At 37.9% G+C, this 61,970-nt stretch overlaps 3 protein-coding genes across 4 annotated transcripts; all 3 read right to left on the bottom strand.

Moving 5' to 3' along the window:
• Positions 1 to 5,089: 5,089 nt before the first annotated feature.
• On the bottom strand, positions 5,090 to 19,280 carry LOC118800267 (class I histocompatibility antigen, Gogo-B*0101 alpha chain-like). 2 transcript variants are annotated; one of them, XM_036560477.1, is made up of 7 exons: positions 15,195 to 15,301; positions 13,502 to 13,762; positions 12,978 to 13,250; positions 10,347 to 10,634; positions 8,804 to 8,903; positions 8,428 to 8,484; positions 5,090 to 6,331 (listed from the first exon to the last, which is right to left on the bottom strand). In XM_036560477.1, exons 1-6 carry the CDS (start codon positions 15,262 to 15,264, stop codon positions 8,478 to 8,480), a joined length of 999 nt encoding a protein of 332 aa, XP_036416370.1. In that variant the 5' UTR covers positions 15,265 to 15,301; the 3' UTR covers positions 5,090 to 6,331; positions 8,428 to 8,477. The 2 variants fall into 2 exon arrangements, with proteins under 2 accessions (XP_036416370.1, XP_036416369.1); XM_036560476.1 differs by lacking the exon at positions 15,195 to 15,301 and adding an exon at positions 19,125 to 19,280 and having other exon boundaries at positions 5,091 to 6,331.
• Positions 19,281 to 20,864: 1,584 nt separating this feature from the next.
• Positions 20,865 to 27,799, bottom strand: LOC118800264 (H-2 class I histocompatibility antigen, Q9 alpha chain-like). Its single transcript, XM_036560473.1, has 7 exons — positions 27,680 to 27,799; positions 26,976 to 27,242; positions 24,158 to 24,430; positions 23,091 to 23,384; positions 21,414 to 21,512; positions 21,266 to 21,298; positions 20,865 to 21,167 (listed from the first exon to the last, which is right to left on the bottom strand). Exons 1-7 carry the CDS (start codon positions 27,747 to 27,749, stop codon positions 21,151 to 21,153), a joined length of 1,053 nt encoding a protein of 350 aa, XP_036416366.1. The 5' UTR covers positions 27,750 to 27,799; the 3' UTR covers positions 20,865 to 21,150.
• A 7,603-nt stretch (positions 27,800 to 35,402) lies between these two features.
• On the bottom strand, positions 35,403 to 51,401 carry LOC118800265 (BOLA class I histocompatibility antigen, alpha chain BL3-7-like). The gene is made up of 7 exons (XM_036560474.1): positions 51,267 to 51,401; positions 45,609 to 45,866; positions 43,276 to 43,557; positions 42,828 to 43,121; positions 37,938 to 38,036; positions 37,605 to 37,637; positions 35,403 to 36,372 (listed from the first exon to the last, which is right to left on the bottom strand). Exons 1-7 carry the CDS (start codon positions 51,328 to 51,330, stop codon positions 36,368 to 36,370), a joined length of 1,035 nt encoding a protein of 344 aa, XP_036416367.1. The 5' UTR covers positions 51,331 to 51,401; the 3' UTR covers positions 35,403 to 36,367.
• Positions 51,402 to 61,970: the final 10,569 nt, after the last annotated feature.

Below are 61,970 nucleotides of genomic sequence, written 5' to 3'. Positions count from 1 at the left end.
AAACTTTTAAAACATTATACTAAAAGTCTACGTATGTTGATGGCGTTTTAAAATAATTTTAAGTGTTTTGTTTGTCTTAACACTATGTTAGGGAAACATGTATTCAAGTGTTTTCCTTTAATAATAATAATAATAATAATAATAATAATAATAATTCTAGTCCTTCATTAGTGGTCACAGGACGCTGCCCACAGGACACTGTTGGCTGGATGTTTTTGGTTGGTGGACTATTTTCAGTCCATCAGCGACACCGAGGTGTTCCAGCTTTTTTGGAATGTGTTGTTGGCATCAAATTCAAAACATACATTATTCAAAAAACAATAACATTTCTCAGTTTTAACATTTGATTTATTGTCTTTGAACTATTTTCAAATAAATATAGAGTTTAAATGATTTGCATATTATTGCATTTTGTTTATATTTACCTTTTGCACAACGTCTCCATTTTTTGGGGAATGGTGTTGATTATTAATGTTGATAAAAGGAAGTGAGATGAAACAGGACCCACTAGAACTTTTGTAATATTGGAACGATGCCTGTTCTACATGTAGATGAGAAAGATCTGAATGTTCCTGTTCATAAACTTCATCTGAATAAAACATCAGTGTGGAGCAGGAGGTCAAACATCATTATTTACAAATCAGGATCACTTCTACAAGATTCTTATTTAAAGCAGCTCTGTATCTTCAATCAGTCTGCAGAGCAAACCACTGACTGCAGCTTCACTGCCACTGAACATCTGTATTAATCCAGGTTTCCTCTTTTTCCAGAAATATTATCCAAAGCCCAGATTTAGATTTAAAAAATCTGTTTTAGGCCAAAACCTTCTGAAAATGATCCTAAAACATCCCTCTATTACATTTACTCATGTAGTTTGAACTTTTCACTAAAACAGTGCATGAGGACTCATGTCTCAGACATGAAATGCTGAGTTCATGTCAGAACTGAATATAATCCACTGTAAAATGTAATAAAGACATGGATCTACTGCTTCTCAGTGTTCACTAATGACTGCACCTCCATAGACCCCTCTGTCTAAATCCTGAAGTTTCTAGATGACACTACACTCATTGGTCTTATCTGAGATGGTGGGGGGTCTGCTTATAGAAGGGTGGTGGAACAGCTGGTCTTCTGGAGCCGTCAGGACAACTTCAATCTGAACACAAATCAGTGGGGATGATGTTGGACTTCAGGAGAAGACTGTGATGGCAGAAGAGCGATTCACCTTTCTGAGAACAACAACAACCAGGGGCTTCAGGTGGGACACCAGCTTTATCTCCACTGCCATGAAAGTCTAATGAGGGTTAAAACAAACCAACTCCAGATTTTTTCTCTCACTGCATTACGTTTCTGAACAATGGTTGCACAGAAGCTCTGCTTATGGTACTTCACAGGTTTAAATTTCTTATTTTATTTTATTTTATTCACTTCGGATCTTCAGGTGTGAAGGGTCTGTTGTCAGGTACTGTGTACGGTGAGCTGCTCTATAACTAAAGACAAAATCCTTGAATGTACAAACATACTTGACCAATAAAGCCTGACTCTGATTCTAAAGTACACAGAGGCCTCACTTAAGTGGGTCTCTGCATGGTGAAATCGCTCTTCAGATTGACAGAGAATGTGCTGTAGATGATTTTTGATAGGGGTTCTATATAGCACCACGAAGGGTTCTGCAATTGTTAGGATATCAAGGTTGTAACAAAAGAAGAACCCTTTTTGGTTCTCTGGTTTCACCAGAGACCCATTTCACCAGAGACCCACTTAATCATGCAAACAGTTCTCTGAGTGTTCAGTTCTATATAGAACCATTTTCTTTGCCAAAGAACCCTTGAAGAACCATCATCTTCTAAGAGTGTAGCTCAAGCAGTTTGCATTAATGTCCCTGTAGTTGCTGAAGAATAAGTGTTAGTATGTAATAAGCCTGGGATTTTAAGGGGTTTACATAGATCAGAACAGAACCCTGTAAATATCTAAGAGCTGAGCGCTTTTTAAACAGGTTTTTTTTGTGGGAGCACAGTTTGAACTAATTCAGTAGAATGGTGTGTGTACAGTGAGGAGGATTTCAGTCATCTGGCAACCCGGGCACTCCTTCAGCTGCTGCTGAGCTCTCAGTGTACAAGGAAGCAGTAAAGTAATGGACACAGAAACTGTTCTTAAGATGAGAACTTCTGAAGTCTTCTGTGCTGAAAATGGATCACTGTACAGTGAAATACGATCTGATCTCAGTCTGATATTAAATATGATCTGTGTGAGCGGCTGTTTATCAAAGTCCATCACACTTTCACTCTGATCAACCTCTGACTGAATTTATACTACACAGACAATGATGACTTATTCACTGTGTAAATCAACAATATTATTTCAGGATTATATGAAACATTATTTAATGAAATAATGTTTCATATAATGCCGAAATATATTTAGATCTGTGATCTCATCATGTAGATCTAAAATCTGTATGAGAAAGACACCTTTGTAATACAGCTCTAATTATTCATCTGAATTAAATCACTGAATTAATTTAACATCAGTAGTTTGTTCTATGATTAAAAAACAGAAAGTGACTTTCTTTTATTAAAATTTTTCAAGGTATTATATCATTTAGTCCAGCAGATGGTGCTGTAGATCTGACGCAGACTCTTATGTTATATATTTACATATATTAACTGCTGAAGAGGAAAAACAGCATTTATAAAAGCATTATTATGATTGAGGAATGACAAAAATACAGTACAAGAGTGCAGGTTAAGGTGCAGTTGTGCTGGCTTTATAAACACTATATAATCACTAGATTTGTCATAATTTATATAATCAACTCAATCTTACTTAAAGGCCCACTGGGTTACATTTATCCTGAATTATTAATAAACCTTATTGATAAACCTATTATCTATTTGTAACAGGTATTTAGTATATAATAATAATTAAATGCTGAGTTAAAGAGAAACGTTTTTAGATGTTTATTAAAAGTCAGCACTGGGCTTGACTGTCTAATAAAAGGTGAACTGAGCTCCACAGTTTAGAAACAGAATAACTGAAAGAGTCTCTCCACGTTTTCTGTATTTTACTGAAGGTGTTTGTAGGTCAGTAACTGCAGATCTAAGATCATAAACAGACAGACACTCTGTGATGTAAAGCGGAGCTTTAAGGTCATTTACAGCCTTAAAAACTAGCAGCAGAACTTTAAACTCTATCCTGAACGATACAGGCAGCCAGTGCAGCTCTTTTAAATCGGGACTGATCTGATCTGTCTGTGTTGTTTTTGTTAGGAACAATTTACAATAGTTAAAACATCATTGTGAACACAAGTATTAGTGTTAAAGTAAGTAATAGTAACAAACCTGAGGTCCTACTACTTGGAACCAAAGCAGAGAGATCTCAACTCTGCAATTTTGAACTAAATTTAGATGGCTATACAGTCATTCCAAGCATCACTGTAAAAAATCTAGGCGTCATCTTCGATTCCAGTCTCTCTTTTGATACACGTTTGCAACATTGTTAGAACTGCATAAAAAACTTGTGTGTGCCTTTATAACCTCCAGGCTGGACTACTGTAACACCAATTTAGCTGAATGCTCCAACACTTTAATAAATAAGCTCCAACTTGTCCGGAATGCAGCTGCTGGAGTCCTTATAACCAAAATGTTTGACCATATATCCCCAGTCCTGTCCTCATTACACTGGCTACCTGTTAAACCTTGTGTGGAGTATAAGATTCTTCTCTAAACGTAGAAATAGTTTAATGGCCCCACAGTATCTTAGTAAATTAATTCAGTCATACGAACCCACACAAAATAACGGCCTGCCGACGGTTCCTAGAATTAGAAAAACCACAGCAGGGGGTCGAGCATTTTCCTATGTAGCCCCAAAATTGTGGAATCATCTCCCAACCTCTGTTCGGGACTCAGACACACTCTCTACGTTTAAAACTAGACTCAAAACTTTTCTGTCTGCACAAGCATTTTGCTCATACCAGTTGCTCCACTATTAACTCAGCAATATCTCTCCATAAACGGTCCTGTCCTGTTAATCAATCTCTCTCTCTCTCTCTCTCTCTCTCTCTCTCTCTCTCTCTCTCTCGCTCTCTCTCTCTCTCTCTCTTTTCGCTCTCTCTCTCTCTCTCTCTCTCTCCCTTTAATTGAGCCACCAGAGCTGCTACAGTCACTAGAGCTCCATCTCTGTTGGCTGATCTGCACCGGTTTGACCACTATGAAGCTTCATGCTGTACAAAGCTGTGCAAACCTCACCTGCATGAACTGACCCTCCTGCTGATGATTTGTGACAACACCTGTTATACAGCTGTTATAAGCGCTATAAAAATAAACTTTGACATAGACTACTAGTAAACAATGTCAGTCGTTTCATTTTTTCATCTTTTTTTATTACATTCATTGGAATAAGCTTGGACATTTATTGGACAGTGTTTGCCATTCTGCAATCAAGAAAAGTACATTTCTTTTTAATATTCATTCTGAGGTAGTTTCAATTCACCACATTTAATGGTTACTAGATTTGCACTTGTTTGCACTGTAGGTTGACCCAACCAAGGGCCGATCACAGTATAGAATACAAATAATAAATAAATAAATAATAACTAAATGATGTGCAATGTCTGTAATTCTGTCTTGATATTTCCAGTGGGTTCTTCTTTTATTTACAGTGTGCAGTGTTAAAATTGTAATAACAAAAATAACAATAAAAACATAGGTAAAGTTAATGTTCCACAGAAAAAAAACACATTAGGTAAATATTATTAACAGTGCAAAACATAAATATACAATAATAATATACAACTATTTCAGAAATAACAGAAAATCTACAGATTACAGATCATACATCATCATGAAAAATGCACTTTTAGAATTTTTTTTTTAAAGAACCTCCACCATGAGGTTTATTTTATATCATGAGGTTTTGGTCTTATATGATGGCTATATTGAGCATTTAGCTGCTGTATGTTTAGCTGAATTAATCTGTAGCCTTTGCCATCAATTTACTAGTTAACAGAGACTTTAGGTAAAACTGTAGGTAACACAATACAATTTCTCATTGTAATTTCTCATCTAATCACTAATATAGTCAACTACAGAGCCTGTAGCCTAAACTGAGCATCTACTGGAACTCACCTAAAGCATGCTGATTTAGCCAGCAACGTTACCAGTAGTCCAAAATATGGAGATGTATGCAAGAGGAACCATTTAAATGAAAACCTGACGCAGCATCAACTCTGCACACTGACTGAAATTTGGCTATGACTACCTTATAGATAGTAATAGTGATAGTTAATTAAATCTGCCTATGGGGATTCATTTGGGATACCGCAGTAGGTACTATATATCTATGCAGTAGCTTATATTATATTATATTATATTATATTATATTATATTATACGGTTATAGTAATAGTAAACTTTTTTCCTTTTTCTTGTTTTTAACAGACCCCCTTTGAGAAGACCACCACATAGCTAACACAGGTAAACTGAAATTGAGACCCCTGTTTTAGAATGAGATCATTTGACTTACTAAAGTCATTTAAAACAAGTAACAAACGTCTAGAAATTTGAGAAATTCTTTAATAATAAGCTTTTATGTGCATCTTATATTTAGATATATCAAATGGATTTAAGATTTCACTCGCAGTGCAGCATATCTTTCAGTAGCTGGACTAGCAGTCAAGCACAGAGGTTCCCAATGGTTGTATCATGTCATTTTGCAATGCATGCTGGGTATCGTAGTGGACATAAAAGCATATTAAAGTGTATTCTGTCAAACCCATGCGGCTGAGGGATTCAATGCTGCACAACAGATTGTGACATAACACGATGTAACAAATAGCCTATTTAAAGTTTTAGACCATGTCCCTTTAAGTGTCATGAAAATTAACCTTCATTCATCATCCAGACCATCAGATGGTAAATCTTTTGCTTTTTCTACTGTATGGTAGTATATAGTTCACATGGTAGAATGGTATATAGAGGTAGTGCATAGTTTGAAGCTATGAAGATCACACAGTAAGAATTAAGTGACTGATTATGACCCCCCTACAACTTTCTGTCCTATAAGCAGGACAATTCAGTGCAATTCAGCAGAACAGCAACAAAGAGAGACATGAAAACCATACAAACCCACATAAAAACAAACCTAATATATACTTTAGCCCTATTTCACTGAGGACAGCACATTCCCATCACAATTCCCAAAATGTGACGGCTTGAAGAAGATTGGAGTATTATTGATCACCCTACAGGTTTCATATGAAGGGTAGTGGTATAAATTAAGTGTTTTTACCCATCTCCTCACTCATTCAGTGTCTCCCTTTCTTTTCCAGTAACCTAAAAGGAGAAATAGAAAGACAGCATGAATATTTCTATTTGAACTGAGATTCACAGTTTTTCTCAACTGCTTTTGCACAAACCTCAAATGACAACCACTGCTTTTAAACTCCACATTACAGTCAACATTCATTCAAATGTTGATAGCGCAAATACTAAACACAGTTGATTCAGCTGGCACAGAGATGCATTTGAGGAGATCAGAATGAACTATATTTCATTTCTATTAAATCATATTACTCTCGCAAGTATTTAAAATATCCAAATTTTACACAAACTGCAATCACCTGATATTGCTGTAATCAGGGGTGATTTAATGCACAGGCTTATCCGAGCTGAAGTGCAGGAGCCCCGGATAATTCAGGACCTCTGATTGCCTGTTTTTTTATGAGACCACCATCTAGGCCTACCCAAATTGATCACTGGCATACCCAATAAAATGGCTAAAGAATATTTTATTAAACTGAAGAAATTTGGTTTGTTTTCTGTGAGTGCTGACAATGTATTATGGCCAATCAAATCATGCACTCTTTGCCAAACTCCGCCTTCTTTTCTTAGCCCTCCAATCACTGCACAGCAACCAGTGCTATCCATTAAGCCTTCAGTTTTTTATCATTGCACCACTGTTTGAATCTGAAGCCCCAGTTGCGGTTAACAGATGAAACTGTGGGTGTTTAAGAGTGACATTCTGTCCTGTAGAGTGTGTCGACTTCTACCCATCCACAGCCCAAAAAACACCATCGTCGGTTTTCTGTGAATTTGATATTTACGCATTTTTTTCTATAAAGACCGAAACAGGCTTCATAAAAATGTCAAGGCAAACATCTAATGTTACTTTAAAGCATCAGAGGTAAGACATGAAAGGACCATGAACATTTGTAATGCTCAACGTGGCAGTACGTTTTTGGCTACGATGACTAGGTTGCTAAATTTCCTTCAGGATCAATAAAGTATCTATCTATCTATCTATCTATCTATCTATCTATCTATCTATCTAGGTTTGGGTTTTTAAGTTTGCTGTGTCTGCCACTTTTGTATATCTCAGCTGTTTTTAACTTGGCTAGTTACCTTGTCTAGGCAAATGTGTTTGTGGTGAGTGGACACATGATTCATAGTGATGAGGGCTGCAGTGTTGGTTTTTTAAAATTGATTTTTATATTTTTATAGTATAGACATGATTCTGTAGAGGAAATCACTGCATGGGCTCAGAAACACTTCTGAAAACCACTGTCTGTGAACACAGTTCATCACTGCATCACAAATGCAAGTTAAACTCTACAAAGAAGAATCATACATAAACAGGATCCAGAAACGCCGCCACCTTCTTTGGGCTCGAGTTAATTTAAGATGGACTAAAATTTCAGTTCAAAAGCAATGCATCAGTGAAGGCATCATTAATGATGAACGATATATACAGGTTTTCAGGCAACATATGCTGCCATCCAGATGACGTCTTTTTCAGAGAAGGCCTTGCTTATTTCAGCAAGACAATGTCAAACCACATTCTGCATGTATTACAACAGCATGGCTCTGTAGGCAAAGAGTCCAGGTGCTAAATGACCTGCCTGCAGCCCAGATCTGTCACCAGTGAAAACATTTAGTACATTATGAAACAAAAAATATGACAAAGGAGACCCCAAACTGTTGAGCAGCAGAAATCCTATATTATAAAAAAAAAGGGAAAACATTTCAATCTCAAATACTTCAGTGATATGGTACACAGTGCTAAACACAACCCCATCCCAACCTTTTTAGAATGTGTTGCTGGCATCAAATTCAAAATGGACAAATATTAAAAAAAAATACAATTTTTGATATGTTGTCTTTGTGCTATTTTCAATTAAATTGCATTATGTTTTTATTTACATTTTGCAAAGCGTCTTGTTTGGAAATGGGGTTGTATTTCTATACTTAAGTATGCTTCTCTTTCACAAGGGATGACCATTTGGAAGTGATATATTTTGTTCTATCGGTGGTTTTTCAGAACATGTGACAAAGCAATCAAGAAAAAACTAAAGCTAGGTTAGATTTACGTTAAAACTCTGTGACAATGCGGCAACAGATTTTTGTTTACATAATACAGTGTAGAGACTTACTGTGTCAACTCAGCATGAAGGCGTTGTTTTTTTGGAGTTGTCTTTCTTTCTCAGAGACTGTAAAATATGACAACATTCAAATTTAAACACCTAAATATTCCTAATACAGTGGACTAAAGAACACACATACACAACCTCACACACAAAGTCTCACTTACACGCTTTGTGCTTTCCAGATAATGTACAATGGTAAATGATATACATCATAATGGACGGTTACACAAGAGAAAAAACTAGGGATGGGAGTTTAATCTGGTCAAAGATCTAAAAAAAATAATCTAAAAATATACAACACTATGATGTCAGGACTCCTAGGAGTCTGTATGTGTGATAATATCTAAAATGTATGCAACCAAAAAAAACCTTCCTCCCTTACCAGACTATCTTCCAAATGAAAACTCCAACACAGCCAATGAAAGTGAGCAGCAGAATAGCCACGATGCCAGCCACATCAAACCATGCTCTGCCTGAAACATCTGTGTTACATCATTGTAAACTTTCATTAGGCGCATCATAAACATGGCCCTCATTCATGAAACATGAGAAAACAAATTTGTGCGTAAATCATTCTAAAACACAACTTAGGTAAATGCATTTATTTATGAACAAAACTGACACCTGTTCCTGACCATGTGTAAAGTGTGACTAATTTCTGAAAGACTTGTAGTTGTTCTTTGAGGGAAACTGACTGGACTGCATTTTGATATACATATAAATTAAGTAACTATTGATGATTCAGAAAGTGAAAGTTTCCTTTTATTATAGCCCATTTCTCAGAACATCCTGCAGCGAATGGACAACAACCTAAATTAAATGATTTAAAAAATAAGCTAGACCATCGATGTTGCATAGCTTACAATCAAGCATGCACAAGAACCCAGTCCATTATAAAACTCAAGAACGGCTTGTGAAGGTTTGCTGGCTGTGTTTTGGTGTAGCAAAGAGTAAACAGGTCAGAGACGGTTGATTCATACTAGCCTGCACTATCATGAACTACACTGCCATGAAACAGGACCTGCCAAAAGAAGAGGGTCTATTTCCACCTGACTGCACTAGTCTGCCTGCACCCTCACCACCATGAACATCTTAATAGCAGGAAAACGCAGAAGCAGGTCCAGTGATTGATTTTTTAAATGGATTGTAATTATTACATTAGATTTTAAAGAAAAAAGAATATAAAAATTAATTAAACAATTTTATTTTAATAAAGTGTCAGTACTTTATTCCAGACACTGAAAAACACACTTGTTCAATCTATATTGATAAACCACATTAAAATTATACTGTATATGTTTGTGTTTTGTGTTACAACCTCGCTGTAAGTACTTTTTAAAATACTTTGATGTAACATAAATAGTACAAATGGCACAACTTACGCTGCACACTTTACTGTGTGGTTTTTTCAGCTCTCCAGTTGCATGAGGAGCTTATCAGTGTCACAGTCAGGAGTTATACTCACTAAAAAGCTTCTGTCATTTTTGTCAGTAATTTGGATTGCTGTTTATGTGGTGCTCATTTGTAATTTGCAGGTATTGATTACGGTGATTATGGGTAACACCACTGCCCTACACCCAGCAGAATGGAGTTTGATTCCCTGCCTGGGCAAGCCCACCATGCTACACCAGTAAGAGTCCTTTGGCAAGACTTTCACCTGCCTCTGTATCATTATTGTAAATCTCAGTCAAATGCATGAATGTCATGTCCTTGTAAAGGACTGCACCTGTACGTCCAGTTCCTGAACAGTAGGTATTCATTAACACATGTTGCACTAACAAATCTAGTTTTTACAGTTTATGTGAATCTGATCAAATGTTTTTGTGAAGATCCATTTTACTTGCAGTTCATTTGATATTTGCTCTGGTGTCTACACAGGTTTGATTAATTCACTAATTTTCCCTTTAGATACAGATTCCTCCTACCTGACACGACTCTGGGATCAGAAAGACGTAGCGCTGTCTCCAGTCCAGGATGCTGAATGATGCAGGTGTACTCATTCTTTTTCAGCTCCTCAGGTGAGACAGTCAGAACGCTCCTCTTCTGGAAGGTTCCATCCTGGTTGGGTAGCGTCTCTCTGAGCTCCACGTCCTCATGCAGATCCTCTCCATTCTTCTGCCAGGAGATCATCACTGCTTTGGGGAAGAAACCTGTAGCATGACACACCACTGGAGAAGAAGAGTCCTTCTGGAACAGAGACGCCTCAGGATGGACTGGAAAGAGAGAGCGAGAGAGAGAGAGAGAGAGAGAGAGAGAGAGAGAGAGAGAGACAGACAGACAGACAGACAAACGGCAAGAGACACAGTGAGACCGACAGATAGAGAGAAGAGAGACAGTGTGGAAAACATTTCGGTAACACTTTACAATACTGGTCCACAAATAAGCATGCATTAATACTTAAGTAATGCTTTCATCACAGTGCATTAATGCATAGATTAATAATTAAAACATCAAAAAAAATGTAATAACTAAGCATTAACATATTTCTAGCTCATTCTATTAATTAATACTATGATTTGATATATTACTCAAAAAATCCTTACTGTAATGTATAATGTCTGTGTAGAGTAACACAAATTATAGGTTAATAACTAATACACTATATCACAGATTTTAAACATTGTTTTGGGGCTCAGCTCAGATTGAAAATACTGCATGATGTGCTCTTTATTTGCATATCAGTAATGATGCAGCAGGAAAAAAATGCGTATGTAATGACAAATTACATACAAATGCAAATTCATGGCTTAATATATTTATGCATCATCCACATTATAGGCTTATAACCACAAAAGGTAGTAAACATGCTCAGAATGTTAAAACATGTTAAACATTATACTGCTTAAGTATAAAAACATTCATATCCATTAGCTTACCAATAATGTAATCTGTTAAAGGTAAACCAACAAAGCAAAAAAGCCTTTCTAACAGCACTGCAAAAAGTTTGTATCCTCAGGTTAAATACATCTGTAACAGAATAATAGTTTAATATATTTAGTAAAATAAGTCAGGCATTTAGCATGACAGTGACAGTTCAAATTCAAGTACCATTAGTTAATATATTTATATATATAGTATATCTACATTCAGCATTACTTAATGATGATGTGCCCCATCAAGTAAAGTACATATAAGCTAACAAATCTTGGTAATATATTAATATATCATTAATTAATTATGGACAGGATGCAGCCAAAAAGACTAGTGTCTGTGCTAATTCAATACCATCCAACTTTACTTTACTGTCATTCTTTTGTTATGCCTTTATCAGTCATCACTTCAATCACTGAACTACAAGCTTCCCAAAGGCTAAAGTCTCATTAAATAAATAACATTTAAATAATGTTGGAAGTTTAATGGGTTGGGGGGGGGGCAGTGGAAGCTTATTGTGAGCCTGATTTTGTACATAAAACAATTCATGAAGGAGAAAAACGTCTTTTGATTTAAAACACATTTAACCTGCATCGTTTTTTCCTGATATTTTATGCTGCAAGACACGTTTAAAACTGTGTGTTTCAATAAATGTTCTTCACTGATAATGCTGTGTAGTGTTCTTCAGTGATTTCAATGATCCTTTTTTTGCTTTTTGTACACTGTAAATTAATTACATATGAATGTATTAACTGATGATTTGTAAATACATATTTACGTCATGACTTTACTTGGCGGGGCACATCATAATGAATTAATGATAAATGTAGACAAGTATACATTATATACATTAGTATACAATGCCTACAAGACAAGTATACATTATATATAACGATGCACAGACATGTTAAGCAGTGAATTGTATCATATGTCCTTATCAAATGTGTCGTTACATACTGTCTTTTTTTCCTGGCACATCAATACTGATTAAATAAATGCATGAAAACTGTGCATGAAACCCACCCTTGTCACGTAATTGTAAAGAAATGTATAATAATCCATTAATCATTACATTACACACAATGTTAAAGGCATCAAAAGGACAATGTAAAGAATATCATGTCATAGAAAAACAAAACTTTTGTTAGGCAGCGATGCCTTTGAGTTTCCTGCTGATTAGTGTATTAGTTATTAGCCTATAATTTGTGTTACCCTACATCATCTCCATCAGACATTATGCATTATAGAAAGAATATGAATTAATATATTAAGTCATGGTATTAATAAACAGACTGAGTTAGAATTGTGTTAATAATTAATAAATGCCTTTATTAATGGTTTTTCACATTTGATTCAGTTTTATATTAATGTATACACATCATTATTTCCTGTTGTGTTAAATATTAGTCCATGCATTAATTCACTGTGATGAAAGCATTAGGTAAGTATTAATATGCTTATTTGTGGACCAGTATTGTAAAGTGTTACCAACATGGCATCAACATCCACTAAAATACCTTCACTACAAATCTTCGGTGTGTGAACATGATGCTTCAGAAATAATATACTGTGCACAAATAGTGTGATTTTTCATTCTCCACAGTAATGAGTGAGTTTCAATGATAAGGGTAAATAGTGTGAGTGAACAGTAGCTGCAGTTAGAGTAACAGATTAGATCACTGTACCTTTCCTCTCCAGACTGGATCTGCCATATTCCACATACTTCTGTAACCAATCAATACATTCATTCAGCAGGTAGACTTTTACATGAGCAGCCCCTTTGTTCTCTTCCCACTTCTGTTTGGTAATAAAAGCTTTCTGATTAGCTGCAGTCCAGGTGAGAGTGTCCAGCTCCAGATTGAGGAAAGCTTCTCCATCATAACCCTCCTCCCTGTATCCTGTCTTAGTTTCATCATCATGCAGCTCACAGCCGTACATCCTCTGCACTGTATGAATACCTGCAGATACACAAACACACACACACACACATACACACACACACACACACACACACACACACATCACAGTGATTACCATACAGAAAATACAACCACAACAACAACAAATTAGTACCCCACAGCATTCACTAAAACATTCTACATGTTCCTTTCACTAAATCATCAATTCAGCCTACACATTTCATACATGTACAGGTGTTACTGTAGAGCTGGTGTTCAGTGTTTAAAGCTCTAAGTGTGTTTATTCTCACCTTCAGTCTGATTGAAGCGCTGCATTAGAATATCCACACTGGCTTTGAAGTTCTCCTGAGCTTCCTGTGCTTTCTGTGTCTCTGTGTTCCAGTACTCTTCACTCTCTCCCTTCTCCATCCACTCAGTCTTTGGAATCATCTTCCTGATGTTACTGTCATAGTAAACAAACTGTTCTCCATCCACCAGACCCACCACAGTGAACTCTGGGAAGTGTATTCCTGGAGTAACTGCAGTGTAGAAGTACTGCAGAGAGTGAGAGGCTGAAAAAGATGAAAAATAACTACTGAAATCAATATACAAGTACAGCAACTGAATACTTGCGATCTTTGCTCAAATTCATTTTTCCAAGAGAAAAATATACTTTTTACTCCCTACATTTTTTATTTAGACCTTCAAACGTACGTGTTACAAATCTCAAAGAATGGGAGATTTTTCTCTCTGTTTTTTACATTCTATGATAGTCTGTCTTCGTGCAGGGTTAATACTGACAGATACTGTTAGGAGAGTTTTGAAGTGTTTTGAAACTCTGAGACTGGACTGAGAGCAGTTTTATATACAATACTCAATAGCACTGTTGTTGGGAACCTACAGATTTAGACGAGGCTGAAGTTTGTTACTTATTGGCAGCTCCCGATTCGTTTGGCTCCTTATTCGCAGCGTCTTATTCACCGGCTGAAGTTCGCTCCTCATTCGCAGCTTCTCTTTTAGCGAACGACGGCAAAAAGGGAGTGTTCACAAACGCCATTGGCTGCGCAGTTTTCCCTTTTAACAGACTCAGAGAGACTATTAATGCAGACATAATAATGAAGGAGATAGGAATGTGTGCTGTGTTTGCCTCACCATTGTGAATATGGAAATTATGACTATAAAGGAATAAAATATCTAATTCTGTAAGTATGTGATGTCCCTTCAATTTGTTTCCAATGTCTAATTTCATTGCAAGTAGTTTAGAGTTTGAGACTGAAGAAGAAAATAAGGGTGAGTTTATAGATTATATTTAAAGCTAATCTGAATCTAAATTTAATGTGATTAGATTGAGTAGTTTTTAGCTACTCAAACACAGAAAAATTCTGTCCCTGAAAGGAAAGCCTGGTTTTAGCCTGGTCCATGCTGATTAAACATTAAAATAACTGGCAACATGGCAGTAATGCACACAATGATTATTAATGATTATTACTAAAAAAGAATTGGCAACATGGCACATAGTGCAGTGGTGCCCGCAAGGAGAATGAATAGAAAGTTGAAATTCCTGGTGAAGGCCTTTTTCTCCTTGGGCCAGAATAATACTGTATCCTGCGCAGCCAATGGCGTTTGAGAACACTCCCTTTTATTTATTTTTTTTTTACCGTCGTTCTTTAAAAGAGAAGGCGCGAATAAGGAGCGAACTTCAGCCGGCGAACAAGACGCTGCGAATAAGGAGCCAAACGAATCGGAAGCTGTGAATAAGTAATTACAGCCTCGTCAGATTTAGACTGTTTTTGTTCTTTCAGCTTAAGTGACAGACAGGAGAAAGAAATGAGGTATGAGATGGGTGAAAGAAAAGAAGCTGCTAAGAGAAAAACAAGTTTCAGTTCTTGATTTTCACAGAAAAAAAAACTATATTCATGATGATCAAAAGGCCCATTTCACTATGAAAGCGCCCCAGACTGTATATACTGTACTGAGATCATTACTGATTCAAATCAGACTCACCTGCTGATGCCAGATGAACTTTCACTGCCAGAAAAAGTAAGAATTTCCTAACCGCTGTGCAGTAACCCATTTCAGCAGAGCAGACTGCAGCCTTTTTAGTTATTGAACTATCCTGTCGCGTCAAATAAATTCCTCCGTGTACAGTGAGAACTCAGTGAGGACGTGTTCAGGGTTGCCAGATAACTATGACGTCTCCCACTGAGGTGTTATTGTCACGCTTCCTGGTTCTCAGGCGGACACTCCATCAAGGACTCCACTTCCCAGAATCCTTCTGTCAGTCATGAGACTCTTCCAGCCAATCACAAACCACCCCTCAGGTCACAGTCACCTGAGTACCTGAACACCTGTTCTGCTCTGTATGTACACCTGTCTGTTTGGACCTTGTCTTTGGGAAGTGTTGTCATTGTTCCGTCAGTGCGCACCACGCTGTTTATTTTCCTGATTGCTGTTCTGTGTTTCGACCTCGCTTTGTCTTCTCCGGTTTCCGATTCTCCCTCCTGTTTTTGGCTCTGTTGTTTCGTGTATGATTCTTTATTTATTTATCCGTGCATGTCTGATTTGCATATTCTGATATACTAAAAGTCTAAAATCTGTTAAAAGTTTTTTATTTTTTATTTTTTTCTATTTATTTATTATTATTATTATTATTTTTTTTGCACAATAAGCCACCCTTCAGCGTGAGGAAAAAATGCAAACTTTAAAAACTGCTCCAACACACCTGATCCAAAAAAACAGACAACACTGTGTGAGTTGAAGTGAGTGTGTTAGAGCAGACCAGGGGGTCCTCCAGGACCAGAGTCTCACTACACAATTTCTAACATGGCTGGATAAAGAAACAGTGTTTTCCTCAATTTGGCAACTATGCAAATCTCCTGCCCAGAGCTGCACCAACACCAGCCTCCATCCAATCACATTTAGGGAAGCTGTTCAGGATCACTAGTCACTAGGATCAAATGAACTCTCCAGCTTGATTTCAAAATATACTCCTCACTTTCACAAATATATACACACACACACACACACACACACACACACACACACACACACACATTATATATATGAAACGTTTACAATGTGGTGTTTGTCAGAATAAATATACAAGGAAATAAATAAACAATAATAATTATAAAGGTAACAATGCGGGATCCTGTCTTTCATCTCCATTTGCTCTCAGAAAAAGTGATCTGCATCACATACAGTGAGCTGTGTAGCCAAACAGAGTTCTAACAATGTTCTCCAGTTCTGACAGTTTCTCGCTCTGATGTTCCTAAATGCATCCTCCATAACCTGAAGCAGGTGATCTGCTGATGAGGTTTGTGCTCATACACCCCCCAAAATCCAGAGAGAAAAACTTTGTTTTGGTGGGGGGGGAAGTGTTAATCAGAGCCTTAGTTTGTTCTGGAATGAAGCTTGAAGAACCTCAGCAGGGTCACACAGGCCCAACACAGAGCAGAGACTGTAACTGTACTGCTCCTCTCCTCCTCTGTCCCTACACTCACCCTCTTCCTCTCTTCTTCATCATACAGCAGGTAGCAGTGCAGAACCGGTAGCTACTGTTATTTATTCATATGTGTGTTGCTGCTTTGAAGCTCATTGGCTGAATATTGGCAGGTTTGGCCTGTTTATACATAACATCATGGTTTTATAGTACACAATCTCCTCAGTTCTGAGACTGGACACTTTATAAACAGTGTTTAGTTGTCAAACTTGTTCTCTGCTGTTTATTAAATAGCATTATACATTTTTTTTGTTTACTCAATGGAAAAAAAAAAACTGTAAAATGTGGCTTCATGTTTCAGTTACTTGTCAGAATGCAAGTTATTCTACAAATTAAATTAAATGAAAATAAATGAACAATTTTAGATAAACTTTTAAACAGTGTGCTGACACATTTTTGTTTGCCAATTTTATTTCACTACCTACTGTTTTTTTTTCTTTCTCTGTTGTTTTCATTCCACAGTGTAAAGCACTTTGAGCTGTTTTTTTAATGTATGAAAGGTGCTGAATAAATAAAGATTTTTATTAATATTGTTATTATTATTAGTAGTAGTAATAGTAGCATTTTCAGTAAGTGCATTTTCAGTGTAGATGAGAGGCTACTATACTGTACCTTTCAGAGTGAGAAAAATGCAAATAAAAGAAGTAATAAATTTAGTCTAACCACATACATGAAAAAAACACACAAATCCTATATTCTACCACAGTGCTTCTTAGTTGCTTTCTCTAACCTCATAAGTCCTCTATAAGTACCACTGGTTCCCCAGAGGTAGGGCTCTGCCCCTGCTATCTCAATCCTGCAGGATCAGTGAGGGTCTTGACGCTCCAAGGCCTGGACCGAGGACGGGGTCTACGCCAAACACTCTTTAATTTCTACTGAACTGTTATCTTTCAACTTACAAAATCCAATCGAGGGATTCACTATAGCCTCCTGAGTCTTTCTGGCAGAACTGAAAGTAGACCAGCGCTGTGGCTTCTGATTTTACCAAAATCTCCATCTCACAAGAACTCGGAGCAGTTTACTCACAGTGAAGCATGGGTGCTTTAGATAAGCCTCTGAGGTGTTGGAGTTTGATTGGGTTGAATGGGCTTTGTGTAATTTAACTCATTTTACACTAAACTATAATCCAATCTAAAGCCAAAGCCAGATTTCTGGATAGCATTGCACTCTGGCATATATGCAGGAAAGATGAGTGAGTGGGACATTTATAACATCCATCCATCACATGTTCTGGAGAAACTAGTTCATTCATTAGTTTATTGTACACTGTTGTAGCCGTGAATGAGGTGCGTATCCTTTATTATCTGTTGTTAAGGTGTGGTGACCGTTTCTATGGTTGCACATACTCCTGACTTCCTGAGGTCGCTCTGGTGACTGATTAAGTATTTCCTAAAATCCTCCTATTGCACTTGCCATGTTTGGGAGATTGAAGAAGGCCAGTATCCACAGGTCTATTGATTTAAACTAAATAGGTTTGATTTATTCTGCTATTGTATATTTGTTGAAATGAAATAAAATTAAATGCAATGAACAAACACCTAACTGAAATATACAAACTAAGATTAAACAATAAAGAGGACCCATGAACCAGTGCTGGGAAAGAGGAAAACTGTTCTCCCCTAATCAGCCACACCTGGCTGTTCCTCCCTCCATGTTATATCTCCTTAGGGCCTGTAGAGGGGGTTATTGAGTTAAACAAAAGAAACATATAGACAATAAGACAATGGAAATGGCTCCTGCAGAGGGCATGTATACTTCATTAGTTCACTACTAAACTTTTAGTTTCACAGACACGGTGTAGTTCACAATTCTAGTGAGTTAGAAGTGCGTAAGCTGCTGGGATTAGCGTTTAGCTGTTAGCACTTTGCAGGTTCATCAGCTCAATCAGATGTGCTACATTAGTGTGTGGAAAGAATATAAGAGACTGTTGTCATCACAGAGATAAAAGAAGGCCTTAAATAAATTAGCTGACAATAAATATATTATCATTGTTGTTGACAGCAACATCTACTCCAGAAAAATCATTTTGCCTATATATATATATATATATATACACACAATGCAAGATAACTGCTTTCCCAACAAAGTCACTTTCTCCTTGGGAATAAAAATAATTAGTGGCAGGACTAACATAATTGTCTGTTTTAATCACACAACAAACTACTGATATTAAATGAATGACTTAAATCAGAGTTTTACTACAAAGCTTTTTTTTGGTTGAATATCTGTGATAAAAATTTATATCTACATTGATTACAGATCTAAATACAAAATAATACTGTTGATTTAATTTATGTGGTAAACTGTATATCTAAGTATCATTAAAACACTTTTTGTTGGTGCAAAATTATACAGTAAACATTACTCTGACAACTCTGATAAACAGCTGCTCACACAGAAGATATTCAACATCAGACTGAGATCAGACTCACCTGCTGATGTTAGTTGAATGTTAACTGAGAGAACAAACAAGTTTTTCAGTGTATAGTGATCCATTTTCAGCGAGAAGACTTCAGAACGTTTCATTCATATAACGATTTATTTCTCCATTACTTTACTTCTTCCTTGTACACAGAGAACTCAGTAGCAGCTAAAGGAGTGGCTGGGTTGCCAGATGAATTAAATCCTCCTCACTGGAATGTTAACATAAAATGTACATGTTTGGATTTGTACAGGCCTGTACAAGCACGAAATATTAAGAGGACAACTTACATACAATGTATGAGCCACACATTTATGAAGAGAGATCTGTGAGATACAAACTAATGATGTTTCATATATAGTAAAGTATATATTCAACTAGATGTAAAAACACATAAAATGAGAAGGATAAAGAGCTACGGCAGACCATAATTATGTTTAAACAGGATGAAGTATAGCATGTTTTATTAACACACATCTAAAATATTGACATTGAGATAATATGCAGCATCATTTGCTGCTAGGATCAAAGGAAGGTGTGAGGACAAACTGGATGGAGGGAGGGGTGAGCTAGCAGATACCTGAAAGGGCTTCCTGCTCCTACTGCTGGCTAAGTTTGATTCTTTGTCTGGAAGGAAGGCCTGCTCAGTCTCATATGTGGTCTAAATTCACCCCTGTCAAACTGCACGTGGTCCTGTCCGCTCCTGTTTACCTGTCTGCAGCTGAAAGCCAAGCCACTCCTGCCCTTCTTCCTGAGGCCCAGCTCCATGCAGACTTCCAGGCCCAGCTTTAGTGCTCCAGAGAGCACTGGCAGGTTTGGTGTCCCCAGTCCTGCTAACACAGCTCTGTCATGGTCTCATTTTCTGCCCCTCTGCTTGAGATACCACATGCGCCCTTTGACCAGTTTCCAGCTACTTACCTCTCACCCCATTGTACAGGGTGGGGACACTGTTCTGTTCTGGAGCCAGCATTCTGTCAAAAACCGCCCCCTCATGGGCCTGTGTGGTAGTGCACATGGCTAGACCATGTGCTTTTGTTTGTTTTTCTGCTCCAGCTTCAGCTTCACACTGGCTCCACCCATCACCACACCTGCATCTTATTTCAGGACTCATTACCTCATTTACATACATCTGTATTCCTTGTGAGGTTTCTGTTCTGTTTGGTTAGGTTTTTTAGTACTTGATTCATTTTGTTGTTCAGCTAGTTTGAGTTTTAATATTCACTTTTCAACATTTAATATTTTTTAATGTTAACTAAAGACAAAGAAATTTGCATCTTTGAGGGTAAAATGAGCAAAATGAATGGAACAACACCATTGGCTATTACACACCCCTAAATACCCATGATCATGTTTGATCATGTGTGACCTTCTGTGTTAAGACTGAAGATGAGTAAACAAGCTGGCAGTTATAAATAAAGACACTCCTGCACTCCTTTCTCTCACAGTTCCTTTAGTTCATTTATTTCAGCACATCTGCTTATAAAAGCAAACACTGAATGAATCACTGAATGAATAAAAAAAGCCAACATTTTGATTCATCTGTCTGGTTCAGACAAGCGTGATATTTATTTACTTATATACTAATATAAAAAATCTTAATATCAAAAATAAATAAAAGATTGAAGAAACAACAAATGTACATGAATATATACATATATATGTATATAATACATATATACGTAAGGAAGATTTAGAGTCACAGCATTAAACAACAATATTTATAGTATATAAAATATTTTTATAAAAAAATAAAACTGGAAAATACAGTGTGAAGTAATTAGGTATTTTAAAAACACTGTGTGTGTGTGTGTGAGTGTGTGTGTGTGTGTGTGTGTGTGTGTGTTTATTTAATCATACTCTCATATACTCTTTATACTTTCAATACTGAAGCTGGTTCCCAAACAGTGCCTGGTTCATCAATAACAGTATCATATCATACAGTGGTGTATATCCGTATAGTGTACTGATGTATAAGTAGTATACAGATATATAGCTTATCATCCAGAAGAGGTGCTGGAGGTGATTGATGAGGTGCATCATGTAGAATCAGATGCTAAAAATATTAAATGAAATGTATATCAGTTTTGACTTTGAGAGATGTGTTATAAAAAAAGAACAAAACAATAGAAACGTTCAGAAAGGCTGAATTACCTGAACTGGCGGTGCCAGGAACAGGTTTAAAACCTGAAATAGAGATGAGTAAATTATTATCTGTAGGTTCATGTAATGGAATTATGTGCTATAAAATGTTATGAAAAAGCCACCTTTGCAGCTTCTCAGCTTATCTGTTTGCACTTACCAGACTTCTTTTTCCACATGAAAACTCCAACACAAGCAACGAGGACCAGCAGAAGAACAGCCACAACTGGACCAATGATAATACCAACTGACCCTTTATCTGAAACACCAGAGTCAGGACATCTATTATCTCACACATAAGTAAAATAAGTATTTGGTAAGACTTCCTATGAATCCTGAATTCATAAGGCATTATAAACACATTTATAGAGTGTTATATGGCTGATGAGGAGCTCTTGTAGAAGTAGATGCTGAAGAGTATACAACTTTATAATGTCAGGTTCCATAACGCTTTATAATATCAGTTCATAAAATCATTGTAAACATGAAGGTTGTTATGCATAACAACACACTATAACAACATTCTGGTACATTTTCTGCAGACCCAGGCGTACATCCAGGTTAACATTGATTAGGTATAATCATCTCTGTCTCCAACAGCTATGGGAGATGCTGGAGAAGATTCTGTACAGAGAAAAAATAAGAACTGATTTTTGGTGGACTTTGGTGGTCACTACTTCATTTTTTTCAAAGAATTTAAAAAAGCATTACCTTTATATGCAGTGTAAATTTGATAGAATCTGTTTATTTGAAGCTAACTGGAAACTGTAATGCTAGGCTAGCTGACTACATGTGCTAGACTGTAGCGGTTTGCTAAAGCATTAGTTACATGCCAGTTAGATATAATTATCTCACTTCACTTAAAGCTTGTAAAGAGCAATTATAACACTGTATAAGGTTTGGTGTACTGAAACGAAAATTCTAGATATTTAAAAAAAATCTCACTTAAAACCTGTAATGTCCTGGTAAAAAGCTCTAGAAAGGTTTATAGTGGATTGTGGCGTAAATCTGTTCAGTTTTCTTCTGAACAGATATTATAGTACATTATGGAACCTGACTTTATGAAGTCACATAGTCTTGATTTGTAAAAAGTGTTACGCATGTAACCATAAGTATTTAAGAGAAATTATAAAAGCTTATGCCTGGTGTTATAACTCATTATTTACGCCATACAGCACCTTATAAATACAATACCAATACAGGGCTCATAAGAAATGTCACTGAACATTGTAAACATATATGTTGTGATGCTTTATTATGTACTATAATAAGATACTGGTATATTATCCGTATTGCAACTGTGGAAATTGTAATGCTAGGCTAGCTGGCTACATGTGCTAGATTGTTAGTGGTGAGTAACCAAAGCCAAATGGATAATATACAGATATTATAATGATTTATGGAACCTGGCTTTATAAATTCATATGCTCTTGCTATAGAAATTGTTATGCATGTAATTTCAACTATTTAAAAGAAATTATACAAGCTTATGGTTGGTATAATAGGGCATTGTGTAGGCTACATAACACCTTATAAATGCAATAATCATGCATTATGAATATAAGATTCATAGGAATTTTTACACAATGTTGTTATGATCAAATAATACAATGTGTTGTGGAACCTGAGCTTATGTAGATGTAAAGTTGCATAATCTTGCTTTATAAAGTGGTATGCTTGTAACCATAAGGTCTTTTAAGCAATTACAAAATACCAGGCATTATAAGGTATTATGTATTCCCTGTAACACCTTATAAATGCATTTAAAATGCATTATGAATACAGGATTCATAGAAAGTGTTACTAAGTCTACTTTTAAAAAAAAATATTCTCCTACCCAACAGGGCTCTGCGATCAGACACCTGTAACACATGTATGTTCTCTAGGCTGCTGTGCTGAATGACACAGCTGTACTGATTCCTATTCAGCTCCTCAGGTGAGACAGTCAGAACGATCCTCTTCTGGAAGGTTCCATCCTCGTTGGGTAGCGTCTCTCTGAGCTCCACGTCCTCATGCAGATCCTCTCCATTCTTCTGCCAGGAGATCATCACTGCTTTGGGGAAGAAACCTGTAGCATGACACACCACTGGAGAAGAAGAGTCCTTCTGGAACAGAGACGCCTCAGGAGAGACTGGAGAGAGAGAGAGAGAGAGAGAGAGAGAGAGAGAGAGAGAGACAGAGAGACAGAGAGACAGAGAGATGAGACAGAGAGTCAATGATAAGGTGTGATAATCATTTCAATATGCAGAAACTAGAGATGTTCACAAGTCACTTCATGCTGAATCTATGAAGTCTGGAGCATTCAGATACTGCTGAGCCAACTATGCAGCAAGCAGTCCATTGGCAGGCTCATGCCACTGGACCCAGGGGTGAACATTTCCTTGCAGAACCTATAGCATGAGCCTGCCACTGGACTGGTTTCTGCAGCTAGCCACTGCAGCTGGGTCACCAATGTTTTAATGACTTCACTTTCTACAGACAACTAAAGTACCAGGGTGCCCCTTCCTACTCCAGCACCCAGGTGCTATTAGCTATTGGATCCTCATGCTTTCCAACACCCAGGCTTCAACTGGCACAGATCCCCCCACTTGTACAGGCAGAGCCCCTTCCACTTGATCAAAGGCCCAGAGAGGTGCACCGGCCCAAGCAAAAGATGTCAGTGTTCCAAGACGGGGAAGACACATGAAAATTACCTGCTCTACTTTGAGCGCCGGGCGAAAACGTAGGAGTGGTAAATTAAGGAGTGGGCTTGCTGACTTGTTTCACTTGTTGACAGACAAGGCACTTGATGCATATACGGCCATCAATGAGGAAATATCCAAATTTGACGTAAACCTGTTTCTTTTGTTTGGAAGCTTCTATTCTAGATCTCAGCTGTAGTTACATTAACAGATCATATTTTACCTTTCTTCTCCCGAGTGGATCTGCCATAATCCACATATTTCTTTAACCAGGTGATACATTCATTCAGCAGGTAGGCTGTTTGGAATCTGGCTGCAGCACTCCCCTCCCACTTGTTTTTTGTAATTATTGCTTTCTGATTTGCCGCAGTCCAGTTGGAGGTGATTAGATCCAGACTGATGTAGTCTTCTCCATCATAACCGTACTGGTCATATCCTCTCCTGGTTCCATCATCATCCAGCTCACAGCCATACATCCACTGCACGGTGTGAATACCTGCAGACAAACAATCACACATGAGCACATCATTCATATAAATCTGAACTCAATCAGCACACAGTTCTCCAGGTTAACACTAAAAAACTCATTCACATAACAGTCACAACCTCATTCTGAATAAATACTCTTTCTTTGGATGTTTTGTATCATTTGTATTGTATCAATAGATTACAACAAACAACAAAGCATGAATCACACTATTAAAATCTACCTAAATGATGTAAATATACAGGTTCACTAAACCTGCTATATTGACCAGTGCAAGCTGTTGGTAGATCATTGATTATTAGTATCTCTTTTAGTAAGTCTCCCCTCAGATGTACTATACCATACTATAGTGTACTACATCTGAGGGGAGATTTACTAAATTACTGGCAGTATACTCAACAGTTTGTGCCCAACAGCTTGTGCTATGGGGTGGTCAATTTAGCAGGTTATCTACCAGGAATTTCCAAGCTTGTTTTTGCCAGGTAGAGGAAATGTTTGGTAGCACTTTATAGTACAGTACAATAAGACACTAGTCTTTAATAGGTAAATATGTGGTACTTACAAGGAATTTTCTGGTACATACTTTGCATGTACACAGTGATTTACATAAAAACATATCGGGTATGTATAGCTGCACTTACTCAGAATTTAATAGGAAAATACAAAGTACTTACAAGTACATTTCTGCTACATACTTTGCACATACTTAGTAACTATATAAAAAGTATGAGGTATTTATAACAGTATTTACTCAGAATATAATGGTAGACATGCAGTATTGACACATAATACTTGGTGCACAGTTTGCAAGTTCAGTATGTAAGCACTGAGTAACTAATGTGAGAAATACCAGGTTTATTTCAGTTTTTAATGAATCAGCATTTCAGTAAATACCTGCATATGTGATAAAGAAGAGTAGAGAGTGAGATAAAGTACCTTCATTTAAGTACAGTAATTTATTCCCTATTACTTGGTACATTTATTGGCAAATTCTCTGTTATACTGTGGTGACAGGACTGTAAAATGAAGTGTATCTTTTTACATAGTAATTACATAGTAGCTACATGTTTCATGTATTTGCGGCATGCTGAGCATAACCATACAAACTGTTCATAAATATACATAATGCTATGGATGTGGTCTAGGTTGAATCACAGCAATGGCAAGTGGTGTATATATTTTTATACAAAAATGCCAATATAATGTACTAAAGCAGAGAACTAGAAAACACAACTCACTAGATTTCAGAGTTCAGGTTTGACCCACAGACAAAACAACACACAAAATTTCAAACTACTTGGAAATAACAGTGACTAACTTACAGCAACAAACAAAAGACACTATGTATGGTTATGAAGAGCGTATATGGTTATGTGAACACTGTATATGGTTATGAAGAGCGTATATGGTTATGTGAACACGGTATGGTTATGAAGACTGTGTATGATTATGTGAACACTGTATGGTTATGAAGACTGTGTGGTTATGTGAACACTATGGTTATGAAGACTGTATGGTTATGTGAACACTGTATGGTTATGAAGACTGTGTATGGTTATGTGAACACTGTATGGTTATGAAGAGCGTATATGGTTATGTGAACACTGTATGGTTATGAAGACTGTGTGGTTATGTGAACACTATGGTTATGAAGACTGTATGGTTATGTGAACACTGTATGGTTATGAAGACTGTATGGTTATGTGAACACTGTATGGTTATGAAGACTGTGTGGTTATGTGAACACTATGGTTATGAAGAATGTGTATGGTTATGTGAACACTATGGTTATGAACACTGTATGGTTATGTGAACACAATGGTTATGAAGACTGTATGGTTATGTGAACACTATGGTTATGAAGACTGTATGGTTATGTGAACACTGTATGGTTATGAAGACTGTGTGGTTATGTGAACACTGTATGGTTATGAAGAATGTGTATGGTTATGTGAACACTATGGTTATGAACACTGTATGGTTATGTGAACACAATGGTTATGAAGACTGTATGGTTATGTGAACACTATGGTTATGAACACTGTATGGTTATGTGAACACTGTGTATGGTTATGTGAACACTGTATGGTTATGAAGACTGTGTATGGTTATGTGAACACTGTATATGGTTATGAAGACTGTGTATGGTTATGTGAACACTGTATAGTTATGAAGACTGTGTATGGTTATGTGAACGTTGTATGGTTATGAAGACTGTGTATGGTTATGAGAACTGTGCATGATTATATGAACACTGTGTATGGTTATGTGAACACTGTATATGGTTATGAAGACTGTGTATGGTTATGTGAACGTTGTATGGTTATGAAGACTGTGTATGGTTATGAGAACTGTGCATGATTATATGAACACTGTGTATGGTTATGAGAACTGTGCATGATTATATGAACACTGTGTATGGTTATGTGAACACTGTGTATGGTTATGTGAACACTGTGTATGGTTATGTGAACACTATGGTTATGTGAACACTGTGTGTGGTAAGGAAGAGTAAAGAGAATTGCTATAAAGCTTTGAGTGTGTTCATGCTCACCTTCAGTGTGACTGAAGCGCTTCATTAGAATACCCACGTTAGCTTTGAAGGTCTCCTGATGACGCTGCACAATCTGGGTCTGTCTGTTCCAGTAATCTGGATCATCAGCATCAACCTTCTTTATCCAGTCTGTCTTCGGAACATCCTTCCTGATGTTACTGTCATAGTAATCAAACTGCTCTCCATCCACCAGACCAACAACAGTGAACTCTGGGAAATGTATTCCTGGAGTAACTGCAGTGTAGATGTACTGCAGAGAGTGGGAGGCTGAAAAAGATAAACTGCAGTGTTCAGATTAGTCAATAATAGAAATTGGTACCTGTATGAGGCAGAAATTTGGCTTTGTGTGGTTTGGCACCTGAACCTCTCTGTCCACATTCATGCTCTTTGTTGTGAGCTTCGAGTGGAAGAGAGAACAATGCTGCCATGCTGAGATTATAAACTAATGCTTACAATCAGAATGACAAGAGTGGATCAATCCAAAAGCGCAGAGGTATTTATCATATTCAAGATGGGAAATTTACAGTCACTAAAGTGATCGTACACAGCAACTCTGGCGTTTGTCTCCATTTGTCTCCGTCTCTCAGGAGAAAGAAACCGAAACAGAAGCTCCGCGTCCTAACTGGTAGATAACTCAGGCTGTTTCATCAGGATATGAGTTTGTAGACGGACTCTGTTAGACAGACGTACAGAAACAGACTCACCTGTTGATGTTGGCTGAATACAGATTGAAAGGAAAACCAGGCATTTCTTCATCACTGTACAGTAGTCCATTATCAGCAGCGCACACTTCAACTTCTTTTCTTTTTTCTTTACAACTGCGTTGTCTCACGTCATCTTAATGCGTCCTTGCTCTGTGATTCTGGGGAAGTGAGCAGGGTTGCCAGATGATTCACCTATAATAGGCACTATAATGAGGAATAAGGAAACGCGTGCAACAGGTTTACAGTTTTACTGTTCTACTCAGTGCTTCTTATTTGCCTCTTCTATCTTCCCAAGTCCTCGTTCTTTAATTGGCATATTAACACCATCAAGTTCAAAACTGAGGATTTCCCTCAACATGGCAACCCTGCAAGTCTCCCTGCATAGAGCTGTATAAAAACCATCTTTCATCCAATCACATTTAGGCAAGCTGTTCAGGGTCACTAGTCGCTAGGATGACGTCAACAGCGAGGGCTCTGCCTAGATCCTTCTGTCAGTTTCACCAAGCAGGGCGGCCTGAAGAACGACTTCACAAATGGTCACTAAGAAAGATAAAGGCTGTTTAAACTTGTGTACCTCCTGGACTCTGGAGGATGAAAATGAAATCAACAAAAATCAATATCAGACACCAATCAAGGCCCAAAGAATGATAATGGTTATAGAAACACGCTGCTGACTGAACGTATGTAAACAGGCCGATCACAGCTGATTCCCATCTGAGCTGAAGTCCAGCCCAGATACTGACCATCTATTAAAAGTGGTCAGTTATTCTGTTCACAGTGGACAGTGCATTATGAGTAAAGCACATATAAACACATATCAACAATAGAGGACATCAGGTGTGATGTGGATGAGATCATGTGGCCCAATAATGTAGGATGTTTTAGTTTATATTGCTTAATTTATTCTGGTATAGTAAAGATATACAATTCTATTTTTCTGATGTAATGAGTTTCTTCATTCACTGTAGAGAAGTTTGTCAAATCAAACTAAAAACAGTTCATGTAGTAATAAACACTTTAACTGCTTTTATTGATTCTACTCAGTGCTCTTTATCTACAAGTCCTCACTGTATAAATTCAAAACAGAGGTTTTTCACCAATCAGGGTTTTATGAAAAACAGCTTCCCTGCAGCCACATTTAGGGAAGCAGCACAGTATTAGATGTTAGTGGTCTCAAGTGAACTCGCCAGGTGGATTCAGAACTGAAAGTAGAACTGAGCAGCGCTGTGGCTGCTGATTTTACCAAAATTCCCCATCTCACAAGAACTCAGAGCAGGTTTAATCACAATAAAGGCCATCTGCTTTGAAAAGTGTTGGAGTTTGACTGGGCAATTTTATTAACCAGAAATTCAAAAATGACCACGGACTCTGAAAGAACTATTACATATCATTTAGTTCATTACATATACTATGTTAATAGAACTTTTAAAAGCACATACAGCAATTTGTTTATTTTATTTAATTATTAGGTGAAAATGAGGGAAATGTCCCCTGCCCTCCACTCACCACCTCCTGACCAATTTTACTCCTGACTAATTTTATTTAGTATTTTATTTATTAATAATTGTGTATGAGTCTGTGTTGGAGAAGAAGTCGGTTCCCTCCAGGTCCTTCTTCTGGGATTAGCGCTTAGCCGTTAGCAATTTGGTGATGTATTTCTAGATCTGTCTTTGTGTTGTAGCACTTTAAAAACTAAACCAAAGTTACTGTGCAGTGTGTGACCTGTTACTCATGTTTGTGAACCCTTTTATTATTTGCTGTTTATTTTACAGCTGAGTAAGTGCTCTCATAATGACCACTACCTGTGCTGCTGCCTTTGAGAGAGGAAATGAAGAGAGTTCACTGCTCTTCCTCAACTCTGTGATTTGAGCAGCGCTTATCTTACGTATGCACCACGGGGGGTGGGGGGTGGTTTATAATGTACAGGACGATGATGTATAAACCTGTACACAGTTAGCGTTATCGCAAGAAATGTTAAACGATGAAAGAGTAACAAAAACAGCCTGAGTAAAAAATAAATGCTGCAAAGCACTAAAATATACTTAACAGATGAGCAATTTCAAAAAAGCATTTTTTGATAAAATTCCACTTTTCTTTTAAATTTACATGCATTTTCATCACTTTTCTTTTTGTCAGTGTTTATTTGTTAGTTCCACACTCATAAAAAACACTTTCATTATTTATTTTATTAATCATTCAAAATTTCAAGCCATTTGTATTTTCAGTGGCTCTGTTTTTAATTCACATTCATTTCTATTAAGCCTGTTTTCATCATTTAATTTTTATTCATTTCACCTCTAAATTGTCATTGTTCTGCTGTTTTTCCTAAAGTCCTCCTTCCAAGAACTCGGCTCAGTGCACATTTAAGTGAGGCCTGTCTGCTTTAGAATCAGAGTCAGGCTTTATTGGACAATTATGTTTGCACATACAAGGAACTTGTCTTTAGTTATAGAGCAGCTCACCAGACACAGTGACTGACAACAGACCTTTCACACCTGAAGATTCGTATCTGAATTCTTGCACATTTACGTCACACACACAAACAAACAACATCCACATCTATCCACACATTCATTAATAAAAAGAGTGTTCTCAGTATTCGTGTAATGTGTAGAGACAGCAGTGCAGCAAGAGGTATCATCTGTGAATAAAATAAAATTAAGATAAAATAAGAAAGTTAAATCTGTACCATAAGCAGTGCTTATGAGCAGTCACTGTTCATAAATTTAATGCAGTGAGAAAAAAATCTGGAGTTGGTTTGTTTTAACCCTCATTAGACTTTCATGGCAGTGGAGATAAAGTTGGTGTCCCACTTGAAGCCCCTGGTCATTGTTGTTCTCAGGAACATGAATCGCTCCCCTGCCATCACAGTTTTCTCCTGAGGTCCACAGTCATCGCTACACAAAGCAATATTTCTCTTTTATGAGAAACTTCACACTGAACATTTTACCTTTTTAAGCCTACGGGTGAGTTTAGCTACTTTTCTCTTCGAATCTTACAGCTAAATCAGCTAAAAACTCCATCACTGCAAACTCATCCCAACAATTTAAACATGTCTATCAGTTTCTAGCTGATCTGTTTACCATACAAACACTCTCTGATCTGAGTATGAGTAGCTCTCATACAGTGACACCACTAGGTGGCACTCTAAGATCAGATCAGGACTCTGCTGCAGTCTGTGTTTATTCAATACAAGGTAGCTTTACGGTCAGATTCTCTTCTGGTCAGTTTCATTCCTGATGTGAACTGAAATAAGACGTGAATGATGTATAAAAGTCTGAAATAGAGCTGGATATAAGTCTGGCTGAGTTGGAGGTCATTGTCAGATCCGGCCTTTTTACCATGAACAGTCATGTTTATTCAACACTGAGACACACATGTGATCTGACAGAGCAGTGATAGAAAAGCAGTGAGTTTACTTTCAGATTCCTCAGTAAAGGAAGGGCAGCTCAGAAGAACAGACAGTACTGCACTTATTTAACTTACAAGCAGTCAGATAAAATCACTGTTACAGAGACTGACTGTAGTAAAGCAATACAGGCTATAAAGGCTATATATTTAACAAAGCTTCAGTAGATCTCCCTCCAGGACTTTCCTGAATAAATGCTGTATGAAGGGATCACAGTGTTCACAGAGAGAAAAGAAGTGAAGATGTTTAAGGATCTTTTATTTCAGTCTGATTTCCCTCATTACTGCTCTCCTATTCAACTAAAACTAAGTCAGGGTCTAGATATTGATGTCTAGATATTAAGCATCATTTCACATTTGAAAGGAAGGAGATGCTCTGTATCCAGACTTCTCCTCTAATTACTGCGCTCAGCTCTTTAATGAATACTTACACTGTCAAATCATCATAGAGCACAATCAAAATTAATCACAGGTCAAGATTTAAATCACAGATTAAGGTTATAATCACTGATTTGTTAATTACTGTAGTCTAGTTCAGTGATGCTCTGTCTTCACAGTAAACACCTGTAAATTTGGTAAATTTACTGATATTAAACTGGATCCCTCCATATCAGAAGAACATGGATGAGGTGGATGATACAGAGTTTACTGTTGTCCTGGACAAAGCTTAAATCTTAAAAAATACTGTGACTGCATCTACATTGTGAAAAATGCTCTGTTTAGACTACTTATGTTAATAATACGAGCAGTGTTTTGGTAAAATGTAGTGAAATATCAGGATACTAAAATAATAATAAAAAGTGTTTACATTTTCTAGTAGTCAGAGGTGAAATAACACTATGTAGAATGTAAAAGTGTACATGACACTAGTGCTGCCCCGAACAGCAATTCAATCAATTCAATCTTTGAGCTCTCAAATACTCTCAAAATAATTTTTAAAAACAGTAATGTATATGTTGCATAATTAACTGTATGCATGGATCTCCTTTTGCACAGTGATAGAAAACACTACAGCACACAGGAAGCTCCAATTCTGATCCATTTTACTGTGACCAATCTGGACACACACATTTCGACTACTTTGAGGGCAGATTTTAATCAGTTAAACCCTTAAATTCAGGATTATAATGCTATGATGTTTTGGCTCAAAGGAGCCAAAATCTTAGAACGTATTGCCAGCAATACACTAAGTAAGACAAGCCATAACAAACGGGTCAAGCAGTGCTCAATAAAATGGAAAAATCTCACAAGACCTTATGCTTTGAAACTTTATCAGTATCAGCACAGGGTGCAAAAAACTGACCGTAAGTTTAAAACAATAACAAAGAATGCCATTTAACAAGCTAGTTTTGTGGTTTCCAGTGGCAGCTACCTTGGAAAAAAGGGCCAAGTTTTTTTACTGCTACAGTAATAATAATAATAATAATAATAATAAGTAATAACTAAAAAACAAACTGAAAAAAAGTGGCGAGTATGAAAGTGTTATAAAACTTTTTTTCCTGTAAACATGATCACATTTAATTAATATTGTGTGTGTGTGTGTGTGTGTGTTTCATGGCCAATTCCCACTGACCATTTAGGACCCCCTAGATAGCACGATGCCGCAATCACATGTGCTCAGGGTCTCCTGGTGCTCTTGGTCTCCTTGTCAAAGAGGCCTCAGTTGGATTCAAACTCACAATCTCCTGATGATGAAGTGAACCATAAATGCTGTACTGTGGCCACATGCTTCAAACAAAGACCGATTGTTCTAACAGACATGTTGCAGAGACAGAAAGCACCTGTAGTGTTTGTTTATTTGGCAAAGATAAAGGAATGGGAGACGGTGAAGGAGGCAGAATCAGAAAGCAGAGTGTGGATGACAAGATCACTTTCTCTTTCTTCCAAATCAACTCTAGGTGACAACCTCCTGAAAGAGCTAACGGTGTTTATAAAGGATAAGAGACATGGGCCTTCACTGTTCATGCATAGAGATGTGGAGCTCAGTGCTGAACTGTGACTATTAAAGCTAGGCCTTGCTTTCCTGCTGCCTTATATATTTATTTACATTTACCCACACTGTTGTCTGTATATCTGCATCAAACAAGCTCATTTGACTGAAAATTACACATTTTTAAACGTCTATATTTACATATTACCATGTACGCTGTGGTGTAAAACAGTATTTATTGCAAACCATATTATTACTACACAGTGTATAAGCACTTACCAAACTAACTGAGCTGTAAAATGCAGACATTTCACAGATTCTCAGATTCCTCAGTCAAAAGTGGTTACTCAGATTGACTTTTAATGATAAATAACACTGAAATAACTAATAGACTAGCTAAAACAATGAAATGTGTTCCTTTTAAATGCATCTTCACAACCAGACTTTAAGTGGGCTTAAAGAGTACATTTATCCTTTAGATCATATCTCCTAAAACAAGAGCTATAACCCTGTTCTGTATATCACATCTGCTTTTTGGTTGTTTCTCATACTCTTAATATTTACAGTCAAACTGATTCCACAGTGAGATATATAAACACAGTCACTCTTCTCTTTCTAACAATTGAATCCCACTGTAACAGTGTAAATAATGCAACATTACATTTTCCTTTTCTTACAGGTTGCAACAGAGTCGTTTCATCATTGAATGATTTCTATTTGGAAATCATGTAGTTACAATATAAAGCACAAATCACATGGTAATGTTTGGGCAATGTTTTTATTAATGTATTATTAGAGAAGTCTTCAAAGAAATCTACATTCAGTCATATGGGTCAAAAACATTGACAGTTTCCATCTGTTTTGCAAAAAAAGCCCCCAGTTAAAGGCATTTTAACTCATTTCTTATTCCAGTTCTGATGATGTTGAGTGATTGGAGTTGTAGTGGCATTTAACTACAACTGGAACCAACCCTCTTCTCAACTGATATATGAGGGGTACAAAGTTTATTACAGAAAACCTCTGAAATGGTTTATCTATGTGCAACACTTTACCTCCAGGTTCTAGGCCATCAAATCACATTTAGGAAACATGCTTTTCAGGCTGTAAATGTTAGGTGGGGTAGGAGGCTGGCGGTGGTAGTCAATTCAAAAACTTGTAAAGAAATAAAGGAAGGGGGATAATGTTTTATATACTAAATAAATAAAATTAAGAGTAACCAACCGCTAGACTGTCATAACTTCCAAAAAGAGGTTTCTTACGCCACCACACCCAATACAAAATATGAAAATATAAGTTTGACTCGGGGGAAACAGTTACTCGCTCCCCAACTGCTTCACACTTTCCCGGGTCCCCTTTTAAAATCTCTCTGCTGATTCGTCTGTCATGAATGCAAGGCCCGATTTGGTTGGCTAATCATTTGGTTGGGAGTTAATCAGTCACACTATACACCTAGTAACACAAATCACAGGTAAAGCACCCTGCACAGCAATCCACCACTAAATGACACTACAATACATCCAAGTCTCAAACACTTACCACAGCAAAATAGAAAAGGAAAAAACCCAACCCACTGTAAACCCCACTAACATAAACAAACCTTCCTACCTCACATCACTAACCAATTTAATTCTCATTAGCGACACTAAACAACAAACACTGAGTGTGTTTACATGCACTCAATAAGCTGATCATAATCGGATTTCTGCCGTTATCCGATTATTCAAATTGTCATGTAAACAGCACACTCTGATCTAGAAATCTGATTAAGAAATTCGTTAAAGAGGCTGGATTTTAGTTCCGTAATCAGACTTCTCAGTGCATGTAAACTCTTACTCTGCTTTCTTTTGGATTTCTCAGAGACGCAGCAAAACACTTCTAGAGCAGCGCTGAAACCAAACACGAAATAAAGGATTTAAAGATTCTTCATCTTCTGGATGATGTATGTTCATATTTTCAGATAAAGTGACACAAAGTTTTAAAGAAAAACGCAGCATGAAGTTTGAGTTTTACGTTATGTTTACGTCATGTCTTCTTCTGTGAGTTTATTGGCAGACTGTCAAGTTCAGTTAAAAAAACATTTCCATGAAACTGACCCACTGTATGAACAAATGTTTGAGTTAGCTTCCTCAGTCATGATCGTATGTTTTAATGTTTTGAATTGCTTCAGATTCAACAGCTTAAATAATGGCAACTAATCTATGCTACTTGTTGAGGTTTAACAGATCTATTTTGTTTAACTTGGTATATCTACCAAGTTAAAACATCATGAAATAACAGAAATGCACCAATCAATACTCACAGGGTCGAGACCTCAATAGAATGATAGCAGTTACGAGGAGGGTCAGCAATAAAAAATTAATTAACTTCAGGGGCAAAGGTTAGAGGTCATTTCTCACAGTGCTTTATTACATTGAATATTTCACAGGGATTTCACAAAGATTTTATACCAAATAGTTTCCATTTCTATCAAATTACAGCATTGGAGCTCAGCTTTCTTTTCAGAAGCTGCTGAAGTTCTGCTTCAGTTCGCTTTGGCTCAGTTTAAGTCTTGAGCTGCTTAAGTGCAAGTAAGCATACGCTGGTGATGTCTACATAACAGAAAATTCTTTTTTTAACAGTAGATGAACTTGCTCCAGACTGATGACAGAGACAAGTACGAGTACAAATCCTACCAGGTCCAAAATGATAAAAAAAAAAATGTCTGGAGCCCAGACTACAGTACTACAGACTAGAGTACTACAGCTGTAGGTGTAGCTACTTCACACACCAAACACTTCGCATCAAACATCGTACTTTTTTATACAGTAACAGGTCAAAGTATGTATTAAATACATAAAATGGCACAAGGCTACTGGTAGCAGCTTTTCAGCTTAATATGACGTTCTTGATGGGTATAAATCCAGAGAATCCTTACACTTATTAACATTAATTATCAAAATTCATTTTTATTGTAAATTAAATTAAATTACAACTATTATACACTTAAGCTTATATAAATTAGACCTGCACTCATCATTCAGATACAATTAGACAGAAGAACTGTAAATCTTATACTAGTGTATTTTATAATTTCAAACTTTGGAGATCAGTAGAGAACACTAACAAACCTCCATTCACATTAATCACAGATACGACTCACTCACACACATGAATGTGAACCTGAACAACAAAATCTGAACTAAGCAGCAAGGCTTGTAATGTGAATTTAACCAGAATTTCACTCACAAAATATAACAGGAATAATTTTGATCAAACTTCACTTGAAAGATATGTGTGTAAACGAAGCATGCTTTTATGGATCTCTTCACGTTTCCCAACATTCTTCTTTCAATGTCTTCCTCCCTTGGCCGTTAATCTAGAAGGAGAAATATAAACACATCACAACTGTTACTAATTGAGATTTAGTATCAGGTTAAAGTTATGTAGGCAGAGCTTTGTGGATATGCAGGATAGAAGCTGAATTAGAGACAATATAATACTTACTGTGATAAACAGTACGCGTTTATGAGTACATTGCAGATATTGTCAGTATTTAAAGAACACTGACCAGCTGCACGCTTCATTACAAAGAGAGCTTGATTAGTCCTGATTAATTGGATTTAGTGCAGCGCAGTATGTGAAATATTATGTACTGACTGGCAGTTTTTAAACACGACACTATGAGTGTATTGTGTCTGGGTGTCAAAGTACCAATGATGCATATTGTGCATTGTGAAAACATAGTATTTATTATATTTTTCCCATATTGCCTAAACTGAAAATCTAACAGCTTCATTTATAATGGTTTTGTGCACATGGATTTGATCTTAAGACAGACAGAAATAATCTACAAAACGGGATTTTGACGTGAAAAGTGCAAATCGATGAGGCAAATCAATTACTGAGGGGGCACTTCATCCATCCACAAGATTTACTTCATAAATAATCCATCTTACAACTTTAAAAACACAACAGGTAATCACTCGAAAATTAATTAGACAACATGATAAATGATTGTCACTAGTGGTTGATTCTGTAAGCTATATTTAAGTGCACTTACATTACTGTAATCTTTGCTCTATTTTTTTAATGATTAAGTAAAATAAGCCACTTTTGTAAGCCTGTTAAATTAGTGAGTTCCAAGTCTGTAGAACAGATCTGCTGTGCTATAATCTTTTCTTTCTCTCTGGAATCATTTATACGTAAACAAGTTAAACGATGGGCAGAGTTGAAAATTCTATGACCATTTGTGATTTATAAACTCAATTTGGACTTGAGTTGAATGGGGGCCAGAGATGTGCAGTATCTGTTCAATGTACTCTTGATGTCTGACTAGCCAAGACCTGTAAAGTTGTTTTTTTGTGCTGCTACTTTTGTATTTTTGTTTTTTTTGTATTTTTTTACAGCCATTCATCAGAGTAACAATATTTTTACTGAAGGATGAGTTTTGGCTCCTCTAACTACCTCAATGTATGAGTTTCCCTCAGAGGCAGTAAAATAAAACATTTTAAACACATAATATATTTTGGTAAAATGGAATAAAACAATACAAATACATAATTTATTCATTTTGTTATTACAACTTAAATATTATAAAGGCTTACTTACGTGCATTGGGGTTTCCAGGAACAGGGATGAAGCCTGAAAGACAGAAAATGAATATAGAATTATTGTGAGAAGTATGTATAGAACATGGTCTACTTCATACAAATTTTCTTAAAAATAATTATGAAAACTGAGAAAAACTAGTATTGAGAGTCAAACTGGGTTAGCATCACAGAATCTTTAATATTACTAATCCAATCTACTTTTAAACTTCTTAACTTTGTTGTAAATGTGGTATGATGTAGCATAAAATTTACTATCAAGAATGCAAGTTCAAAATCAAAATCAAATTTTTGCACTTCCACAAACTAAATATTTGTCTCCTTCCTCTCTTACCAGGCTTCTTCTTCCAAATGAAAACTCCCACAAAGACAATGATGACAAACAGGAGAACAACCATGACCGCACTAATGATGATACCAACTGACCCTCCACCTGAAACACCACAGTTACATCATTGTACATTTATATTAGTTGCACACAGTGACTTGTACATGGATTTTGTACTTTTATTACACTCTTCTATAATCCAAGAATAGTTCAGCCAGTTTGCATTAAAGTCCCTGTAGTTACTGAATAATAAGCACTTTGTATGTGATAAACCTGAGATTTAATGGGTTAATGAGTAAAATAATGAAATTCTCCATGTGATCATTAATATATAGTTGTGTGCAAATGATTAGGCACTCCAGGCACACGTACATATTCTGGTGACTTTTGTAGTGAAAATAACCACTACAGCAAACTATTTATAAAAGCAAATATTTCAGCAATATTAATCACTTTACTTTATATGTGATTATCTTAAATGAAACAGTGAAAAAGTTGGGTACCCTACTACAAGTTTTCTAAAATCTTAAAGGGTCCATGTTTCTATAGAAACATGGCCATTTTCAGCCATTTTCAGCCTCTCTTTATTCCTTAGAATTAAACAGCATGTTTTTGTGGCGACAGTAATTGAAATGCTAATAAAAACAGACATTAGTGGTTAGTAAATTTTGTTGACCTGTAAAAACACATTATTTGATGTTGTCTTATTAACTTCATTGTTTATGTAAACATGTGCTTGTTCCAAATTTAATGCCTGCAACATGTACCAAAAAAGCTGGGACAGGGCCATGTTTACCACTGTATTTATCACTTTTCTTTTCAGCAAAACTTTGGGGCCTGAAGACACAAACTGATCCCGTTTTGAAAGATGCTGACCTTTGAACTTTATGCTGGTAACAATCTGGATGGTTCTTTACTTCTTTGGCCTGAAGAACACAATGTCCATTATTTCCATAAACAATCTCAAGAGTTGACTCATCGGGTGACAATACATGTTTCTACTGTGCATCAGTCCATTTCAGATGAGCTCGAGCTCAGAGAAGTCGGACGTGTTTCAGGACACTGCTGACATATGACTGAAACTGTGAATAATACAGTCTCAACTTGTGGATTCAGTGACGGAAGATGTTTATAGATAGGTGTTAGAACAGTTTGTGTTCCTGACCATAGAACAGTATTCCTGACCATATGTGGTGATATCCAGCACAGAAACATGCTGGTTTTGGTCATGACCATTCAGCTGTGGTTTTCACCCTTTTCCTTCATGCACAGATACACTATATTGCCAAAAGTACAAGGTGCCTTTATGGTCAGATTCTTTTCTGGTCAGTTTCATTCCTGATATTAACTGAAATAAGACATGCATGATGTATAAACGTCTGAAATAAAGCTGGATATACACTATATTTCCAAAAGTATTCACTCACCCATCCAAATCATTGAATTCAGGTGTTCCAATCACTTCCATGGCCACAGGTGTATAAAACCAAGCACCTAGGCCTGCAGACTGCTTCTACAGACATTAGTGAAAGAATGGGTCACTCTCAGGAGCTCAGTGAATTCCAGCGTGGTACTGTGATCGGATGCCACCTGTGCAACAAGTCCAGTCGTGAAATTTCCTCACTACTAAATATTCCACAGTCAACTGTCAGTGGTATTATAACAAAGTGGAAGCGATTGGGAACGACAGCAACTCAGCCACGAAGTGGTCGGCCACGTAAAATGACAGAGCAGGGTCAGCAGATGCTGAGGCGCATAGTGAGGTCACCAACTTTCTGCAGAGTCAATCACTACAGACCTCCAAACTTCATGTGGCCTTCAGATTAGCTCAAGAACAGCGTAGAGAGCTTCATGGAATGGGTTTCCATGGCCGAACAGCTGCATGTGTCGAATGCAGTGGTGTAAAGTGCCGCCACTGGACTCTAGAGCAGTGGAGACGTTCTCTGGAGTGACCAATCACGCTTCTCCACCAGAAGAACGGTACTTGTCTGACTGCATTGTGCCGAGTGTAAAGTTTGGTGGAGGGGGGATTATGGTGTGGGGTTGTTTTCAGGAGTTGGGCTCGGCCCCTTAGTTCCAGTGAAAGGAACTCTTAATGCTTCAGCGCCAAGAGATTTTGGACAATTTCATGCTCCCAACTTTGTGGGAACAGTTTGGGGAGTTTGGCCCCTTCCTGTTTCAACATGACTGCGCACCAGTGCACAAAGCAAGGTCCATAAAAATGGATGAGTGAGTTTGGTGTGGAAGAACTTGACTGGCCTGCACAGAGTCCTGACCTCAACCCGACAGAAAACCTTTGGGATGAATTAGAGCAGAGACTGTGAGCCAGGCCTTCTCATCCAACATCAGTGTCTGACCTCACAAATGTGCTTCTGGAAGAATGGGCAGAAATTCCCATAAACACTCCTAAACCTTGTGGAAAGCCTTCCCAGAAGAGTTGAAGCTGTTATAGCTGCAAATGGTGGGCCGACATCATATTAAACCCTATGGATTAAGAATGGGATGTCACTCAAGTTCATATGCGTGTGAAGGCAGACGACCGAATACTTTTGGCAATGTGTATTTTTCCAGATTCCCTGTATCTTTTGATATTGTTATGCACTGTAGAGGGTGAGCCCCAATCCACTGTTGCTTATAATGCACAAGGCTTTTCTGACGCTTCTATTATGGTCAAGCATGATTGCATTACCTGTTTAAAATGTTTTCTGATCATTTCACAATGTTCCTAGTCTTAAATTGCAAGCTTTTCTCAGTTACTAGTGGTTTGAATGGTTTGTTGTAAAGACCACTTCACTGTGCAAAATGTAAATAAAAACAAAATGCAATGATGTGCAACTCATTTAAACCCTATATTTCATTGAAAATAGTACAAAGACAACATATCAAATATTGAACGTGAAAAATTTTATTGTTTTATTTTTTTTTTAAATATATCGCCCTTTTGAATTTGATGCCAACAATCTGTTCCAAAAAAGTTCCAAAAAAGGGATGGGGCAACAAGAGGCTGGTAAAGTTATGTAAGGGTAAACAAAACACCTGGTTGATTCGCAACAGGTCAGTAACATGATTGGGTATAAAAAAGCATCACAAAGAGTCTTTCAGAAGTAAAGATGAGGAGGGTTCACCAATCTGTGAAAGACTGCACGATCACTTGCAACAATTCAAGAATAACGTTTCTCAACATAAAATAGCAAAGAACTGTTGCTTTTCATCATCTACAGTACATAATATCATTATAAGATTCAGAGAATCTGGAGAAATCTCTGTATATAAGGGACAAGGCCAAAAACCAGTATTTGCTGGCTGTGATCTTCGGGCCCTCAGGCAGCACTGCATTAAAAAGAGACATGATTCTGTAGTGGAAATCACTGCATGGGCTCAGAAACACTTCTGAAAACCACTGTCTGTGAAAACAGTTTGTTGCTGCATCCACAAATTTCTTCTACGTACAAAGAAGAAACTGTACATAAACAGGATCCAGAAACACTGCCACCTTCTCTGGGCCTGAGCTCATTTAAAATGGACTGAGGGGAAGTGGAAAAGTGTCCTGTGGTCTGACGGATCAACATTTAAAATTCTTTTTGGAAATCATGGACACTGTGTCCTCCGGGCAAAGACCACTCAGCTTGTCATCAGAGTACAGTTCAAAAGCCAGTATTCATGATGGTATAGGGGTGAATTAGTACACACGGCATGGGTGACGTGCACATCTCCGAAGGCACCATTAATGCTGAATGATATATACATGTTTTGGCAACATAGACTGCCATACAGATGACATCTTTTTCAGGGAAAACCTTGATTATTTCAGTAAGATAATGTAAAACCACATTCTGCATGTACTACAACAGCATTGCTCTGTATTAAAAGAGTCCAGGGGCTAAACTGACCTGCCTGCAGTCCAGACCTCTCACCACTAAAAAAATTTGAAGGGTTATGAAATGAAAAATACAAGAACTGTTGAGCAGCGGAAATCCTATATCAAACAAGAATGAGAAAACATTTTGCTTTCAAAACTACAGCAGTGTCTCCTCAGTTTCCAAATACAGAGTGTTGTTAAACGATGAGGTGATGAAACACAGTGGTAAACATGCCAGCTTTTTTGGAATGCGTTGTTGGCATTAAATTTAAAATGGGCATATATTTTTCAAAAAACAATAAAATTTCTCAGTTTCAACATTTGATATGTTGTCTTTGTAGCATTTTCCTTTAAAATTATGATTTACATGATTTGCATATCATTGCATCCTATTTTTATTGACATTCTGCACAGCGCCCAACTTTTTTGGAAATGCGGTTATACAAGCATTTAACGTATTGTCTGTTTACTCTTCACCAGAAGCTCTGTCTATAAGTCACTCAAAGCATCAAAGGGTGCAGAAATAAGATGGATAGATTTTATGCTGAAACATAGATTTTTTAAATCTATTCATGGTGTAGCGGTACATGCTGTTGCTAGTACATGTTTGCTCAGATTTTCCATTATTTCACCATCATTAAAATTACATATAAGCTCAGAAGACTTGTGTAGGTTCACTGGTGGTTTTGTATAGTAAATAAAATGTCTGTATTTGTGTTGTAGTCATGGTGACCCCTGGTTCCTATCACCACCACTGTAAAGACATCAGAACCATTTCACACCAAACCACTCTGAATGACTCTGTTTACATCTCAAACACCGAAATATGCAGACATTTTGAAAAAATGATGAATTACATTTTTTTAAATGTAAAGTGCGTTAAAATTTAAGTTACTTGTTCTTTTTTGCTCTGAGTCAATGTTTGTAATGTCATAATTTGACTTGTAACCAGTTGGTTTGTCTGGGTTTTTTACAAATGAGATGTCAAGAGGTTTGTACACATTCAGGGCAGTCAACTTGCTCCAGAGTTCTCCTACCTGGCAGGACTCTACGTTCAGTCACTGGTAGCACCATCTCCTTTCCCAGGCTGCTGTGCTGAATGATGCAGGTGTAGTTGTGTTTGTTCAGCTCCTCAGGTGAGACAGTCAGAACGCTCCTCTTCTGGAAGGTTCCATCCTGGTTGGGTAGCGTCTCTCTGAGCTCCACGTCCTCATGCAGATCCTCTCCATTCTTCTGCCAGGAGATCATCACTGCTTTGGGGAAGAAACCTGTAGCAAGACACACCACTGGAGAAGAAGAGTCCTTCTGGAACAGAGACACCTCAGGAGGGACTGGAGAGAGAGAGAGAGAGAGAGAGAGAGAGAGAGAGAGATAGAGAGAGAGAGAGAGAGAGAGAGAGAGAGAGAGATTTTTGTTGTGTTATATTACTTTTCTGCATGTAACTTTTTAAAAACTCAGCTACCATAACAGATCAGATCACTGTACCTTTCCTCTCCAGAAAGGATCTGCCATGACCCACAAAATCCTGCAACCAATCAATACATTCAGTCTCCAGGTAGTGTTTAACATACGGAGCCATACTAGCAGTACTCCATGTATCCCACGAGTGTTTGGTAATAACAGCTTTAGCGTTAGCTGCAGTGAAGGTGACAGTGTTCAGATCAAAGCTGAGCCAGTCTTCACCATCATAACCAAACTGAAAGTATCCTGTCTTGGTTCCGTCATCATGCAGCTCACAGCCGTACATCCTCTGCACTGTCTGAACACCTACAGACACACACACACACACACACACACACACACACACACACACAGTACTTTAAACACTGAATTAGTACACCACAGCATTCACTAACACTCTTCTCCACACTCCTTTAACTCAATCACCAGCACAGTTATAAACCTATTACATTTTTTAGTCTAAGGCCCCTATTTGTCTATAGAAAGTGCCTCTTTGCCCCTACTTCCTCCCCTCTTTGTGCTCCACCCCCCGCTCATTAATTTCACTTAAAGAATCATTTCTTAGCATCAGAATACTGTCCAGCTACTGCTGCCCTGGCATGGCCCTGTTCTTGTATGGCAGTGTTCTTGGAACTTTATACTGACATTTATCAGAGTGGGTGATATGAAGCATCTATACTGCCCCCGGTGTTGTGGAGAGGCAATCTCCCTCTCCTTATTTGATAGTGAAATTAAAGCCTCTAGCTGTGTTTTCAGTGTCTCTTGATTTAAAAAATTGATTTGGATTCGGTGTAGTCGATAACTGACACAGCTGTTGTCCTAACAAGTTTAGACAGTAACAGTTATCTGTTCAAGTAATACATAACTAGAGCTGGGCAATATGGCAAGTATATAATATCACTACACTTCAGGAAACATGATGCAGTATGTATTTTTCTTTGATAGCAGTGCCACCTTAAAAATTACAACAAGTTTTTCCAACATTTCACCTACTATACTGCACTCATTCTAATGAAACAGGGCTAATTATGCTCTCCAAATCACACAGTCGATCAGTGTTATTTAAGTACTGATGATATCCACAACATGATAAAGGCACATTGTGTTGTAATTTATCACAGTGTAAACATTGGGCCTTATTCACCAACTGTTCTAACGAAGAAATTTCCTCTTAACCCCTTAAAATCCCAAGCTTTTTATTTAGTAAACACAGGGATTAAAATTCAAACTGGCTGAGCTATTTTTAGGTTATAGAAGTGTGCAATAAACTTGTGGACCCTGGCCATTTAAGGGGTTAAACTCACACAGTTTTTACGAAGATTCTTCATTTACCAATGACCAGTGTTTTTTATTTGGGATTTGGTCTAGAAGAACAGAATTTACACACACTCAAGAGCCCAAAGATGAGAACAATTCTGTGGTTTAAAAACAACTGTCATAAGATCTTTCTCAAGAACTAATTTAAGAAAAAAACTTAGAAACTTAGGAAGACATTAGTGAATGAAGCCCACTGTCATACTGAACAGCTCTACACAACAGCTAATAAAAATATTACTACAGGCGCTACCTGTTTGTTTGTCTAAACACTTTGAAAACAGCAACTAAACGATAAGATGAGATGAGATGAGAAGAGATAAGATAAGAGATAAGATAATCCTTTTTTTTAGTCCCACAATGGGGAAATTCTCAGTGTTACAGCAGCAAAGGGACAGCAAGACACTCAAGAAAAGAAATAACAAGAAGAGAGCTAACAAGCAATTAATTAACTTTGATAATTACTTAACAAGGTTTTTTACAGTTTGTTACTTGTTACTGTATAGACAATATGTATAATACAAAAAGAAAAAAATAAGATAAAAATAAACTCTTTCCTTCACAAAAATTAACAATATAAAAAATTCTAAATAAATAAAAGCTAAGATATTTACACTGTAAGGATATTTTGCCCAAAATTCACATGGAGTTTTGCACATGAGGTACTGGTTTATATTACACATGGGATGGTGAGGAGTCAACAATATAAACATTATAAACAGAAAGCATAAAATCTTTACACTATAGAGATGTTTTACAGTATTCCACATGGAGTGATGATTATATTGCACACAAGAAATGGTGATAAATTCACTGTAGGTTCTGTAGGTGTGTGAGGTCTACTGGGGATGGTGGAGGTTCTACTGGGAGCAGTGCTGGTTGTACAGTCTAACAGCAGCAGGACGGAAGGACCTGTGAAAGCGCTCCTTCACACACTCGGGGTGAAGCAGCCTGTCACTGAAGGAGCTGCCCAGTGCTACCAGAGTATCATGCATGGGGTGGGAGCTGTTCTCCAGCTCTACATATAGTACATATATACTCACCTTCAGTCTGATTTAAGCGCTCCATCAGATTACCAATGTAGGCTTTGAAGTCCTCCTGAGCCCTCACTACATTATTTGTCTCTCTGCTCCAGAAATCTTCACCCTTATTCTTCTCCATCCAGTCTGTCTTTGGGATCATCTTCCTGATGTTACTGTCATAGTACTCAGTCTGCACTTCATCCACCAGACCAACAACAGTGAACTCTGGGAAATTTATTCCTGTGACTCCAGTGTAGAAGTAGCGCAGAGAGTGGGAAGCTGAAAAAGATGAAAAGAATAACCACTGAAATCAATAAACAGGAATGAGTCGTAACATTTTTGCGGTGACCTTTCTGTGCATGTTCTAGTCATCATCTCCACACCAAGTTAACCTACCAGTTCTTCTTAAAACAGACTTAATTGGCTTATATTACACAAACTTTTTATTCCTGTAATAAGTGGGATTTCTCGATTCTTCTGGATAGAAGGGCTACAACAAATATTCAAAACATTACAAAACGGAAAAGCCATTTGAATAACCAAAATTTTTGCCAGATATTTGTTGTTCTGAAAGTTCGATTGATTGTTAACAGTTTGGCATGTTTGCTTAAAATCAGGTTGTTCTCAATCATATGAGGGTGGAGAAGAAAACACAGGTCTTATTTCATTTGCTCATGGTTTACTCATTATTTATTTCATTATTGGTTGGCACACTATTCTCAACTCAGCAGGAAAACACCAACAATTCCACTCATACCAGTGCAAGACTGTCTAACATGTCACCAGCTTACTGGAGTCGGTGCTGTCTGATCAGTGGTGGTCCTATGGTGGTCCCTTTCCACTGTCGAAGGATGGATATCAGTAATTTTTTACTCATAAAGTGTACCTACACAGCAGGCTTATCAAATAAAATGGCCAGTGAAAGCAGGCACAAGGTAGGCACCTTTAATAAACTCAGTGTAGAAAAGACATTAAATCTAAAATCACTTGCTGCACCATTCATTGTTGATTTTACTGTTGCAAAATGCTAATGAAATTGGCATAGGGAAAAATTAAGGTAGGTATTGCACTAATTCCAAAATCCAAAGGTTGTGCATCATTGCTACCTCCTAACTGCACCATTCAGCGTTGTCTGTGATTTAAATGCCATTGCAATTACAATTGAAAAAAAAGAAAGAACAAAAAATAGATATTGCATTAAAATCAAAAAGTCTGTGTATCATTATAATCTGAAGTCTGTGTATCATTGCTGCCACCTAGCTGCAATATTCACCATCTATTTTAATGTTATATGTAATTTGGTTAAAATGCTATTGAAATTTTAAAATTTAAAAATTGCAAAGTAAAATAGTAAAAAAAAAGTGCAATATACACTGACATGTCAAAAGTCATGGGACAGGAACTAGTATTGTGTAGGACCCCCTCTAGCCTGGTGAAGTGAAGTAATTCAACGTGGCATTGATTCCACAAGTGGACAGAAGACGTCTGGAGGGATGTTGAGCCATGCTGTCTGGATAGCCACCCACAGCACTGTGGTGTTTGTAGGTGCAGGATCTCTGGTGTGAATGGACCTCTCACCACATCCAGTTACCCCTTGTGTGGTGTTGGTGTGTTTGTTACTGAGTGGTCTGGTGGACCCACCGCATTATTGTTTTATCAATGCAGCTGTAACAATTCATGTAAAAATACCAGATGTTTAAAATATCACAAATGTCCACCTTTAGCAGCTATAGCCAGTCAGCAGCCTGTCCATGTTGTCCACCCTCACACACACACACAAACACACACACACACACACACACACACATACACAAACACTTACAAACACAGACACACACACTAACAGCAGGCCATGTAGGAGGAGAACAGAGTGAAGGACACAGCACCTCCACACTTTTACTCCCTGCAGGTTCACCCAACACCATGTAATATAAATATGCAAGGGGTGAACAGAGTGAAGGCACTGAAAATGGGTTATTGTATATGTTCTTCACAGAAAATGATCAAAGGCCAAGGAATCTGAGGTTGAAATAATAATAATAAATCATCGAAAAAAGGTCCCCCAGACTCCAACACCACACAAGGGTAAATGCTCGATTGGGGTGAATGTGCAGGACTAAACAAGAACTGTGAACCTTTTCACAAATCAGCCTGGGCAGTTTGAACCTGGTTTTATTCATCTGAGAGCTCAACTTTTGAAGTTATAAGCTTTAGAAAATAAAACGCTGATGTGTAATATTGGTGGATTTTGGTGTGGAAAATAATGTCATCTGAATTCACAAATCAGGACTAACAAAATGCACCAGTGTTTGCAGATATACGTCACTGCATTCTGGATTTATAGCCGATAGAAATCCAAAATGCTAACCGCAAGCCAACTTTACTGTGGTAAAGGACCAGGCTACGCGACCACTGCTACCCAGTCTGCTGCTAGCTAATGTTCACTTGCTCTTATTCTCAAGGAGACCTGGCTCTCGGGCAGCATGCCAGACTCAATGATCCAGCTCCAAATGCACTCTGTCCCTCACACAACAGCTTCAGGAAAGAACAGATGCAGCGGTTTCTGCGTCTACGTGAACAACAAGACATTATCAACAAAAAAGAGAATGCACACCCAGATGCTGTGTTCATCATAGCTAGCAATTTCAATCACTGCAGCTTATGAACTGTACTTCAGGAGTGTGAAGTCCAGGACAACAAGACTGACAAACAGTTGCGGTCTACAAGCCATCAAGCTGGTGAATGACTCTTTCTAACTGATTAAACACTGGCTACCACACACACATTATTTAATTGAATGCTACTGAACTCCACACACATTCATACATTTGTTGCTGCCCTCTGTCACTTTATGACCGCTGCTCTCTGTTCTTTGCACAATACTGCACATGTAATTTTTGACTACTAAGTTTACTTATTTTTCTCTACCTCTTTATTTTTGAGCTTTTGGGACCGGGAGGATTAGCAAAGTAAGAATTGCATTGCACAGTGTAACTGCCTATTTTACTGTGCATATGGCAATAAAACTCTTGGATCCTGAATCTTGAAATAAATGAAATTGATAAAGTATGGCCAACCATGAACAGAATGGAAAACAAAGTCTAATTTCTAGTTGGTGCTTTGTATTCTCATAAATATCACTATTAACACAATCAAGTTCAAACATGAGCTTTTCCACCAATATGGAAACCCTGCAAGTCTGCTCAGATTTAAAAACGCTTTTCAGGATCACAAGTCACTAGGAACTGAACTCTCTAGTTTGATTTCAGAACTGAAAGCACCTTCACTGAAAGCTCTTGTGCTTTCACTATTTTATTGCCAAGTATTAGTGCTGCTGGAAGGACATCATTAACTGGCTAGGAATCAATAAAATGCTTTAAATTCCCTTTTAATGTAACCCACATTCTTGGGCACTCCATTAACAGATCATTGTCCTATTTCTTTATTTTTGAAACTAGTAACCCAGCCACCATTGAAAAGAGACTAGTGGAAATTAAACTCAGAGCTTTTGAAAAGATTAGGAGTACTGCAGAGAAAAAAGACACTCATTATCTAAAGTAAGGAGGACATTAACTGAATTAACTAAAGGAATAAATGGAAGTTTTCAACAGAGTTTAGTAAAAGACCAAATGAAGTTACTGACAAAGTTAATTCAAGAAATAAATGATTGCATTAACAAAGAAGTGATGACAGAGAAAGATCTAAAGCTAAACAGATGGGAAAAAGTCAAGTAAATACAACCCCTTTTCCAAAATACTTGTGACACTGTGCAAAATATAAATAAAAACATAATGGTACAAAGACAACATATCAAATGTTGAAACTGAGAATTTTTATTGCTTTTTGAAAAATATATCCCCCTTTTGAATTTGATGAACAACATGTTCCAAAAAATTGGGATGGGGCAGCAAAAGGCTGGTAAAGTTGTGTAATGCTAAAAAACACCTGGTGGTTAATTGGCAGCAGGTCAGTAACATGACTGGGTATAAAAGAGCATCTCAGAGAGGCGGAGTCTTTCAGAAAGATGAGGAGGGGTTCACCACTCTGTGAAAGACTGCACCATCAAATAGTGCAACAATTCAAGAATAACGCTTCTCAACATAAAATAGCAAAGAACTTTTGCTTTTCATCATCTACAGTACATAATAACACTAAAAGATTCAGAGAATCTGGAGAAATCTCTGTATGCAAGGGACAAAGCCAAAAGCCAGTATTTGCTGGTGTGATCTTTGGGCCCTCAGGCAGCACTGCATTAAAAACAGACATGGTTCTGTAGATTCACTGCATGAGCTCAGAAACACTTCTGAAAACCACTGTCTGTGAAAACTATTTGTTGCTGCATCCACAAATGCAAGTTAAAACTCTAAAATGCAAAGAAGAAACCAAATATAAACAGGATCCATAAACACTGCCACCTTCTCTGGGCCTGAGCTCATTTAAAATGGACTGAGGCGAAATGGAAAAGTGTTCTGGGGTCCGATGAATCAACATTTGCAATTCTTTTTGGGAATCATGGACACTGTGTCCTCCAGGCTAAAGACCACTCAGCTTGTTATCAGTGTACAGTTCAAAAGCCAATATTCATGATGGTATAGGGGGCATTAGTGCACATGGCATGGGTGACGTGCAAATCTGTGAAAGCACCATTAATGTCAAATGACATATGCAGTTTTTGGAGCAAAATATGCTGCCATACAGACGACGTCTTTTTCAGGGAAGGCCTTGATTATTTCAGCAAGATAATGTCAAACCACATTCTGCATTTATTACAGCAGCACTGCTCTGTATTAGAAGAGTCTGGGCGCTGAACTGTTAAACTGTAAACTGCACCAACTGTTGATCAGCTGAAATCCTATATCAAACAAGAATAGGAAAACATTTCACTTTCAGAACTACAGCAGTGACTCCTCAGTTCCCAAACGCTTACAGAGTGTTGGTAAAAGAAGAGGTGATGAAACACAGTGGTAAACAGGCCCCCATCCCAACTTTTTTGGAATGTGTTGTTGGCGAGGGAGTTGGAGCACACTGGTTGAAAACCCCTGACACCCACTGTACACTGTATTACAGATCAACTGGTCCCGGTAAAAGTAGTTTTCTACACATGCGTGACAGATTGGTCACGGAATGCAGATCAGGTAGCGACAGAGGTCCTTACCAAAGGGTCTAGTGAGGGCACATAGAGGGTGCTAGTGAACACCCCTTTGAGCAGTAAAATGAGAACTGCAAGTGCAACTGTGAACTGCTTTTGTCAATTAATGCTATTCCTCTTGTCATGACTCAGTTAATCAAATGTGAATTAGTCTGCGCGTCTGTAGTATCAAGGTTGATCAGTCTGTTCATTACTGGCTGCACTTTCAGAGAAAAAAGATGTAATAATAAGGTTATGAGGTCATTTTCATCCCCACTCAAAAGGAGATACTTGGCAGCAGAGAAAAGAACTAAAATTTGAACAAGATATATTTGTTTTGCTCTGTTACCTAAAGCTAAGGAAGTACACTTTGAAATGATCCGTGCAATGAATTCTTAAAATAATAAATGAATGCAGATTTGAATACTTGCATTCTCAGTGGAAATAGATTTAATAGAGTATCAATTGTAGTCATACAAGCTAGTTAAAGCTAGCTAATAAACAGCCGCTCACACAGATCATACTGAATATCAGACTGAGATCAGACTCACCTGCTGACGTTAGATGAGCGGTAACTGAGAGGAGAAGCAGGTATTTCAGTACACCGTGCTCCATTTTCAGCACAGCAGCATGATTTACTTTTCCGTTACCTTAGTGCTGCCTTCACTGAGAGCTCAGCAGCAGCCGAAGCAGTGGGCATGTTGCCCATTTCATTCAAAAGCAGCTTCCGTCCAGTCATAGGTAAGGAAGCAGTGCATCGTCATGTGTTGCTAGGATCAAATGAATTCTCCAGGTTGATTTCAAAACTGAAAGTAAAATAGAACGTTACCCATCACGTGACTCTCCGCTGCCACTGACTACATGCCCTCACAGTGTCTCTGACTGACTGTCTGACTCTGAGCTCTTTAGTATTTCACTGAGCTCCTTCACTGGGAAGGTGGGAAAACCACTAATAGGTCAGTTTTGCTGTGCAGTATGGAGCCCATGAAAGGACATGATGTATTTTTTAATGGATGACTATTATAAACCAAACCTGTCTTCCAGAGGAGAAGAGTTAGCTTATTTTTTTTATCTTGTGATAATTATCTGTAGATAAATATCCCAAGACATAATTGGCATAATTATCTTAAGAGTATACATCTGGAGATAATAATCCTGTCGAAAACATTTCAGGATAATATAGATATATAGAGGAAAGTGTTCCCCACTCCGCCTTGTAGGTGGTATAAACCAATACAGCTTTCGGGCAGCATTCCATTTACTTATCTCCCAAAGCCCACTGTCCATTTTCAGGGCATGCTGGACGCTGTGGCTCCGTGATTGGAGCTGTTCTGACAGAAGCTGACCGCTTTATTTTCAACTTGGTCTGAAATACAACGATGCTCTCTCGGTGCTCCCCAACATACATTGTTAAATTATATCAGCGTGACTTAAGGTTCTGAAGGTGTTTGCAGAACCATGAACTTGCCAGTTTAAACCAGAACACACTTCAAAACACCAGAGGCTGGGAAGAAGTGAATAACACTCCCCGAACAGCACTGCTGCCATCTAGAGTCCAGAGTGGGTACAACACCCTCATATAGACACATTCATAAATAAGAAGTGAATAAAACAGTGAATTAAATAAAATAAAATGAGAAATTTAAATCTATCGAGTACCATAAGCAGTGCTTCTGAACAGTCATTGTTCATAAATGTAATGGAGTGAGAAAAAAAAAAGTTGGTTTGTTTTAACCCTCATTAGACTTTGTTGGCAGTGGAGATAAAGCTGTCCTACTTGAAGCCTCTGGTCATTGCTCCTCCCAGGAACATGAATTGCTCTCCTGCCATCACAGTCTTCAAGTCCAACATCATCTCCACTGATTTGTGTTCAGATTGAAGTTGTCCACTATTTTCCCATCATCAACATTCCATATAAAACTCAAAAGACTTGTGTAGGTTCACTGGTGGTTTTGGATAGTAAATACAATGCCATTTCCAAAAAATTTGGGACACTATGCAGAATGTAAATAAAAATAGGATGCAGTGATGTGCAAATCATGTAAACCATATTTTTAAAGAAAAATACTACAAAGACAACATATCAAATGTTGAAACTGAGAAATGTGATTGTTTTTTGAAAAATATATGCCCATTTTGAATTTGATGCCAATAACATGTTCCAAAAAAGTTGGGATGGGGCATGTTTACCACTGTGTTTCATCACCTCTTCTTTTAAAAGTTCTTTGCTGTTTTATGTTGAGAAACGTTCTATAACTATTTACCCATGCAGTCTTTCACAGAGTGGTGAACTCCTCCTCATCTTTACTTCTGAAAGGCTCAGACTCTCTGAGAGACTCTTTTCATACCCAATTAATACTGACCTGTTGTCAATCAACCACCAGGTGTTTTTTTTTTCAGCATTACACAACTTTACCATTTTTTGTTGCCCCCGTCCCAACTTTTTTGGAATGTATTTTTGGCATCAAATTCAAAATGGGCATATATAAAACAATAAAATTTCTCAGTTGCAACATTTGATTTGTTGACTTTGTACTATTTTCAATAAAATATAGGGTTTAAATGATTTGCACAGCATTGCAGCATGCAGACATATCCCTCCTGAAAATAACCAAATGTAAGAAGTAAATAAACCACTATAACCTTAATATGATAGATACAATGTAATATCTGTTAATAAATAAACCGCAGTATAAACACAGACTGTCTGATGTAAATTTACTGAAATAAAATTATATGCTGTTAAATTTGACATTGACAATATCAGGAATGTGTTTCATTATATGAGATTCTTGTTTACCGTTTATGTTGAAAACATCTTCACTGTATTGTGTGATATTTATTATCAACAGTATTTATTATCAACCGTCTCATCATGTATAGATCAGAAAATTAATCTATTCATTTTACACAGTGTAAAAGAAGGAAGTGAAAACAGATTAAACATGTTGATTGTAAAATGCAGACGTTTGGATGTAATTTTTTGTCTTCAGTCAAACTGGCAAAACACTGAAAAGCAAAAATCTGGATTGAGCACATTTTTGTTATTGTTTAATTTAAGAGTACACTTATTTTACATGTATTACACATATTCTTCTAATTGTACTGCACTCAAACATCTTTACACTCCTCCTGAAACTTGTTCTTTAAATCACTGTCAGTATTCAGTATTCAGTAAATCGCCAGTATTCATGATGGTATAGGGGTGCATTAGTGCACATGGCATGGATGGCATGCACATCTGTCAAGGCACCATTAATGCTAACAATATATACATGTTTTGGCAACAATGCTGCCATCTAGACGATGTCTTTTTCAGGGAAGGCCTTGATTATTTCATCCAAATTACAGCAAGACAATGTCAAACCATCAGCATACAGCAGCATGGCTCTATAGTAAAAGAGTCCGGGCGCTAAACTGACCTGCCTGCAGTCCAGACCTGTCAACACTGAAAACATTTGTATCATTGTATCATTGTATCATTGTAATCATTGTAAACCTTCGTTATCTACACAAATGCAGTGATTTTATTTCAGCATAAATAAAGCTTTGATACCTTTAAGAATAACTTTTCTCCTACCTTGCAGGAGGACTCTACGTTCAGTCATTGGTAGCACCATCTCCTTCTCCAGGATATTGTGCTTTATGAAGCAGGAGTACTGATTCCTGTCCAGCTCCTCAGGTGAGACATTCAGAACGCTCCTCTTCTGGAAGGTTCCATCCTGGTTGGGTAGCGTCTCTCTGAGCTCCACGTCCTCATGCAGATCCTCTCCATTCTTCTGCCAGGAGATCATCACTGCTTTGGGGAAGAAACCTGTAGCATGACACACCACTGGAGAAGAATCCTTCCGGAACAGAGACACCTCAGGAGCAACTGAAAAGGGGAGGGAGGGGGTCATTAAGACTGGACAATCGTTTCAGTATGCAGAAACATCTACTACAACAGTCCCATACAGACACATAGGGCCACATAATGTATTTCGACTCTATTTAAGAGACAATGAAAAAGTAATTTATGTTATCGGAGAGATCAGGGAGTTTTTCTGTTAAACATTCCCTTCCTTACATTTTCCACTTACTGCAGATATCAAACAAAGACCAGACCAGAAAAATCAACCCTTAGAGAAATTGTCCAAAATCTCTTGGTCTGCTGAAGCAATAAAGAGTTCCTTTCACTGGAACTAAGGGGCCGAGCCCAACTCCCGAAAAACAACCCCACACGATAATCCCCCTCCACCAAACTTTACACTTGGCACAATAAAGTCAGACAAGTACTGTTCTCCTGGCTACCGCCAAACCCAGACTCGTCCATCAGATTGCCAGATGGAGAAGCGTGATTGGTCACTCCAGAGAACACGTCTCCACTGCTCTAGAGTCCAGTGGCGGCGCTTTACACCACTGCATTCGACGCTTTGCATTGCGCTTGGTGATTTAAGGCTTGGATGCAGCTGCTCGGCCATGGAAACCCATTCCATGAAGCTCTCTACGCTGTTCTTGAGCTAATCTGAAGGCCACATGAAGTTTGGAGGTCTGTAGTGTTTGACTCAGAAAGTTGGCGACCTCTGCGCACTATGCACCTCAGCATCCACTGACCCCACTCTGTCATTTTACGTGGCCGACGACTTCGTGGCTGAGTTGCTGTCATTTCCAATCGCTTCCACTTTGTTATAATACCACTGAGCATAAACACAGTAACAGACACTTGAGGGTGTTGCTCTAAATCAGATCTACGGCAGGAAACAAATCCATTCACATGAAAAATAACTGACTGTGTAGAGACCCTTCTGAAGTCTGACTCTCCACGTTTCTTCCACTTTGGGTCTTGAGTCTTTCATAGTCATGAGGCTCAAGTCTGAGTCAAAGTCTGAGTCATTGGTGTTCAAGTTAAAGTTGAATCCCAAGTTTTTTTTGATTCTGTGGGGTCTCAAGTCATCAAATTTGTGCCTCAAGTCTGACTCGAAGTCCCAGTCATATGACTCGAGTCCACACCTCTGGTTTTCTGTAGAGGAAGTGTGAAAGTGGCATGAAAATCAATTCAACATGCCACTTGACCAGGGGTGTGCATTTGAAGAACTTTTGCATTCACTGTGTAAGTCACTTATCTGAACCAGACCAGAAACATATGTTTACTTTTTGATTTATTAAGTGATTCATTGAATTTATCGTATATCTAGAAGTTTTATAAACAAATATGTAAATATGTAAATGTAAAAACAAAATAAAGAAACAGTGAGAGAAATGAAGGCAGGAATGTCTTTACTTATAACTGCCAGCTTGTTTATAATTGTAACAGCAGCAATGTTACACTTTTTTAGTTGGGGCCATAAGGGGGCCACAATTTCTGTTCAGGGGCCAAATGGATGCTTTCTAATTCAGTGAGCTCCATAATGATCTCATAATATCTCTAAATACATTTGTTATAAAGAGAACACTGAATTTCGTGATGATTTAGCGTGAGGTGGTCAGGATAGCTGTCTAAAGTCAGCCTTTTTCTTGTCTTGACGTTCTGATAAAATCACCCGTGTTTTATACGTTTTTAGTCTTGTCTCATGCAAACAGTGACCACTTGGAGTTAGTCTAGTTTCAACTTTCACTCCAATCCAGAGAGCTTTGGTGATGAGAAATAAGATGAGAAGTACACAGAGTAGATGCTAACTAGTGACTCAAACACACGTTGACGACATTCCAACTAGTTAGTTTATCAGCTATCTTACTATTTAAAGCCAGGTCTCAGCACAAACTCTCTCCACTGCACAGCAGTGCTACACTACAGTGAAAACTACTTAATACTTCAGCAGCTCTAAAAGGAACAGCACAATGAAAAGCAGTACAACACAAAAAAGTGCACGACAGAACAGTGTAGACACCACAGTGTGTCCAAATGTTTGTAGACACTCATCCAGCAGTTCTTCTGAAATTCTCAAAGCGTATCAAAGGGTAAATCCACCAATTTAAAAAATTCTCCATAATTCAGTGTTTGAGACGTAAACAAAGTCATTCAGAGTGGTTAGGTGTGAAATGGTTCAACAGGAGGTTTACAAGCGCCATTAAGTAAAATTCCTTTCATTAAAGGGGAACTCCACCAACTTTTCAAAATGTCTGCATAATTAACTGGTTAAGATGTAAATCATTCAGAGCGGTTTGGTGTGAAACTCTCTGTTCTAGAGAAACTTACCGCATTAGAATTGTTCACAGTGGTGGTGATAGGAACCAGACGTCCACCTCTAAAGGCTCCCTCACAGAAAGTTACTACATTAAATGGTTATGATTTCACTGCCTGATATCTGAGACACTCTTTCTATGGTTCTACTGGGTTCTGACCACAAAGTTCAGAAAAACTGCCACTTGTTATGCAAGTGTAAACTGACTGTAAGAGAAAGCAGGATTCGTCACAATGGTAAAACCTGTTTATTAAAGCCTTTTGACAGCTCTGTCTTTCAAAACAATAATTCCTGTACATTACAATACAAAACATTATGATTTTCTTATTAATTTTCTGTTGAAATTAATAATTTTATTGCAAACTTGTGTACATGTTTGTAAGTGTCCCCTTTTGCTCAGAATAGTTTTCCAGTTTTCAGGTATTTTATCATGTTTCTTTTAAACCTAATACAAAGAGCCTGATGGGCGTTTCAGTGTAATTAAATTAGATTGTAATGGTGCTGACCATCATGTTACCCAATTTCTACCTCACACTGACCCCGGTAATACCTAGAACTTGTAAACCTGACTGCTGGATGTCTGAAACTGCAGCAGTGTTTCTAAACAACATCAAACTCGTTTATTTTTCAAAAGTGAGGAAAAAGCTTTTCTGTGATCTGGAGCCTTTAAATAAACCACACCTCTAATAAAGCCTGTATTCTCTCAGCAGGGTGTTCAATAACACATCTGAACAACGGATCATAGGAACAATAAAGAACAAAGAGGCTGAAGATATTTTAATATTTTATTAGTTTGTTTTTGTTCATGTTTTTGTGTGTGTGTGTGTGTAATTTGGATGTGTGTGTTTGTAATTTGGATGTGTGTGTGTGTGATTTGGATGTGTGTGTTTATAATTTGGATGTGTGTGTGTGTGATTTGTGTGTGGTTGTGTGCGTGCATATCTTTTTTGTTCTTTGTGTGTTGTATATGTGATTTTGTGTGTGTGTGTGGTGTGTGTAATTGTGTGTGTGTGTTTGTGTGATTTTGTGTGTGTGTGTGTGTGGTTGTGTGTGTAATTTGTGTGTGATTGGTTGTGTGTGTGTAATTTGTGTGTGATTGGTTGTGTGTGTGTAATTTGTGTGTGTGTGGTTGTGTGGGTAATTTTTGTGTGTGTGTGTGTCTGTTTGTGTGATTTGTGTGTGTGTGTGTGGTTGTGTGTGTGTAATTTGTGTGTGATTGGTTGTGTGTGTGTGGTTGTGTGTGATTTGTGTGTGATTGGTTGTGTGTGTGTAATTTGTGTGTGATTGGTTGTGTGTGTGTGGTTGTGTGTGATTTGTGTGTGTGCATATCATTTTTTGTTCTTTGTGTGTTTGTATGTGTCATTTTGTGTGTGTGTGTGTATATGATTTGTGTGTGTTTGTGTCTGATCTGTGTGTGTGTGTTTGTGTCTGATTTGTGTGTGTGTGTTTGTGTCTGATTTGTGTGTGATTTGTGTGTATGTGTGTGGTTGTGTGTGATTTGTGTGTGGTTGTGTGTGAGCATATCGTTTTTTGTCCTTTGTGTGTTTGTATATGTGATGTGTGTGATTTTGTGTGTGTGTCGTTTTTTGTTCTTTTGTGTATTTGTGTGTGTCATTTTGTGTGTGTGTGGGTTCTCGGTTTCTCTCAGGTTCTTGGTCTCTCTCGGGTGCTCTGTCTCTCAGGTTCTTGGTCTCTCTCGGGTTCTCTGTCTCTCTCGGGCTCTCTGTCTCTGTCAGGTTCTCTGTCTCTCTCGGGCTCTCTGTCTCTGTCAGGTTCTCTGTCTCTCTCGGGTTCTTGGTCTCTCTCGGGTTCTCTGTCTCTCTCTGGCTCTCTGTCTCTGTCAGGTTCTCTGTCTCTCTCGGGCTCTCTGTCTCTGTCAGGTTCTCTGTCTCTCTCGGGTTCTCTGTCTCTCTCGGGCTCTCTGTCTCTCTCGGGTTCTCCGTCTCTCTCAGGTTTTAGTGTTGCTTGGTGTTCCTGCCACCATCCTTTCCCCCAGACTATGAGGGTGAACGGCACTGCATAATAACCCGCGTCCATCTCTTCCTGCACCCGTCTGGCATGGAACACCTGCCTGCGTTCTTCATCACAGTTCTTTATGTAATGCTGCCACCGGTGGGGTCCTTCTGTCGTTCGTTCCTCTCTCCATCCTGTCCTCCAGACTGTGAGGGTGTACGGGACTGCATTAGATCTGCTATCCCACTCTTCCTGCACCCGTCTGGGACGGACCACCTCCCTGCTTTCATCATCACAGCTCTTTATGTTGTTCGTCTGTCCAGAAGGACCTCTCGGCAGAAAGACTCGTTGGGTTCTCTATAAAAAAACATGTTTAATAGTTTAGTGACCGTGACTAGGACTAAAAGATTCACAGATTAGGACCAAGACTAGGACTATAAAATCCACAGATTAGGACCAAGACTAGGACTAAAAGATCCACAGTTTAGGGACCAAGACTAGGACTAAACAATCCACAAATTAATGACCATGACTAGGACTAAAACATTCACAGTTTAGGGACCAAGACTAGGAGGAAAGATCCACAGATTAGGGACCAAGACTAGGACTACAAGATCCACAGTTTAGGGACAACGACTAGAACAAAAAGATCCACAGAATAATGACCATGACTAGAACTAAAACATTCACAATTTAGGGACCAAGACTAGGACTACAAGATCCATAGTTTTGGAACCATTACTAGAACTAAAATAACCATACTTTAAAGACCATGAGTAGAATTAAAAGATCCACAGATTAAGGACCCTGAATAGCACATGAAAATCAGTTTTGGGACTATGACTAGGACTAAAAGATGAACAGTTTAGTGACCATGACAGATTACAGACCATGACTAGGACTAAAAGCTGTACCTGTACCTGTTCGTCTAGTTTGTCATTTGGATCTTTGTCTTTATTATAGTGGATTTTCCGTCCTTTTCCTCTCGTTCCTCTCCTGGTTTTTCTCTTTTTGGCCTCTTCTTCCTCAGGAGGGTCGCTTTTCTTCACATCCTGTTCAGCTAGAGAGCAAAATTAGATAAATCAGTAACCAGCTTTTCTCAGATAGTCTGTCCTGGAGCACAGAAATACTAGACAGCATTTAAGTTACAACATATTTCAAATCAGTTTATCTAAATGTTATATTTACATACCAAAACATTCCCTAGCAACCACCAGAGGTTCCATAACAACTACACAGTAATTCCTTAGCAACAACCTGGAATAACCTTAACCGAGAAACAGCAGTCTGGCAACCATCTGGGATAACATAGTAACGACCTAGACACTCCATAGCAAAGACCAAGACATGAAACAAAATACTAACATCCTATGAACTATTTTGGATACTTTAGCGACCCCTTAGCAACACCCTAGCAACCATTTAAAATACTGTAATGTTTAATGCTATTGAAGGACACATGGCTGATGCACAAGCCGATGTGCTTTGTACGCCGTACAATAAGTGAGGCTTTAGCTAACAGCCAGCTCTACATTCAGCTCACATCTGCACTCTATCAGCGCTCAACTCCAACTGACACCCAGTTCCTGTCTGATCTGACACACAGACCCCCAAAGGTGAACCAGCCCCACCTTCACATTAAGAGTCTTTGTCAGAAAAAACCCAGAGAATAACTGTAGAACAATAACCCAGAAAAAACATGCAGAACATTTCTAGAACATGCTACAATAAAACTACCTAAAAACAAATCAGCCACCACCTCATAACCACCTAAAGTACCCTATCAAGTATCCATCTAAACCCGAGCCACACCAGAACTGTTCTAGTTATCATCAGAATGTTTTACAGTTCTTTCTATCACTCACTCAGAAGTTGGTTCTCTGGGGTTTGAGTCTCTTCAAGGTAGACGTTCAGACTGTCTTTGGTGGCTTCAGGCTGAGCTTCAGCTTCTACTATGCTGATCACATCTTTCTCTGCAATGAGACGAATTCAAATTAAGTTCTTTCCCTAGAAGAACCACTTCTGGTTCCCTAAAGAACCTTTCAGTGGACGGCTCTCCAGTGTAAAGAGCCTTTTTAATGACCAGAGCATCTTTGTATCGTGTAACAGTTCTATACAAATTGAGGCCTTTTCCTAGAACCGTACATCCATGCTATTATTTTTGGTGTGAACAGATGTTCCGTTGTGTTCCGACTCCAGAATCTGAGATTTATCTCATTTACTCACCCAGAGGCTGGTCATCACTGTCTGAAGCCTCTTTCAGGTCCAGATGTTCCTCAGCAGTTTCAGCTTCAGCTACATCGTCCTTCAGCTTCAGCCGCTCGTCTCCTGCTGTTACACAGAGAAACATCATCAGCTGTCCAGATCAATCGCTGTGATTGGATCTGATTTGATTATTACTTATTTATCATAAGATATGCAGCTTTTATTAATTCATGATCAGGAAACAATTAGCAGCTGTTTTATGGTCATCATTATATCTAGTAATAATTTCCATTTCTTACCCAGAGGCTGGACACTCGCCGACACAGCATCATGGAACAGGATCTCCAGGAGCTCTCTGATGGCTTCAGCTGCATCATTGTTGGTGCTCACTAGATGATCTTGAATGAATTCAGATTAGAGCTCATATTAAGATGAATTCCTGCTTTTATATTCACTAAATGTGTTATTATCATCTCACTATCTGTTCATTTCCTTTACTTACCCAGATGTTTCTCAGCAGTTTCCTCCTCAGTCTTGTCCAGACAGACGCTCATGACTTCGTTGGTGGCTTCAGCAGCCGCTTCATCAGCCACCGTCATCATTACTGTCTCACTCTCTGTTTTCATAAAAATACAGTCAGTTTTCCAGCTTTTTAACTTTTCATTATTATGTTTTATGTCTTTTACTCACCCAGAGGCTGGAGACTCGCTGATACAGCGTCATTAAACAGGATCTCCAGGAGCTCTCTGATGGCTTCAGCTGCATCATTGTTGGAGCTCACTAGATGATCTTGAATGAATTCAGATTAGAGCTCATATTAAGATGAATTCCTGCTTTTATATTCACTAAATGTGTTATTATCATCTCACTATCTGTTCATTTCCTTTATTTACCCAGATGTTTCTCCACAGGTTCCTCCTCAGTCTTGTCCAGGTT

This window comes from Colossoma macropomum, unplaced genomic scaffold (genome assembly GCF_904425465.1).
Source record: "Colossoma macropomum unplaced genomic scaffold, Colossoma_macropomum, whole genome shotgun sequence".
Taxonomy (NCBI): domain Eukaryota; kingdom Metazoa; phylum Chordata; class Actinopteri; order Characiformes; family Serrasalmidae; genus Colossoma; species Colossoma macropomum.
This window is presented reverse-complemented; position numbering and strand designations above follow the sequence as displayed.

Excerpts from the sequence above, each read along its gene's own strand:
- LOC118800267 (XM_036560476.1), bottom strand. The coding sequence starts at position 19,218 with ATGAAACGTTCTGAAGTCTTCTCGCTGAAAATGGATCACTATACACTG. Across the intron at positions 13,251-13,501 it reads GCGCTTCAATCAGACTGAAG|GTATTCATACAGTGCAGAGG; the intron begins GTGAGAATAAAC and ends GTGTATCTGCAG. Across the intron at positions 10,635-12,977 it reads ATCCAGTCTGGAGAGGAAAG|TCCATCCTGAGGCGTCTCTG; the intron begins GTACAGTGATCT and ends CTCTCTTTCCAG.
- LOC118800264 (XM_036560473.1), bottom strand. The coding sequence starts at position 27,749 with ATGGACTACTGTACAGTGATGAAGAAATGCCTGGTTTTCCTTTCAATC. Across the intron at positions 23,385-24,157 it reads ATCCACTCGGGAGAAGAAAG|TCTCTCCTGAGGCGTCTCTG; the intron begins GTAAAATATGAT and ends CTCTCTCTCCAG. Across the intron at positions 21,299-21,413 it reads CATGTGGAAAAAGAAGTCTG|GTTTTAAACCTGTTCCTGGC; the intron begins GTAAGTGCAAAC and ends TCTCTATTTCAG.
- LOC118800265 (XM_036560474.1), bottom strand. The coding sequence starts at position 51,330 with ATGGAGCACGGTGTACTGAAATACCTGCTTCTCCTCTCAGTTACCGCT. Across the intron at positions 45,867-51,266 it reads CGCTCATCTAACGTCAGCAG|CTTCCCACTCTCTGCGCTAC; the intron begins GTGAGTCTGATC and ends CATCTTTTTCAG. Across the intron at positions 37,638-37,937 it reads CATTTGGAAGAAGAAGCCTG|GCTTCATCCCTGTTCCTGGA; the intron begins GTAAGAGAGGAA and ends TCTGTCTTTCAG.